Source organism: Ictidomys tridecemlineatus, chromosome 8, assembly GCF_052094955.1.
Source record: "Ictidomys tridecemlineatus isolate mIctTri1 chromosome 8, mIctTri1.hap1, whole genome shotgun sequence".
In the NCBI taxonomy this organism is placed as follows: Eukaryota; Metazoa; Chordata; class Mammalia; order Rodentia; family Sciuridae; genus Ictidomys; species Ictidomys tridecemlineatus.
The window spans coordinates 16,280,446-16,352,534 of record NC_135484.1 but is presented as its reverse complement, the minus strand read 5'-3'; the positions used below and the strand labels follow the sequence as shown (position 1 = coordinate 16,352,534).

General features: G+C 41.5%; 2 protein-coding genes and 1 pseudogene across 7 annotated transcripts in view; 1 reads left to right on the top strand and 2 right to left on the bottom strand.

The window, feature by feature from the left end:
• Positions 1 to 13,835, bottom strand: part of LOC120889160 (uncharacterized) — a 20,719-nt gene extending 6,884 nt beyond the window's left edge. The window contains exons 1-2 of the mRNA XM_040283447.2: positions 13,802 to 13,835; positions 9,320 to 10,072 (exon numbers count right to left, since the gene is read on the bottom strand). Of these exons, the coding sequence (XP_040139381.2) occupies positions 9,320 to 10,072; positions 13,802 to 13,835 (787 nt within the window). The remainder of the gene's footprint in view (positions 1 to 9,319; positions 10,073 to 13,801) is intronic.
• A 25,899-nt stretch (positions 13,836 to 39,734) lies between these two features.
• LOC144366002 (heterogeneous nuclear ribonucleoprotein A1-like) lies at positions 39,735 to 40,860 on the top strand (annotated as a pseudogene).
• Positions 40,861 to 43,777: 2,917 nt separating this feature from the next.
• LOC110597766 (UL16-binding protein 1) lies at positions 43,778 to 69,939 on the bottom strand. 6 transcript variants are annotated; one of them, XM_078018912.1, is made up of 6 exons: positions 69,552 to 69,918; positions 47,042 to 47,163; positions 46,531 to 46,794; positions 46,044 to 46,310; positions 45,391 to 45,518; positions 43,778 to 44,072 (listed from the first exon to the last, which is right to left on the bottom strand). In XM_078018912.1, the coding sequence occupies exons 2-5, from the start codon at positions 47,133 to 47,135 to the stop codon at positions 45,394 to 45,396; spliced, it is 750 nt and encodes a 249-aa protein (XP_077875038.1). In that variant the 5' UTR covers positions 47,136 to 47,163; positions 69,552 to 69,918; the 3' UTR covers positions 43,778 to 44,072; positions 45,391 to 45,393. The 6 variants fall into 6 exon arrangements, with proteins under 6 accessions (XP_077875038.1, XP_021579555.3, XP_077875040.1 ...); XM_021723880.3 differs by lacking the exon at positions 69,552 to 69,918 and adding an exon at positions 52,970 to 53,386; XM_078018914.1 differs by lacking the exon at positions 69,552 to 69,918 and adding an exon at positions 47,809 to 48,831.
• Positions 69,940 to 72,089: the final 2,150 nt, after the last annotated feature.

Genomic DNA, 72,089 nt, shown 5'->3' with positions numbered 1-72,089 from the left:
GCTTCTTGTCAGGCTGAGCTTGTGACTCAGTGGTAGAGTTCTTGCCTAGCATGTATGAGGCACTGGGTTTGAACTACATATAAATTAATAAATAAAATAAAGGCTTTCCAACAATATTTAAAAATATATTTTTAAAATTTTTTTTAAAAAAAGCTTCTTCTCAGCAAAGGAAACAATTAAGAACATGAAGAGAGAACTTATAGAATGGGAGAAAATCAATGCCACTTGCACCTCTGATAGAGCATTAATCTCCAGGATATTGAAAGAACTCAAAAAACTTAACACTTAAAAACTAACAAAATCAATAAATGGGCAAAGGAAATGAACAGGCACTTCACAGAAGAAGAAATACTAATGATTAAAAACTATATAAAAATATTCAATATCTCTAGCAATTAGAGAAGTATAAATTAAAACTACAGTGAGATTCCATCTCACTCTAGTCATAATGGCAATTATAGAGAATATAAGTAACAATAAATGTTGGCAAGGATGTGGGAAAAAAGTTTCACTCATACGTTGCTGGTCGATGTGCAAATTGGTGCAACCACTCTAGAAAGCACTATGGAGATTCCTCAGAAAACTGGAATGGACCCATTCCATTTGATTTAGTTATCCCATTCCTCAGTTTATATTCAAAGGACTTAAAATTAGCATACTACAGTGATGCAGCCACATCAATGTTTATGGCAGCTCAACTCACAATAGCTAAACCATAGAACCAACCTAGGAGCCCTTCAACGAATGGATGGATAAGGAAAATGTGGCATATAAACACAATGGAATATTATTTATCCACAAAGAAGAATCAAATTATGGCATTTGCTGGAGAATATCATGTTAAGTGAAATAATCCAGTCCCAAAAAACCAGCGGATGAATGTTCTCTGATATGCTGATGCTAATACATAACAAGGTGTAGTACAGGGGTACAGGGCAGTAGAAGAATAGAAGTTATTGGATTACACCTAGGGGAATGAAAGGAAGGTATGGGGAATAGGAATAGGAAAGACAGCAGAATGTATTGGACATAACTTTCCTATACTCATATATGCATACAGAACCAGTGAAACTCCAAATCATGTGCAACCACAAGAATGTGATCCTAATAGAATAAGTCATACTCCATGTATGTACAGTATATCAAAATACAGTCTACTGTCATGTATATTTGAAAAGAATGAATAAAAAATTTTGTCTCAATTTCTGTAACAGGTAGTACCTCTCTTCCTTTTTATAGACATAGTCTTGCTAAGTTGCTTAGGGCCTTGCTAAATTGCTGAGTCTGGCTTTTAACTCGTGATCCTCTTGCCTCAGACTTCAAAGCCACTGGGATTACAGGCGTGCACCACTACACCCAGTTTATTTACTTTCTGGATGGTAGTGTATGCAGAGCATAAAAACTTAATTTTGATGAAATCCAGTTTATTTTTTTCTTTTATTGTTTGTTCTTTTGGTGTGATCTGTAAGAATACTTTATCTAAATTAAATGTCAGAGATACTCCTATGGTTTCTTTTAAGTGTTCATAGTTTTATCTCCTTATTTAGGTTGATGACTCATTTTGTGTTAATTTTTGTGTATGGTATAATGAAAGGGTTTAACTTTGTTCTTTTCCACATAAATATCCAGTTGTTCCAAAATTGTTGAAAAGATTATTTTTTTTCTCATTGAATTGTCCTGGCTCCTATGTTGAAAATCAACTGATCATAAATGTGAAGCATTTATTTCTGGGCTTCCAGTCCTATTTATGCAATACAACACTGTCTTGATCACTGTAGAATTGTAACAAGTTTTTAAATTGATAAGTGTGAATCCTCCAACTTTGTTCTTTTTAACGATAAATTTGACTTTTCTGTTTCTTTTGCATTCTTACAGGAATCCTGGGATCAGCTTGTCATTTTTCTGCACAAAAACGACAGCTGAGACTTTCCTATGGATTGCACTGAGCCTTATGATTCAATAAACTTAAGGAATATTGTCATTGTAACAATATTACATTTCCTATCTATGAACATGGAATTGTCTGTACTTTTATATAGATCTTATTCTGTGGTATTCAATGTAAATGTCTTCTACCTCTTTTGTAAAATTTATTCACATGTTATATCTTTTTTGGTGCTATTATATAGGGAGCTGTTTTCTTGATGGAATATTCACTTATGGAATATTTATTGCAACCATATAAAAAGAGAATTGATTTTTATTTGTTTATATCTTATCCTATGTCATTGCTGAACTCACTTTTTAGTTCCAATAGGTTTAGGGTGATTAAATTTTTATAATTTTCTTTGGAGTATTTAGTATTTTAACATGTAATAAAATTACTTGTAAGATAGCTCTTATATCTACCACTTTGTTCTCAATTTTCCATAGAGTTTATGTCTTTTTTGTTCTTTTCCCCATCATTTTTGCCTCTTTTTGTGTTAAATAGATATTTTCTACTGCATCATTTTAGTTCCCTTTTTCTTACTTTTAAAAAAGTTATTTTCTTAGTGGGTTCCCTAGGGATTATAATTTATAACTTATAACACACAGATTGGATTCAATCAATTTAAATTTAATAGTATTTAAAATCTTTGCTCTAATATAGTTCTGTTCCCTTTCCCTTTTTTAATGATACAGTTGTCATACAAAGTATATCTTTATATATAATAAATGCATCAACATAGTTTATACTGATTACTAATGTAGTTGTCTTTTAAATCAGATAAGAAATAAGCAAAATTACAAAGTAGTGTCCCTGCAAGTCCACCCAGTCACTAGTCCCCAGGGCTCCTGGCCTTACTGGAAGCCTTGGGCAGGAAGTGCCACACAATGGCAGATGGGGTGGGCAGCCCTTGTCATCCAGGGTCAGTCCGGCTACAAGTTGGTCCTACCCTGGAATCTCTGTGTTACATGGGAGGGGAGTTACTATTGCAGATAAGTTAAGGTCACTCATCAGTGGACCTGGACACATGGAGTGATTTTCTGGATTATCCAGGTAAGTCCAAAGCCATCACAGGAGTTTTATAAATGAAGAAGCCAGCAGAAGAGGAAGAACTAGATAGCACCCTAAGGAGTCACCTTGACATTGCTACCTTTGAGAATGGAGAAGTAACATCTTGAACCAATGAATGTGGGCAGGAAGAAATACATTCCTCTAGACTCAGGAAAAGGCCAGAAAATACTATTCTCCCTGGAGTTTCCTGAAGGAATACAGCCTTACAAAGAAATGCTTATTGATTTTAGCTCTTGATGTTTTCATTTCCAGAACTAGGAAAGAATACATATGTTGTAATTTATTGTAGTAGCAATCAAAAGCTGGCACAGTGTGTTTAAATAGATTACTACATGAGGGGAAAAAATTCAGGTTGAGAAGGTTCAGGACTGTTCCAGCAGGTAGAGGTATTACAGTTTTAAACAGGTATCTCTACACTCAAAAATGGCTGGAAAGGAAAAAAAATGTATATCTGTTACGTGACAATTTTTAAATTAAAGAAAGAAAAAAAAATGAATAAAGGATTCAAAAGGGGAAGGGAGTACAGGCATGGAAGAGTGTGCCACCTGAGAATTACATGTGAAAATGACACAGGTAGATTCCTCAGGGAAGAACAGTCCGGTCTGAAGGGATGGCAGTTCAAAGGCCCTGAGGCTGGAGAATTCTGCAATATGCTGAAGACCAGTGAGTAAACACTGGGGTAGGGACTGAGTGAGCAGAGGACAGAGTAGAGAATGGCTGGCTAGACTACAGGGTTACCTAGGCTTTTGGGGAGGCGTTGGTTTTTACTCTGATGATATTTAAGTGACAGTTACAAGGACTGTGTGCCTTATTCAAGTTTCCTCATCTCTTTGGTGAGATGATTCAGCAGAAGGATTATTATAGCCTGAATATTTGAGTTGTCCTCAAATTTATATGTTGAAACCTAATCAACAATGTGTATTAGGGATTTAGGGTAAAGAGAGAGAAATATGGAATCTTAAGGGAAACACCCTCAAGCCACTGAAGTGCAGAATCATGGCACCAAGATGCAGAAGACACAGTTGCAAACCTTGGCCCATGCTCTTGTAAAATGAGGGAAATACACAAGTGCAGGAAAACTGGGGAGAAATTTTGCAGCTCCAGCCTGGATCCACCTCCACTCCAGCCTCTAGTACAGCTCTTCTCTAAATATTGGGCCCCCAGCCCAAGTCAGGGCTGCTCCTCACTCAAGTCAGCTGCGTTCTCCCTTGGATGTGTATCTACCTTCCTAAATAAAGCCCAGACTCTGTCTTTGTCTGGCTCATGCTGAAATTCTTCTCTGATGCATATGCCAAGGACCCAGCTAGTCCTGAGCTGAGTCAGCCTGCTTCCGGGAATCCTCAGACCCCTTCTCCAGAAACATCTTCTCCTGTGACAAAGTCATTGGTTGGTGGTTAGGATGTTGGGAGTGGTGACTGAAGTATGGGTCTTGAACTGTCCTGTGACAGAGGTGATGCCTCTCTTGGGAACCCTCAGGGAGAAGGTGCTATTGAGATAGCCCAGTTGCTGTGGTGACACCCTGCTCAATAGGAGGTTGTTAGCCACAGAGTTATCCAGTTCTTGACCTTGAAGTTCAGGTGCTAGCTGCTCAGGGGTAGAAAGTTATGGGTGCAAGCTAATTATCATAATTGGGCTGCTTATAGCTATGATCTTGATTCTGCTTGCTTTAAAGAAAAACCCTTTTAATGATAAAACATATAATAAATGTACTGAGCTGACTCATGGTCACTGCACTCCACCAGAGTGTTTTATCTACCAGGTCCCAGCTTTTTCTCCCCTTGTGTGTCCGTTTGTCTTTTCTAATTCCCCATTTCCCATTATCAGGTTTCCTGACTTAATTGCCAAGTGGGTCCCAGCATTAGGTTAAGAATAAGATTAGTGTCCTTTTAAAAGACAAGGTGGGTGTAGATATTCCCCTTTCCCCCTTCTTCCAAGAATGAGTTCTGTGTAGTCAAATACTGATGAGCCCTATGAATGGGCAACTCCAGAGTGCACCAAGGCCAGAGTGCACCTTCTGGGCTGGGATGCTAGTTTTCCTAGAAGATTGTGCACTTGCTCCTTTTCCAGGCCACTTCCAAGGTGTGTGGGGGGGATGGGAATGGGACATGTTAACATGCCATGAAATCTCACTTTTCTTGCTGAAATTTGGTCATTTTTCTTGAAGAAATGCTCCTCACATTGGTGTAAGTTCGGGTAAATTTTCGGAGGCCTGACAAAGCTGATTGGTGAAACCATTTGGACCTATTCTCAATGGTTTTATGAGGAACAGAATTGTAGGCATCCTCACTATACCATTCCAGAAGGCCTGGACTTAGACCAGGATAAAAAGCTTCTGCACAGCAAAGAAACAATTTTCAGTGTGAAGAGACACTATATGAATGGAAGAAGATGTCTATAAATGTCACATGTGATGAGAGGTTAATATCCAGACTACATAAGGAACTAAAAAAAAAAAATAACAACCCACAACCTGATTAAAAACTGGAGAGAAACTGAACAGACATTTCTCAGAAGAAACCTACAAATAGCCAACAGGCATATGCAAAAGTACTCAGTACCACTAATTGTCTTTGAAATGCAGATCATAACCACAATGAGTTATCATCTCACTCCACTAAGAATGGTTATTATCAGATACACAAAAGATAGTAAGTGTTGGCTTTGGAACCCTTATATACTGTTGGTGGGAATGTCAATTCATAGAGCCACTAGGAAAAACAGTATGGAGTGACCTCAAAAAATTAAAAAATAACACCAGGATACGATCCAGGAATTCCTCTACTGGGTATTAGCCAAAGGAAATAAATATAATCTATCAAAGACACTTGCACTTCCATGTTTACTGTAGCACTACTGACAAAGGCCAAGAAACAGAAACAATCTAGGTGTCCATCAACTGATGAACAGATAATGACCATGTGATACATAACACACACTGGAATACTATTCATCCATAAAATGGACAAAATCCTGTCATTTGCAACACAATGATGGAAATGGAGATCATCATGTTAAAGGAAGTAAGTCAAACACAGAAATACCAATACCATATGATCTCACTTGCAGATAGAATCCAAAAAAGTTGATCCCAAAAGTTGAGAATTGAATAGTGGTTACCAGAGGCTGTATACAGTAACTGAAAAAGGAGGGCTGGGGAAAGGTTGACTGATGGGTCCTAAGTTCTAGTTATGTAGGATTAAGAAGTTCTGGTGTGCTATGGCACAGTGGGGCGACTACAGACAACAATAAATCTTATGTATCTCAAGTAGTTAAAAGAAAGGATTTTGAAAGCCTTTGCCATAAAGAAATGATAAATGCTAGCAGTGGCAGATATGTTTAACATAATTTAAACCTTACACAGTATAACCTTCACATGGCACCCCCTCAATATATAACATTTTTATGTTAATATGTAGTGATTTAAAATAAAGTAACACAATAAAAAGCCTGCCTGGCAAGAAGGGCACCAACATTGTCTAGAAGCTCAGTGATGTGACTGCTAAAGACCGGGGTACATGATGGGGGACAGAATTCCACATCTGGCCTCTGAGCAAGTAATGGAGAAGAAAAATTCTGATACCATGGAACTTGAATGAAGGTGATGAATAGGCAGAAGGAAAGAGTGTGCACATGCTTAGAAAGTAGAAAGACAGCCAGGGGCCTGATCCTCAGCGAGCTAAGCCTGGGGCTGAGAGATCACAAGGAACCTCATGGCAAAGCACCTGGGCAGGCAACTCAGATTCTGCCTGATTTCAAGAAGGAAAGCAAAACCCAAGGATGGATGATTAGGAGGCTGAATGCTGACACCCACCAAAAGTCTGGTTGTTGGCTCAGTTTCCAGACCTCAGCCATGTCTCAGTGCCTGAACGCATTCCTGGGAGGAGAGGCCAGGAGTCTATCAGGACTGACCCTTGAACTCGAGAGCCATTACAATGTCTCCTTCCAGTCTGCCCCAAAGTGCCATCCACCCATTCATTCAGTTCTCTGTGCATCAAAAAGCAGAAAAAAAAACTCAGACATTCATCCTGGAAACACTGTGAGCTGACCCCATGTCCAGGCATCCGAAGTATCATGATGGCCCCCTGGTAAGTGACAAGGTTCACATGGGGCCAGGAATAGAAGGAATAAATAAATAGACCTGTCCCAGGTTTTTCTCCTAGAGGTCTGGGGTCACAGATCCATTCAATGGTTATTTCAAATTCTCTGAATTTGTAACTGAAATGAATCATCCATGGACTTAGTGAGTCACCTGTGGGGTCAGGGCTACCCTAGTAGGGAAGGTCAAGTACAATCTTCTGACACTACTTTCCCCAGACCAATATGTTTAAAATAGTATCTCATCCTGGAGAACACACATTTGTCCTCTACTATCACCTCACCTTGAGCTCACACCTGTGGCTTTAGGAAGTGTACCCTATAATCCACATGAACCGAAGAATCCACTGGGCAGCAAAGGGTGTGTGTGGGGGTGGGGGTACAGTAGGCCTCAAATCTACAGGAATCCCTCCTAAAAAACAGACCATCTGAAGCCACAGGAGCATAGGACCTGCTGCTCACTCTAAAATATTCATCTGCAGAATCACTTTGGAAAGATAGCATAAGGATGGGCACCAACACTGGAGACACAGGAGATACCCTAATGTAGGGTCAGAAAACTAGGGCATAGAAAACTATGCCAGTGCCCCATTCATTGGCATGCAGTCTTCAGTTGCTCTCAAGAGTACTTGATATAGAGACAGTTATAGTGTGGCCTGCAGAGGCCTGCCACCCCTTACTATCTGCCTTTACGGAGAAAGTCAACAACTTGTGCCTACTTTATACCCTTATATGATGCTGGATCCTCAAGAGTTAGATGAACCTAGGATCCAAGGTCAGAAGTCTATAGATGCTACTACAGAAATGTATAGATGTACCATTGCTGTTAGGGGACAGACAGATGAGGAGGGTGGGAACACACGTTACGAGAATAATTCTATGAAATGTCCCACTGTGCTGACTCCCATGCTTTCTTCACCCCCACATGCTTTCTTTGCCAAAAAAACAATTTACCTGCAGTCCTGCCTAACCAAAGTGGAAAGGATATGTCATATTCTTCAGCAAACTATTATCTACAAGGAAATTCAGGCAGGAAGTAACATTGACAAGAAGAACCCAAGTTATGTGTCCCTTCACAGACCAGATTCTGGAAAATAAAGATAATTCCTCCTAACCATAAAACCTGTAAAAATGATTAAGAATCCAATTAGAACCAGTCAGCCTGGGCCAAGGTGACAGAGTTGTCATGGCAAAGCAGACTTGAAATTCTGATGTCACCCTGCTGTCAGTCAAAAGCCAAGAGGTGGGCCTGGGTGGGACTCTCTGAAAACTTTCCTGCCCCCCCCCCTCAAAAAAGAACTGGAGCACAGGAGAGTGCTCTTTGTCTCTCCCCTCTGAGAGGACCCACTCTCTCCCTTGAGAATGTCCCTTTTCCTACTCTGATCAATATGTCTGAAACCTTTCTGAGTTGATCAAAAGAATCAGGGTTTGAAGATGGGGGTCTTCCAGCTGCCTCAGTTTTTAGGAAGACCCCAGCTCTGTAACATCACCAGGGTCATTAGAGAAATGGGCCCCCTGCTCTTGTTTTAGGATCTTGGGTGAGGTGGAGGATGTTGCTGGTTGTGTCCTCAGGCAGAGGCATATGGTGCCAGGTGGTCCTGGTGGAGGTTAGGGTCCCTAGGAGGAAGGGAAGGTAGGGAGGCCCTGGATGGGGCGTGGCTAGATGAGAAAAGGAGTGAAGGGAGGTGAGCTGGGTGGTGGCTCACTGAATCACAGAAAAGTGATTGTGGCTGGTGGCTGGTGAGGCTCTCTGGGCGCATGTGCTGAGACCCCCAGGCAAAGTGTGGTGGGAAGTTCAAGAGTCAACAGCCTTGGGATGCTGAGGGTTTGCAGTAGGTGAAAGTCTGCAGAGCAGAGCTGGGTCTGGGAGTGTCTGTTGTCCTGACCCTGGGGGGATCACGCCTCTGTGCACGACCACACCTTGTACTGGGGGTTGTGACTCTGGCTCCTCTTCCTGGCAGTGAGATGTCACCAGAGACTGCCAGCTTGTGGTCTCCTTCCCTATTGTCTCTCCCACCTGGCCCTTACTATTTTTATTCTTTCTCGCTCCTCTGGAGGGCCTCAGGAGGAGAGCCAGACACTTGCACCAGGTGGGACTGGACCCGCGGTGGCGGTGGAGGGGCCTGGGGAGAGACCCAGGCTCAGTCCCACGATCTGGTGTCTGGACTCGAACCCTGTCCCAGTGATCCTCTGCCACACCCCTTAAATTGTAATCTGGGAACTCACCGGTCGGCGCCGCCCAGAAACAGTCTGGCCACACAAGCAGAGCCAGGCTGACAGAAAAGAGCCAGGTGAAGGTACCCACATCCATATCTGGACTAGACAGAGCGCGAGAGGGTGCCGACGTGTGCGGGCCGCGCGCAGAATGGGGCGCGTAATCCTTCTGTGCGAGGGACAGGGGCGGGGCCAGGTGAGGCGCGAGGACCCCCGCGGAATGGGGCGCGGGACAGGGGCGGGGCGAGGTGAGGCGCGGGGACCGCGCGCGGGACGGGTAGCGGACAGGGGCGGGGCGAGGTGAGGCTCGAGGACTGCGCTCGGGACCGGCGCGTAGTCCTTCTGTTGGCGGGACAGGGGCGGGGCGAGGTGAGTTGTGGGGACCGCGCGCGGGACTGGGCGCTAGACAAGGGCGGGGCGAGGTGAGGCTCGAGGATGGGGCGAGGTGAGGCGCGGGGACCGCGCGCGGGATGGGGCGCGGACAGGGGCGGGGCGAGGTGAGGCTCGAGGATGGGGCGAGGTGAGGCGCGGGGACCGCGCGCGGGATGGGGCGCGGACAGGGGCGGGGCGAGGTGAGGCGCGGGGACCGCGCGCGGGACGGGGCGCGCACAGGGGCGGGGCGAGGTGAGGCGGGCCTGGCACGTAGATCTTTGGTGCGCGGGACAGGGGAAGGAGCAGGGTGCGGGGCGGGTCGCAGGTCTGGGAGGCCTGCTGAGGGCGGGGCAGGTCGCGGAGCGGAGCTTCCCGAGGCTTCTCCTGCCTTCGCTGCGGAGGTTTGGTGATAAATTTCAGACTTTTTACTTAACGGACAGAGGCCGCTTTCCCTAGGTTTCTACACCCGAGTTTCAAGCCTCCGCCCTTTTCTTTCCATAGAAAATGGTTTTATCAAAAACATGCTTTGCAAGTTTTTTCCAATCGAGTTGTGCGGCTTTTTTCCCTTCTTTTTAAACGTGTGTTTAAAAAAGCACAAGAGTTTTGTGTCTAGGGGTGACGTCTTGTCGGGCAACCTCTGCTGTACTCGGTGGGAGGTGGATGAGGAGCAAGTGCTCATTTCGAGCCTGGAAGCTGGACCAGGCGAGCTGGGGCGGAGACGTCAGCCCTGCTTAGTCGTATCCAGCGCACTCCCAGCTGTTTGCCACCAAAGCAGCGACTCCTTCAAGCTTCAGGGCTGGGACGGTGTTCTTGTTCTGATCTGACAATAAGATTGATTGACTGTTGGACACTGCAGAATCAGAGCAGTAGACGACTAATACATTTATTTTTCTGCAAACGGACAGGCAAACTCGGAATAGGTTATAGGAACACTGTTCTCACTATGAAAAGGAGAGCTGGGCCTGTGTGTTAATGCTTATTTTCAAAGCAAATATGAGCCCGTATACATTCAGCTATTCTCAGTTTATATCTTAAAATAATACATATTCAAGATAGTCCCAGACCAGCCGTTGTACAGGTACTTTTCTTTTTAACTCTGTAAGGCAATGTATGGAATGATTGACGATTTATATGTAACTAGCTGTCTGTTGATGAAGATAAAGAAAGTCTCCTGTTAGTTATTTTAACCAAAAAAAAAAAAAAACAACAACTTTGGAATAACCATACATGTACAAACCTCTATACAATTTCTTAGAATAAATTGCTGTGCAAATTGATTCACTTTAAAACTGCATCATTTCATCGAGGGCAATTTTTTGTAAAAACTTGTAATTGTTAAGGCCCAGCTTTGGAAAGGGAAGTGGAACTGTTACTATGCTAGGAGTGCTAACTGGTACAATTATTTTTAACAGAAAAGTGACATTATTCATCAACTTCCCAGGGGAGGGGTGATACATTCTCCTGTGTGATACATTATCCTGGGAGGATAACAAAAATCTAATCAAACTTTATCTTGAGTGTGTGGCTAATACCAGAGGATACAGGCTTGCATGGGGGAGACACTTTATGCAGACTATAAGCTATATTTTAATTGTTTGCTCGTGAAATGTGAGGATGGTTATTTTATATATATATATATATATAAAATGATACACACACACACACATTGGGGGCGTGCAGAGACTGAACCCAGGGGTCACTTAACCACTGAGTCACATCCCAAGCCCTTTTAATATTTTATTTAGAGACAGAGTCTCACTAAGTTGTTTACTTAGGACCTTGTTAAATTGCTGAGGCTGGCTTTGAACTTGCAATCCTTCTGCCTCAACTCCAGAGTTGCTGGGATTACAGGCATGCACCATCACACCCAGCTTTCTTTTTTATTTTTAATTGGCTGAGCCTTTAATTTTTATCATTTAAAAAAAATGGATGATAACACTGTATGTATTTTTTTATGTACAATATGATGCTTGAGGTATGTATATTTATTTCAGTTTTCCTAGTTAACTTTGTCCTGTGAGGTTTTCCAAGAGGCATCCTGTTCAGAAAGTCCCATCAGACTATCTGGATTGGTCTCTCTGCTGCAGCTGTTGGACCACTAGTGCAGCTGTATGTCCAGGATTGCTACAGCTGCCCGGTAAACATTAGAATTTTATAGTGTTCCCTGGGCCAAAGGATAGGGCAACCACCAAGATATGCACATCTTTTGCTGTGGGCTCTCCTTTTTTGCTTACAGTTGCTACAGTTAATCCAGTTCTGCAAGTTCTCCCAATGTTTTTTTTTTTGGGGGGGGGTGGCAAGACAGGGGACTGCCTCTTGTGAAGAGCCCCAAAATATCAGTGAAGCTGAATGTCCACCTCCACCTCACATTTTCCACTGTAAAAGCTCTTGTGTGTAGGGGGATGTGTGTGGTTTCATTCCAGCTGGGGGAGGGACAGCATGAGAAAAGCAGTTTCATTTACCCTTTGAATCCTGCATTTCTTGAGAAACGTTGCCTGGGCTCACTCCCGGGATAATGTTCTTGTCTTTGGAAAGTTGCTGGGTGAATTTGTATGAGTGGGGCAGGATGAAGCTTAAGCACTCCTATTTGGCGATCTTCCTGATGCTACCCATACTAATTATCTTTGAGTAGTTAATATACATGTAAGTTTGTTTGTTTGTTTGTTTGTTTATTTGGGGTACTGGGGATTGAACCCAGGAGCACTTAACTACTGAGCCACATCCCTAGCCCTTTAAACACAGGGTTTCACTGAGTTGCTTAGGGCCTAACTAAATTGCTGAGGCTGGCTTTGAATTTGCAATCCTCCTGCCTCAACTCTTGAGCTGCTGGGATTACAGGTGCCACTGCACCTGACTATATATTATTAATTTTCAAATGGTCTGTGTTATGGTCTAGATGTGGTATCCCCCCAAAGCTCATGTGTAAGACAATGCAAGAGTGTTTGGAGGAAAAATGATTGGGTTATAGTCTTAACACAGCCATCGAATTAATACCTGATGGGATTACTGAGTGGTTACTGGAGGCCGGGAGGCTAACTCACAAATATATATGCTATGGGGTATATATTTGTTTCTGGCAAGTGGAGACCTCGCTCTGCCTTCTGATAACATGAGAGCTGCTTCCCTGTGCCACACTCTTGTGCCATGAGCCTCGAGGAATGGAGCTGGCCTTCTGTGAAATAAGACCTTGGAAATTGTGAGCCCTTAAATAAACTTTCCTCCTCTACAGTTGTGCTGGTTGGGTCTTTGAGTCATAGCAGTGAAAAAGCTGACTAAAACAATCTGTGATCAGTATGAATCAATTTTGCAGTCAGAAATTACAATAATTAGTTATAAACATCCCTTTAGTGTCTGGTTCTTTCCATTTTTTTCTGATCATGATCCCTTGCTTCAGACTGGGTGCTCCTTTTGTATTGCTATTCACGTTTGGCACCTTCAAGCACTGAATGATTTTCTGCCTTGCTTCACTTTGGACAAGAATTCTAGAGTTCAGCCAAGAGGAGTGAATGAATCTTGGACTTAGAGAAAGAGAATAGACCTGGTAACAGGAGTACCCCTGGGGAGAGCCAGGATAATGACAGTCCTCAGTATTCTAGTGAATTCTAATTTCTGTGCAAATAAGTTCCATTCCTGGGCTTTGATGAATGTTCACACAATAAGATTGGACACTGTTGGAACTGTGTTATGTGTTAGGAGCCATGTGTGAACTGTATGCAAACTGGACAATGTTGGAGCCATTAAGGCAGGGAAGTCAGTCTTCCAGGAACTCCTGGGTGAAATTCCCTAGTTGGAGCTATCCCAGATCATGCTGGCATCCTGACCTAGCTCACAGCTTCTGTTCAAACACAGCCACTGGAGATGAGCATAACCTGCCAAGGATAAACAACCTGTTTGTCTCCACTCTCATCCTGTCCGCCCTCCTGCCCCAAGGAAATCTCTATCTATCCCCTTTGTTCTGTACCACTATAATTAAAGCAAGTGTGGGCTTTTTCTTTGTTAGAAGTCAGACCCCTCTGATCAGCTAAACAGGTCATGCTCATGCTTTGAAAATATGTAATTCTTGCCTTTTGTCTTTATTTCAAAGCTTTTATTTCACAGCCAGTCCATTCCTCTGATGGGTACCCACTTCATTGCCCAAGCAGGATGTGAGCGACATGTGGTAATGTGTTATGGGCAATGGGCACTGGCCAGTCCAAACTCATTTCTTAGCCTGATAACTACTGCCATTTGGGCCAGATAGTTCGCACTCTCTACCCAGTTGTAATAGCCTAATTTGCCTCCAGAAAGTGCCAAATGTTCCACTGATGGACAAAATCATCTGTAGTTGAGAAGTGCTGGTTTAGAGGAGAGTTCTAGAAGGACTACCTGAGTCTTCTGGTTATGAGACTTGGAAAATAACATTTTTTGTAAAAGATTCTTGAACCAGTTTTTCAAGACCAATTGAGAGAACTCTAAGAGGAAACAAGTGTGCTCCTCCAGCTCTTAAATAGGCTTCCTGTGTTGGGTGTACAGGGGCAACAACATTTACCTGTTCAGATGATCTCATGTGTTTCATACTGACATGAATGGTAGACTAATATTTTGAAAAATATTAGGTAATATCTACTTACATGATTTTACTTTTTATTAAGAAATAGAAAATTTTGATATTGGAAACTGAATCCAAAGGCACAGTACCACTGAGCTATACTGCCAGTCTTTAAAACTTATTTATTTATTTTTGAGACAGTCTTCCTAACTTGCTTAGCTTCACAAAGTTGCTGAGGCTGGGAAGCTGACCCACAATAAGGGGAGGTTCTCTGGATTAGACACAGGTAAATGGGGAGACAGAGGGGGGTGGGAGAAGGAAAGACAGTATGAATCAGACATAACTTTCCTATGTTCATATATAAGTACATGAACAGTGTAACTCCACATCATGTAAAACCACAACAATGGGAAGTTGTACTCCATGTATGTATGATATGTCAAAATACATTCTACTATCCTGTATAATTAAAAAGAGCAAATAAAAATACTGAAAATAAATAACTAAAACAAAAAAAAATATTATTAGAAAAAAAAGATGACATTAAAAAAAAAAAGTTGCTGAGGTTGGTCTAGAACTTGTGATCCTTCTGTTTCAGCGTACCCAATCACTGGGACTACAGGTGTGAGCTTTACTGGTAGTTTTAGAGAAGACTGAGAAGTATGCATTGGGAAGGGGCATTTGCGTGGTGAGTTACTCACTGGCCATGCCAAAATAATACAGAAATAATGATTTGGAGAGCAGTGGTGTCAGTCTAGGTCCAGTTGTGAAACTAAAACTAAAGTAATTTATAGAGGCATGTTTAATATGAGGAATTATTGACTCTAACAGTGATTATCTACTGAGAGGGAAAGAGCTCTGAAGAGTCATAGGTGGCGTGTCTGGGGGGCAGCCCTTATCCCCAAGGCTGAGGCAGAGCCCTTCAGGAAAGAATATCTGGAAGAGCCTCCTGCCCACCTCCAGGGCTTCAGATCTATTCCTCCTCTGACAGAACATGCCTTGTTCCTCTGGGTTGCAATGAAGGTTGCTAAGGTCACATCTGCTGAACTCACTGGGGGCAACTCTCTTCAGCACACAGGAAACCCCACCCCAGGAGATGCATCAGGGAAAATCCCTAATAAAGGCTAACCGCAGAAGGAGGCAATGTCTTTCGGGGGCTTTCTGAGAATGGCACATGTACTGCTGGTTTTCCTCAGCCCGTGGGACAATGTCAGATGGCAGAGAGCCCAGTTTTGTTGTGGGGTGGATTATTCATGCTGAGAATATGACAAGGGTCAAAGGTCAGTAATAAAGTGCACTGATCTGTGCTTATATTTTTCTAGCTGTCCTGGTATTACTTAACTCAACCTGCAGAACAACAGATGGCAAGGAACCATTAGTATTCCCATTTTAAAGATGAGGAAACTAGAAACTAAGAAGCTTAAATGACTTGGCCGTAGTGGACTCTGGGATATGAACCTATGTGACCAAATTCCATAGCCTGAGCTCTGAAATGCATGGTGTATTGAAAATACTCCCCCCTGCCCCTATGGTTTGTTCAAGTCACTGCTGTCTACACTTACACTTTTCTGTGCTAAATACTAAATCTGTCCATTGTGTTTCCGAGTTATCACTCCCTCTTTGCTAAACCAGTTACCGCTACTGCTGCTGCCACAATCAATTTGGCTCCAATATACTCTTTCTTCTTTGTTTTATATATGCAAGGTTCTGAGTCTCCCAGACACAGTGAGTGTCCAATATTGAGTTTTAATGAAATCCATCTTTTACCCACCGCTCAGAGAAGCAGTATTCCTGCTGCTTGAATCCCAAGTCATGGAGACACTAGGAAACACTAGTTTCCTCTAAACTGCCATCTTGAATCCTCCCCACCCCCATATTTTGACTTCTATTACAAAAGGTAAGTTTTGTCTGTTTTAAAAATGTAGATAAATTGAATCATAAAGTATTGATTCTTTTGGGTCTGGTGTGTTCCTCTGATCTACGAAAATTGGTTCTAAGATAGTCATAGATCCTATCTATGGGAGTCATCCATGTGTTTTACAAGATAACTTTCCAGCTACAAACATGTCACACTTTATCCTTCCTAATATGCCAGGTTTCATAGGACATGTTAAGATATTCACATGTCACTTCACTTTGTGGCCTTAATCGTTTGTGTCATAATATCTAGTGAGTTAGCACAGTGTGGTTTCTGTTCCATCAGTAACTTAATTATATACAAAAATAAGTGTGAATACATAAATAAATCTCATTAAACCAAGATAAATATCCTTTTAATTCATCTTCCTCTACAAATAAGGAAAATGTCCACAGCCTTTCCAGTTTCACTCAAATGGAGGAAAGTTTGTTGGAAAGAGTGGCAGAGTAGAGACTGTCATCTAAGGACCCTTCTTGCCACCAAGGGTGGTCTGATGATGTTGCCTTCCCATGGTCCACAGAAGACATGGTAGATGATGGAACAGCTTCTACAACATTAAGGACAATTATTAACCTATGTTATATTATCCTAGAGAGCAAATAACTCCTTAACCAAAGATCTGGAGCCAACACTCACCCAGATTCTCCAGATCTCAGGCACTGCCCCAGCTCAGGAGGAGACTCCTGTGTGTCCCCCCTCTCACTGCACTGCTGTGCTACCTACAGTGGCCTCCTCTACTCAGCAGCAGTCATTCCAGCACTACTGTGGAGTGGGCAGTGCTCAAGGCTAAGGAAGGGCATCATTTCTGTGGAGAGAGATCAGTGGCCAGGGGCTTGGGTGAAACTGGTGGGACACCTGTCCCAAGGCCCTACCAGACTGAGACAGCGCCACCCAAAGGCCAGAGGACAGCCTGTTCCTCACCTTTCATGGTGTCTGTTGATTTCCTATAGAACTTGATGGCCATGAAGACGATGATGACGACTACAATTAAGACAGTGATGATCCCTAAGCTGGTCACTGTAACAGATGAGGCACGTGGAGACCCGCTGGTAACTGGGACTGTTGATGTTGGTGCTAAAACAAACAAAAGAGCAAGATCCCTGTCAAATTAAAAATATCCATTGTTCAGCACCCGTTTTCCCCATCAATGCTTGCCACTCATATTTACTGACTCATTATGGGACAACTATTTTACCAGGTCCTGGGGGTACAGAGATGCACAGAGGTTGTGCTATGTCCTTATAGAGCTCACATTACTACTGAAGGGGACAGCAAAAGTCCATCAAGTTGTTGTAACAAGAGAAGGCCTGGAAGTTTACAGAAATATATATAGACCTGGTAACTAGTTGGCCGGCCATTAATGACTGCATCATTGATTAATGGAGAATGGGGGCTCCTGTAAAGAAGAGACCTTGGGAGGTGAGATGAGAAAGGAGGCTGGTGACAAATCCACATGGCTATCACTGATTGTCCAGTCAAGAAGCCGATGAAGAAATCAGTCATTCAGCCCATCAAATTTTCCATTATATGCACATGCTCACACCCCACAGGGAAGCCATCAGACCTTTAAAGAGAACTCCCACATCTTCCCATCCTGCTGAGTTTCATAGTAACTCAGCTCTCTACCTGGCATTTCCTCCAAGTGCTCTGAGAATTCCCCGAGCCAGTGACTGCAATCTCCCATGGAGACCTTCCTTAAACGTTCTGTCAGTTCTTTCTCATTCTCCCATTTCTCCTTGATCTCTCTGGCTCTAGGATTAATCACTGTCCACTCCATGTGCATCACATTTAAGTAGAGAGATGGCTGTCCATCAATGCTGAAATTCCAGAATGAACCAATGTGGTTTTTTCTTTCAAGCTGACAAGACATCTTGGCCTGCAGGGTGAGATGACCTGCAATACACAACAAAACCATCATCTTCCACTCTTGATAGATCTGTCACCTCCCAATAAGTTGAGCTTTTCTCTGCACATTTAGAGGCCTGTATTCGTTTCTCCCAGGCCTGCCCTTTCTTGCCCATTAAGCCCTACATCCTCTAAGGCTGAGCCAATGATAATCTCTTTTACACAAATACATCCAGAGCCTCCTCCATATGTGCACTCCACCCCTTCCTCTCTCCTGCTCTCTCTGTCTCTTCACCCCATTCCATACTTACCCAAGGTCTTATTTTTTTCCAAGTCCATGTCAAGCAGGATCATCCTGAGATCTTGCCCCAGTTCTTTCAGCGTTTCGGTCAATTGTGTCCATGTTTTGGTGGCATTCACCTCCCTTTCCAGGTGACCCAAAGGTTTGATCTTGTTGCTCTCACTGTCATACTGAAGGAAAGGGGTCTTATCCACTGAGCCCTGCACTTCACACCAGGACTCTCCAGGTCTGGACTGAGATTTGACAGTGAAGTCGAGGCAAAGAGAGTGAGTACCTGCGAGAGAAACATGGAAGTGAGGTTCAGGACAGGGAGAAGAGGACCCTTAGTTCCCATCCTTCTGTGACTCCCAGACTCCCTCTGAAGGGCCAGGCTGGCAGAGGGAGGAGTCTTCATCCTAGACCTCCTCTATCTTCTAGATCCTTATTTTGGTGTCACCTTTAACTGAGGTTGTAGGATGCTCACATGCCATCAGGGACCCCTCACAGGCAGAGTGTAACCAGGAGAAAATCTGACAGCACTTTCAGTGACCTCTACCAAGTTCTGGGTACAAAAAATACAAGATGGTATCTGTCCTCCTGAAAATTAAAACCTAGCTGAACAGACAGTATTTCCAATAGAGTGGAAAAGGAGGCACCAGGGATTACAGGTCAGTTCATCATGGTCTTGGTGTTCAGGCAGGTCATCATGGAGTAGATGCAGGAACATGGCAGCAGAGGAGAGCTGCCACACAGGAGCACAGAACTAGTCTGGTGTCCTAGGCTGGGGCCCTATGAGCTGATCATCAGATTCTAGGGAACCTCTCCAGCCAAACCACACCCTTTCCCCATTCTTTAGAAGAGGTATCCACTTATGTGTGCCCAGCATGGAGCCCCAATCTCTTCTCCCTGTTTCCAACCAGTTCTTTTTTTAGTTTTTATTTGATTTTTAGTTTAGATGGACACAAAACCTTTATTTTATTTATTTATGTGGTGCTGAGGATCAAACCGAGTACCTCACACGTGCAAGGCAGGTGCTCTACCACTGAGCTACAAACCCAACCCCTAACCAGTTCTTGCTAACACTCATGACTCACAGTCTTCCAAGCTTCTACTAGCAGCAGAAGTAGCAAAAGAAGATAGCTAGTGGAATATACTGGAGACATTCTATTGAGAATAAATCTCAGAGGAACAGGCAAAATTAGCCAGGCATGTGCAGGTATGCCTCTTCCCCTGTGGTGTGGGCATGCCCCAAACCTACCATTGGAGGACTAAGGACCAGTCTATTGAAATTCAATGAAGAAAAAGGTTGTTTAAGGCATGTTTAGCAGGTAATGCAAAACAGAATTACTTATTAATAGAATTCTAAAAATTAGAAATGCAGATGTTAAAAAACAAAATTCACTGTGAATACCCAGTCTCTGTAGGGGAAACAGAGCGTACTGGAGGTTAAATGAGTTCCTTCCTTCTACATACTGCTTCTCCTCTTTCCCCTGCCTCTTTTGCTATCTGCTTTCTTCCCATGTCTGTATTTTCTCCCAACCTCACTCTCCTCTGTCCCATTACCTCTAACCTTTCAAACCCTTCCTCTTAATGACTGAGATCCATTTGCATTCAGTATCCCACAATGAGAGATTCAGTCAATAGAGACGTGAGCCCTAGAGCCCCAGAATTACCTTTTTTGGTTGAGAAATAGAGGCTGACAAAGATGATCACTTTCAGGTGGATAATGATGAAAATGAACACAAGTAATTTTTAAGAATGGTCTTTTGATGGGTGGTGCAAAGGATGAACTGCGCCTTGCTGAAACAGAGGCAATGGATTATGAAGGCATTCCCAGTAAGGCAATGGTGGCAGTTTTGAAAAATGTCTGTGCAGTAAATAATTTCCCTTGGGGACTTGAAAATTATACCATGTATGGTCTTGATATGAAGGGTGGTTCCTGGTCTGTGCACACTGTGGAGGAAGATCCCAGGTCAGAAGCACAGAAGGATGTCAAGCTCTTCAGGAATCTGGAAAGCAGTTGGACCCTACAAGCAGTAGCAAGGTTCAACAGAAAGCAGTAAAACTTGTTGCTGCTAAAGATGATGATTTTGTTGATGACGAGACTAAATAAAAGCTCTAGTGAGGAAACCTCTTTGTGACTCTCCAGCTAAAAATGCACAACAATGACATAAGAACAGGGAAGATGAAAACCACTGACACCAAGATCAAGAGGTCTCCAATCCTCCTAAACACAGGGAAAAACTCCTGAAAAACCAAAGACCCACTTCTGCCGAAGCATAAAAACAAAAATGAAAGAAAGTACAAAAGGGTCCTTCTCTTTCCAAAATGGAAGCCAAGTTCTTCAATTATGTGGAGAGGTGTTTCTGGATGATTGATCTGGAGGCTATTCAAGATCTCTGGTACTGGAGGAAGTTTCTTTAAGAAAACAGTTTACCAGTTTGTCAAAAGTTTCTGTCTTAAATCTCTAGATACACATGATCTACTAAATTGAATCAGGAGGGCATAGAAAATTTGAATGTACCAATTTCAAACAATGATATTGAGGACACTGTCAAAATGCTATCAACAAAGAAAAGCCTAGGACCAGATGGCCTCTCAGCCAAGATCTACCAGAACTTCAAAGAAGAACTTACACCAAATTATTTCATGAAGTAAGAAAGAAGAGGGACCTTCCAAACTCATCCTATGAATCTAATATCATCTTGATACCAAAACCAGACAAAGACACTTCAAGGGAAGAAAACTTCAGATCAATGTACCTGATGAACATAGATGCAAAAATTCTTAATAAAATAATTGCAAGTAGCATATCAAAACATATTAAAAAGATATTGCATCATGATCTAATGGGGTTCATTTTAGTGATGCAAGATTGTTTCAACATATGGAAATCAATAAATGTAATTCAATAGACCTAAAGACTAGAATCATATGATTCTGTGAGTACATGCAGAAAAAGCATTTGACAAAAATCAGCATCCATTTGTGCTCAAAACAGTAGAAAAATAGGGATAATAGGAACATACCTTACCATTGTAAAAACTATCTATGCTAAACCCAAGGCCAACATCATTCTAAATGGGGAAAAAATGAAAACATTCACTCTAAAAACTGAAATAAGACAGGGATGCCCTCTTTTTCCTACTCCTATTCAACATAGTTCTTGAAACCCTAGCCAAAGCAAGGGTTTAGACAAAAGAAAGAAATTAAAGGAACATGAATAGGAAAAAAAGAGCTCAAACTATTCTTATTTGCCAAGACATGATTCTACATTTAGAAGACCCAAAACCCCACCAAAAGCATCTAGAATTCATAAATGAATTCAGCAAAGTAAGAGAGTTTAACATTAACACACCTTAAATCAATTGCATTCCTACACACCAATGATGAATCAGCTGAAAGAGAAATTAGGAAAACTATCCCATTCACAATAACCTAAAAAAAAAAAAAAAGAACAAACAAAAACTTGGGAATCAATCTAACAAAGAGGTAAAAGTCCTCCACAATGAAAACCATAGAATACTAAAGAAAGAAACTGAAGATGACCTTAGAAAATGGAAAAAAAATCTTCCATGTTCTTGGATAGGCAGAATTAATATTGTCAAAACAGCCATGCTACCAAAAGTCCTATACGGATTTAATGCAAATCCTATTAAAATTCCAATGACATTCTTCATAGATATAGAAGAAGCAGTCATAAAGTTCAGTTGGAAAAATAAGAGGCCCAGAATAGCCAAAGAAATCCTTAGTGAGAAAAGTGAAGCAGGAGGCATCACAATACCAGACCTTGAATTGTACTACAAAGCTGTAGTAATGAAAACAGCATGGTATTGGCATAAAAACATTTATGAAGAACAGTCCAGTTTGAAGGGAATATATAGAACAGAATAGAAGAGACAAACGAATAGAAGAGACAAAACCACATATATACAGTTATACTAGATAGAGGCAACATGAACATAAATTAGAGAAAAGACAGCCTCTTCAACAAATGGTGCTGGGAAAACTAGAAATCCATACATAGCAGAATGAAATTGACCCCCTATCTCTCACTTTGCACAAAACGCAACTCAAAGTGGATCAAGGACCTTGATAGTAGAGCAGAGACTCTGTGCCTAGTAGAAAAAAATGTAGGCCCAACTCTCATCATGTCAGCTTAGGAACCAAATTCCTCAAGAAGACTCCTAAAGCACAAGAAATAAAATCAAGAATCAATAAATGGGATGGCATTAAACTAAAAAGCCTTTTCTCGGCAAAGGCAACAATTAAGAACATGAAGAGAGAGCTTATAGAATGGGAGAAAATATTTGCCATTTGTACCTCAGATAGAGCATCATATTCCAGGATACACAAAGAACTCAAAAAACTTAAAAAAAAAAAAAAAAAACAAGATCTATAAATGGGCAAAGGAAATGAACAGGCACTTCACAGAAGAAGAAATCCAAATGGTCAAAAACTATATGAAAAAATGTCCAACATCTCTAGCAATTAGAGAAGTGTAAATTAAAACTAAACTTAAAACAAAAAAAGATGTCCAGTGTTCCATTTAGGTTTTTGGAATTCATCACATCAATAGACTTAAAGAATAGAATCAGGAAAAGGCCAGGAAATATATTCTTTCTGGAGTTTTCTGAAGGAATACAGCCTTACAAAGAAATGATTATTGATTATAACCCTGTGAGAGTTTGGTGTTTACATCTCCAGAACAATGAAAGAATATATATGTAATTTATTACAGTAGCAATCAAAATCTGGCACAGTGTGTTTAAATAGGTCACAGAATGGGGGGGGGAAAAAACCTCAGGTTGAGAAGGTTCAGGACTGTTCCAGCAGGTCGAGGTATTACAATTTTAAATAGGTACCTTTACAATCAAAATGGTTAAAGGGGGAAATATATATCTCTATTATATGACAATTTTAAAAATTAAATAAAGAATAAATGAATAAAGGATTCAAAAGGGGGAGGCATGGAAGGGTGTGTCACCTGAGAACTAGATGTGAGAATGACACAGTAGATTCCTCAGGGAAGAACAGTCCAGTCTGAAGGGATGGCAGTGCAAAGGCTCTGAGGCTGGAGAATTCTGCAATATGCTGAAGACCAGCGAGTAAACACTGGGGTAGGGACTGAGTGAGCAGGGCACAGAGTAGGGCATGGCTGACCAGACTATAGAGATATCTAGGCCTTTGGTTTTTCCTCTGATCATATTCAAGTGATAATTATAAGGACTATGTGCCTTATTCAAGTTTCCTCATCTCTTTGGTGAGACGATTCGGCAGAAGGATTATTATAGCCTGAATATTTGAGTTGCCCTCAAATTTATATGTTGAAACCTAATCAACAATGTGTATTAGGGATTTAGGATAAAGAGAGAGAAATATGGAATTTTAAGGGAAACACCCTCAAGCCACTGAAGTGCAGAATCATGGCACCAAGATGCAGAAGACACAGTTGCAAATCTTGGCCCATGCTCTTGTAAAATGAGGGAAATACACAAGTGCAGGAAAACTGGGGAGAAATTTTGCAGCCCCACCCTGGATCCACCTCCACTCCAGCCTCTAGTACACTCATCTCTAAATATTGGGCCCCCAGCCCAAGTCAGGACTGCTCCTCACTCAAGTCAGCTGCGTTCTCCCTTGGATGTGTATCTACCTTCCTAAATAAAGCCCAGACTCTGTCTTTGTCTGGCTCATGCTGAAATTCTTCTCTGATGCATATGCCAAGGACCCAGCTAGTCCCGAGCTGAGTCAGCCTGCTTCCGGGAATCCTCAGACCCCTTCTCCAGAAACATCTTCTCCTGTGCCAAAGCCATTGGTTTGTGGTTAGGTTGTTGGGAGTGGTGACTGAAGTATGGGTCTTGAACTGTCCTGTGACAGAGGTGATGCCTCTCTTGGGAACTCTCAGGGAGAAGGTGCTATTGAGATAGCCCAGTTGCTGTGGTGACACCCTGCTCAATAGGAGGTTGTTAGCCACAGAGTTATCCATTGACCTTGAGGTTCAGATGCCAGCTGCTCAGGGGTAGAAAGTTATGGGTGCTAGCTAATTATCATAATTGGGCTGCTTATAGCTATGATCTTGATTCTGCTTGCTTTAAAGAAACATTCTCACAAAACCCTTTTAATGATAAAACATATAATAAATGTACTGAGCTGACTCATGGTCACTGCACTCCACCAGAGTGTAATATCTACCAGGTCCCAGCTTTTTCTCTCCCTCTGTGTCTGTCTTTTTTTTTTTTATGGTGCTAAGTATGAAATCCAGGACCTGTGCATGCAATGCAAGCACTCTACCATCTATTTGTCTTTTCTAATCCCCTATTGCCCCTCGCCCGGTTTCCTGAATTAACTGCAGTGCAGGTCGCAGCACTAGGCCATGAAGATGGAGCCCCTTAAGAATAAAATTAGTTTGCTTTTAAATGAGAAGGTAGGGGTTGGGGTTGTGGCTCAGTGGTAGAATGCTTGCCTTGCACATGTGAGGCACTGGATTTGATCCTCAGCACCACATAAAAATAAATAATTAAATTAAATTTATTATATCCATCTACAAGTAAAAAAAAAAAAAAAATATATATATATATATATATATATATATATATATATATATATATAGAGAGAGAGAGAGAGAGAGAGAGAGAAAGTTGTTGTAGGGATTCCCCTTGCCCACTTTTGCCAATAATGAGTTCTGTGTAGTCAAATAATGATGAGCCCTATGAATGGGGCAACTCCAGAGTGCACCAAGGCCAGAGTGCACCTTTTGGGCTGGGATGCTAGTTTTCCTAGAAGATTGTGCACTTGCTCCTTTTCCAGGCCACTTCCAAGGTGTGTGTGGGGGATGGGAATGGGATATGTTAACATGCCATAAATCTCACTGTTCTTACTGAAATTTGGCCATTTTTCTTGAAGAAATGCTCCTCACATTGGTGTAAGTTTTGGTTAATTTTCAGAGGCCTGACAAAGCTGATTGGTGAAACCATTTTTACCTCTTCTCAATGGTTTTATGAGGAACAGATCTTTAGGCATCCTCACTATACCATTCCAGAAGGCCTGGACTTAGACCAGGATAAAAAGCTTCTGCGCAGCAAAGGAAACAATTTTCAGTGTGAAGAGACACTATACTGAATGGAAGAAGATGTGTGTAAATGGCACATCTGATGAGAGGTTAATATCCAGACTACATAAGGATCTAAAAAAAAAATAACAACCCAACAACCTGATAAAAAATGGAGAAAAATCTGAACAGACATTTCTCAGAAGAAACCTACAAATAGCCAACAGGCATATGCAAAAGTACTCAGTACCACAAATTGTCTTTGAAATGCAGATCATAACTACAATGAGATATCATTTCCCTCCACTAAGAATGGTCATTATTAAATACACAAAAGATAATAAGTGTTGGCTTGGAACCCTTATATACTGTTGGTGGGAATGTCAATTCATAGAGCCACTAGGAAAAGCAGTATGGAGTGTCCTCAAAAAATAAAGAAATAACACCAGGATATGATCCAGGAATTCCTCTACTGGATATTAGGCAAAGGAAATAAATATAGTCTATCAAAGACACCTGCACTCCCATGTTTATTGTAGCACTATTCACAAAGGCCAAAGACACCTGCACTCCCATGTTTATTGTAGCACTATTCACAAAGGCCAAAGAACAGAAACAATCTGCTGATGAACAGATAATGACCAGGTGATACATAACACACACTGGAATACTATTCATCCATAAAATGGACAAAATCCTGTCATCTTCAACAGAATTGATGGAAATGGGGATCATTATGTTAAGGAAGTAAGTCAGGCACAGGAAGACTAGTACCATATGATCTCACTTGGAGATAGAATCCAAAAAGTTGATCCCAAAAGTTGAGAATTGAGAATGGTTCCAGAGGCTGTATATGGTAATTGAAAAAGGAGGGCTGGGGAAAGGTTGACTGATGGGTCCTAAGTTACAGTTACAGTTATGTAGGAGTAAGAAGTTCTGGTGTGCTATGGCACAGTGGGGTGAGTATAGCAACAACAAAGTCCTGTGTATCTCAAGTAGCTAAAAGAAAGGATTTTGAAAGTTTTCACCATAAAGAAATTATAAATGCTTGTAGCAACAGACACATTTAACATGATTTAAATCTCACACAGTATTAAAACTTCACATGGCACCTCCTTTAATATATATAATTTTAAGTTTATATGTAGCAATTAAAAATAAAACAAAATAAAAAACCTGGCAAGAAGGGCACCAACATTGTCTAGGAGGTCACTGATGATGACTGGTAAGGGCCAAAGTGCTTGCTGGGTGACAGAATTCCAGAACTGGGCTCTGAGCAAGTAATGGAGAAGAAAAATTCTGGTAACACAGAACCCAAATGGACGTGATGAACAGGTGGAAGGAAAGAGTCTGCACATTCTTAGAAGCAGAAAGGCAGCCTGGGCTGAGAGATCACAGGGTACCTCATGGCAAAGCACCTGGGCAGGCAACCTAGATTCTGTCTGAGTTCAAAAAGTGAAGCAAAACCCAAGGATGGCTGACACCCGCCAAAGTCTGGCTGTTGGCTCAGTTTCCAGACCTCAGCCATGTCTCAGAGCCTGAACTCATTCCTAGAAGAAGAGGCCCAGTGTCCTATCAGGAGGTATCCTTCAACCACAGAGCCAGCCAGTGTCCCCTTTCAGCTTGTCCCACAGGGCCATCCACTCATTCACTTGGGTCTGTGTGCATAGAGACAGAGAAAACATGCAGACATTCATCCTGGAGGCAGTGTGAGCTGCCCTCATGCCCAGGCCTCTGAAGTATCACATGGCCTCCTGGTACTGTCAAGGTAGGTGCATGTGGGGCCAGGAAAGAATGGACCTGTCTCAGGTCCTGCTCACAGAGGTCTGGGACCACAGACCCACTCAATGGTCATTTCAAATTCCTTCAATTTGTAACTGAAATGGATCATCTATGGGTTTAATGATTCACTTGTGAGGTCAGGGCTTCCCCCAGTAGGGAAGGCCAAGTACAATCTTCTGACAATGCCTTGCCCAGGCAGTTTGTTTAAAATAGCATCTCATCCTGGAGGACACACATTTGTCCTCTACTTAGTGCAACACCTCACCCTCAGCTCACACCTGTGACTTCAGGAAGGTACCCTACTGCCGAATGATCCAAGGAATCCACTGGGTAGCAAATGGTGTGTTTTGGGGGACAGTCAGCCCCAATCTACAGGAACCCCTCCTAAAAACCAGTCCAACCTGAAGCCACAGGAACATAGGACCTGCGTCTCCCTATGAAATATGCATCTGCAGAACTCTTTGGGGAAGATAGCCTGGGGATGGGCACCAACACTGGAGACACTCTAGTCTAGGGTCAGATGACTAGGACAGTGGGCAAATCCAGTGCCCCAATTCATTTTCATGTTGTCTTCAGTTGCTCTCACAGTAAAGCAGAATTGAGTACTTGATACAGAGACAGGTATAGTGTGTCCTGCAGAGTTGAAAGTGCTTTCTGTCTGCCTTTACTGTCTGCAACTCATGCCTACTTTATACTATTATATGATGCTGGATTCCCAAGAGATAGACTACATGAGCCTAGGATCCAAGGTCAGAAGTCTATAGATGTCCCCACAACAGAAATGTATAGATGCACCTTTGCTGTTAGACAGATAGTTGAGAATGGTGGGAACATGATGTCAAGAGAATAACTGAATAATAATTATAAAATGTCCCACTGTGCTGACCCCCATATGCTTTCTTTGCTAAAAAACAATTTATCTAACTCTACTGGACATTCCTCAGCAAACTACCTGTTATCTGGAAGAAATGTAGGCAGGAAATAATGTTGATAAGAGGAACCCAAGTTACTTTGAAGGGAGAGTTATGTGATGGGTGTTTCACAGAACAGATTTTGGAATATAAAGATAATTCCTCCTAACCATAAAACCTATAAAAATGATTAAAATTCTATTTAGAACCAGTCAGCATGGGCCAAGGAGAGAGAGTTGTCATGGCAATGCTAACTTGAAATCTGATGTCACCCTGATGTCAGTCAAAAGCCAAGAGGTGGGCTGGGGTTGTGGCTCAGAGGCAGAGAGCTCGCCTACCATGTGCAGGGCCCTGGGTTCGATTCTCAGCACCACATAAAAATAAATAAAATAAAGGTATTGTGTTCCACTATACCTATTTTATATATATATATAAAAGCCAAGAGATGGGCCTGGGCAGGATTCTCTGGAAACTTTCCTGGGATCCCCAATACAACTGGAGCACAGGAGAGGCAGGTTGTCTCTTTCTTCTCTGAGAGAACCCACTCTCTCCCTTGAGAGTGCTGCCTTTCCCTTTTCCTATCTCTTCAATCAACTCATTTTTGTTATTCTGGCAAAATGTCTGAAATCTTTAGGACTTGATCAAAAGAATTGGGGTTTGAAGAGGAGGTCTTTGCACTATCTGTTTCTTAGATGACCCCAGCTCTATACCATTACCAAGGTCATACTTGGAAAAATGGGGCCCCCTCCTCTTGCCTTAGGATCTGTGGGTGAGGTGGGGATGTTTGCAGGGTATGTCCTCAGGCATGGGTATATGGTGCCAGGTGGTGGTGGAGGAGGTTAGGGTCCCCTAGGTGGATGGGAAGTAGGGAGGCCCTGGATGGGGGCGTGGCCTGATAAGAAAAGCAGTGAAGGGAGGTGAGCTGGGTGGTGGCTCACTGAATCACAGAAAAGTGATTGTGGCTGGTGGCAAGTGAGGCTCTGTGGGCGCATGTGCTGAGATCCCCAGGCAAAGTGTGGTGGGAAATTCAAGGGTGAACAGCCTTGGGATGAGAGTGTGTAGAGCAGAGACGGGCCTAGGGATATCTGTTGTCCTAACCTTGTGGGGTCACGCCTCTGGGCACCTGGCCCTGGTGGCTGTGGCTCTGGCACTGCTTTGGGGAGACAGCGGTGGGGCTGGGAGACATCACCAGGGATTGCCAGCTAGCATTCTCTTTTCCTCTTGCCCCTCCCACCTCCTGCCCTGACTTTTTTCTTTCCAGCTCCTCTCAGTGGCCTGAGGATGAGAACCAGACAAGATACAACTTAAGGGGTGGCGGGAAGTCATGTGACAGGCGTCACATATGTACACCTGATGGCAGGACTGAGCCTGGGTCCCCTCCTCAGGCCCCTCCATCGCCTCCGCAGACTTAGTCCCACCAGGTCCAAGTCCTCTTCAGTTGAACTCACCGGTCGGCGCCGGCCAGAAACAGTCGGGCATTATGTTTTGAACAATCAATAAAAAAAAAAAAAAACTAAAAAAAAAAAAAAAAAAAAAAAAAAAAAAAAAAGAAGCAGAGCTAGGGTGACCGAAAAGCGCAGCCAGGTGAGGGTATCCAGAGCCATGTGTGGGTTACACTGGAGCGCGAGGGGGTGCCGGTGTGTGCCGGCCGCTTTTTAAAAGATCCGCGGGCGCCGGGCAGAGGGCGGAGCTGGGCGTGGAGACTTCTATACACAGGGCCAAGACCCGTTTCGAGGCACGAGGCAGGAGGCAGGACGAGGCAGGAAGCTGGGTGCTAGGCGGGTGGCCGGTAGCACAGACCTTCTGTGGGCGCAGCGGGAAGAGGGGTGCGGGATGGTCCCGAGGAGCTGGGGCCAGGGGGCCGAGCGGGGAGCAGCAGGGAGCGGGGAGCGGGGGGAGCGGGGTTCCAGGCGGAGTGGGGAGCAGGGCAGAGTCGGGAGCGGGGAGCAAGGAATTTGTGCATGCTGGTAAAAGCCGGCCGGAGGTGCGGGCGAGGCGCGGGGGTGTGGGCCGGGCTGGGCACGGTGGTGGGGGTACATCTTGGAGACTTTCTAGGCCTCCGCTTCAGTACTTTAATGGCAAATTTTAAACTTTTCACTGAAGGGACTGAGGGCGCTTTCCCTTGATTTCTCCATCATCGTTTCTAGTCTCCGCTTTTTTCTTTTCCATAAAAATGGTTTTTATCAAAGTAGAATCACACCATTCGTGCCTTCATACATCTTCATGTACTTCATCATCACCCTAAGTACATGTAGGAAGACACGAATGGTGTGACTCCACTTTGCATACAACCAGAGATATGAAAAAAGTGCTCTATATGTGTAGTATGAATTGTAGTGCATTCTGCTGTCACATATAACAAAATAAAAATAAACTAAAAAAAATTTTAAAATTGTTTTATCAAAAACATGTTTTGCAAGTCTTTTCTTCCCAATCGAATTGTGCTGTTTTTTCTTTTTTCCCCCTTTTTCTTACACGTGTGTTTAAAAAAGCACAGCAGTTTTTTGTCTAGTGGTAACGTCCTGTCAGGCAGCTGTTGCTGTACTTGGTGGGGAGGTGGGTGAGGAGCAGGCGCCCACTCAGATCCTGGAACCTGGCCCAGGGAAGCTAGGGCAGAGAAGTGGGCCCAGCATAGTCATGTCCATCACACTCTGCTTTTATTTGCTACCAAAGCCAGCGACACCTTTAAGCTTCTGAGCTGGGACCATGTTCTTGTTCTAATTTGACAATAAACTAGGTTGATTGTCGGACACTGCAGAATCAGGGGAGTTGATAACTAATACTAGTGGCTTTTCAAATACATTTATTTTTCGACATCAGACAGGAAAACTTGGAATGAGTTTGGGAATAGTTCTCATTAGGGAAAGGAGAGCTGTGTCTAGTATTAATGCTTATTTTCAAAGCAAATATGGAGCCCATATACGTTCAGCTGATCTCAGTATATATCTTAAAATATTACATCTTAAAGATCCTCCCAGACTAGCTTATTTTATAAGTACTTTTCTTTTTCCCTCTGCATGGCAATCTATGGATTATCCATCAGATTTATATGCAGCCAGCTCTTTGATGAAGATGAAGATGGTCTCCCATTAGTTACTTTAGCAAAAAGAGAACATTGCAATAACCATACATGTATAAACCTGTATACAATTTCCTAGAATAAAATGCTGTGCAACTTGATCCAATTTAAAAGTGCATCATTTCATCGAGGGCAACTTTTTTGTAAAAACTTGTAATTGTTAAGACCCAGCGTTGACAAGGGAAGTGAAATTGTTATTATGGTAGGAATGCAAAGTGGTCCAATTTTTTTCAATAAGAATGTGACAGTATTCATAGTGAGCCTAAAAGTAACAAAATTTCCAGTGGAGAATAGATTCCCATGTGTTGAAATTGAGTTAAGACTCCCTGGGAGGATAACAGATAATCCCATAAAATTTTTTATCTTGAGTGTGTGGCTAATGCCAGAGGGTGCAGGCTTGCATGGGAGAGAACTTTATGTAGGCTATAGGCTATATTTTACTCTATTTAAAAAATGTGGGGGGGCTGGGGATGTGGCTCAAGTGGTAGGCTCTCATCTGGCATGCGTAAGGCACTGGGTTTGAGCCTCAGCATCACATAAAAATAAAATAAAGTTATTGTGTCCACCTAGAGCTAAAAAATAAGTATTTAACAAAATTTTTAGTTGTATATGTGCCGCAGTCTGGCTGGGCACAATTCAGGAGCCACTTGTCAAAAGAAACTAACTTTATTTTTAGAACTACAAACGCCAAACAAAACAGTTCCTCAGGGAAAAAACCCTCAGAGCCCAACTGCCACCACAGGCTTCCACAAGCCTCTCACCCCCACACCAGCCTCTCAACCTCCCACAATCCTCCTGCTCTTGAGGCCGATTGGCTGGGTTGCGTGGGCAGAGCCAAAGAAGTCCCCCAATGAGCAGCTCCGTGGAGGAGCCAATCAGCTAGATGTTGCTGGGGCCACTGTGAGCCAATCATCAGCCGGCAGCTGGAAGTTTGCTAGCAGCTGGATCATCAGCCGGCAGCTGGAAGTTTGCTGGCAGCTAGAAGTTTGCTGGGGCCCCTTTGGCTGTGGCTCTCAACATATATGGATTCAATGCCTTTATTTGTTTTTATGTGGTCCTAGGATTGAACCCAGTGCCTCACATTTGCAAGGCAAGTGCTCTACCACTGAACCTATACCTATAGGCTATATTTTAATTGATTGCAAAATGTGAAAAAAATACACACACACACACACACACACACACACACACACACACACATATATATATATATATATATATATATATATATATTGGGGGCTAACAGGGATTGAACCCAGGGGCACTTAAACTAGTGAGCCACATCCCCAGCCCTTTTTATATTTTATTTAGAGACAGGGTCTCACTAAGTTGCTTACTTAGGGCCTCACTAAATTGGTGAGGCTGGCTTTGAACTTGCAATCTTCCTGCCTCAGCCTCCTGAGCTGCTACAGGCATGAGCCACCACACCCAGCTCTCTTTTATTTTTAATTGGCTGAAACATCAATTTTTATTATTTAAAAAAAATGGACAGATAATATTGTATATATTTGTCATGTACACTATAAAGCTTGAAGTATGTATACTTACTCCATTCTTCCTAGTTAACTTTGTCCTGTGAGGTTTTCCAAGAGGCATCCTATTCAGAAAGTCCCATCAGACTATCTGGATTGGTCTCTCTGCAGAACCTGTTGGATCACTAGTTACCACTATATGACCAGGATTGCCACAACTGCCCCGCCAGGTCAGAATTTTACAGTGTTCCCTGGGCCAGAGCATAGGGCAACCACCAAGATCTGCACATCTTTTGCTGTGAGCTCTCTTCTGTCTTTGTTTATAGTTGCTACCAGTTGACCCAATTTTGAAAGGTTTCTGAATGTTTTTAGTGGGGCGAGACAGAGGTCTGCCTCTTGTGAAGGGCTCCAGAATGGTGGTGAAGCTGAATGTCCACCTCCACCTCACATTTTCCACTGTAGAAACCCTTGTGTGTAGGGGGATGGGTTGTGTGTGGTTTCATTCCAGCTGGGGAAGGGAGAACATGGGAAAAGCAAACGGTCTCTCTTACCACTTGAACCCTGCTTTTCTGGATTTAAATGTTTGTCTCTGGTCACTCTTGTCTGTGGATATTTGTGGGGTGAATTTGTATGGGAGCGGCCGGATGAAGCTGAAGCACTCCTACCTGGCTATCTTCCTGATGTCACACTAATTATCTTTGGGTTGTTAATGTACATGTAAGTTAATTTTGTTATTTATATAGTCTTACTTTTCAAATGGCGTGTGATCAGTATGAATCAATTTTACAGTCAGAAATTACAATAATTGGTTATAAACCTCCCTTCAATGTCTGGTCCTTTCCATGTTTTTCTGATCACCATCCCTTGCTTCAGACTGGGTGCCACTCTGTATTGCCATTCATGTTTGGAAGCTTCAAGCACTGAATGATTTTCTGCCTAACTTTAATGGAGACAAGAATTCTAGTGTTCAGCCAAGTGGAGTGAATCTTGGACTTAGAGGAAGAGAATAGACTTGGTAACAGGAAAATGGGAGTGCCGGGTGGGGGCAGAGAGCCAGGATAAAGGTAGTCCTCAGTGTTCTCAGTGAGTTCTAATTTCCCGTTCAAGTAAGTTCCATTCCTGGGCTATGATGAATGTGCACACAGTAAGACTGAACAGTATTCATGTTTCAGACGATCTTGAATAGTGGACTAATCTTATGGAAAATATTAGGTAATACCATTTTCATAGTTTTACTTTTTAAAATTATTTTATTTTTATGTGATGCTAAGTATGAAAACCGGTGCCTTGCACATGCTAGGCAAGTGCTCTGCCACCAAATTTCAGCCCCAGTCCATGGTTTTACATTTTTTTAAATAAGTTTTTATAGTTGTAGATGGACACAATACCTTTATCTTATTTAGTATTATGTGGTGCTAAGTGTCAAACCCAGTGCCTTCCACATATAAGTGTGATAGTAGGAGCAAATGTGACTCCATTTTGTTTTATGACTTCATCCTGTAAAACAACCATGCCAAGTAGAAGAGTCATGACTGGAGCAAGATGTTCTTTTCCTTTTGCTTTAGAAACCTATAAGAACACAGAACTACCTAATGGGGTATTGTTTCTATAACTAGGGTAACAGGGCTCTGTTTCTGTAACTAGGGTGACTGGGTTAACTGTGATTGGTTAGGCTTCCCTCCACTTGACTGCACTGTCCCGCTTTTGTAAACTGGCTTGCTTGCATTGGCTAGACCCCCTGAACATCCCTTTTGCGGTTTTGAGGCATATAAGGAGTGCCCTTGCGATTGTTTGGGGCTGATCAGGGGAACAGCTTTATGTTCTGGTCAGCCGCCACCGGTGTGCTTCAATAGAGGCTTGATTCGATTATACGTGAGTGGTCTGGAAGACAGTTTATGAAACCCTGGGACAAAGTTTTAACTATAACATAAGGAAGTACTGTTAGTTGCGGAGCAGGCTGAACAAATTTTAGCTGAGGGGCAGGCTGAACTCTCAACCCTCACCTGTCTGGTTCCCACTCTTCATTAGCCCTTCCTTTTGGGATGATTATTTGGCACCTTTTCCCTTTATTTCCTCTTGTTGTTTTTTAATTTGAAACCCACACCTAGCCAATGCCCAATCTGCTTGAAGGCAGAAGATGACACCCTTAGCAACTACAGTGTGACCCAATCATTGTACACCAACAAGACAGCTAGCACAGAAAAGGGCTATAAAAACCTTCTCCTGCTGGGCCTTCTCTCTCTCTCTCCTCTTTTTCTCCGAGTCAATCAGACACCGCTGCAATAAAGATCCCTTGATTGCTCCGAGTGTCATGATTCCTTTCACCATGAATAGGTATAAACCTGTCTAAGAGAAAGACAATTTACTGTAACACAATCTTACCTTTGAATGGTTTTGCTGGATTATTATACAATTCGGAAGTTGAAGTAGGCCTGTCAGGGCTAAAGTATATGAAGGATCCTGTATGGACGGGCACTTAGAAAGATCAGGGTTCTCAACCATCAGGAACTAAGCAGAAGGTGCCAAAGGCGTTGCTGCTGGTGTGCAAGGATAGCAAGACACCAGAGGAAAGGGTCAAAAGATTTCAGTCTTTAAACCCAGAGCTGGCACACCTAGCACTGTTCCTTATCCTGGATCAGCTGCAGGTCATCTCACAGTGGGTCACGGACACCAGCACTAAACCTGGGGGAAAATCACAGAAAACTGCCTGGGCTCTAGAACAATAGCCAAAGAGAGCCTGGCCTCTGTCCTGCCTTTCTGCCCCTTTTGTTCTGGTATGTGTGTGTGGGTGGAGGTGGCTGGCTACAAAGGATGTGGCAGTACGTCCCAGCTCTGTCAGTTTATGTCTTGGGGACAGGAATAGCTCCACTGTTAAGAGCTGACAGGGCAACCATTTGGCCAGGGGATATTCATCACTGGGACAAGTGGTTCTTGCTACAACACTATCCCATAAACTAAAAGCCTGGGGAGTCTGGCAGGACAAATAACTGCACCCAGAAAAGAAAAAGACAGAAACTAAGGACAGCCTGTATTTCATAGGCAGCCTCTGCAAAGGGCTCTTCAAGAACCCCTAAAGAGAAAAATGGAAAGGGCTTCTTGCATTGCATATTAGTCTACCTAGTATAAGAAAAGGCCCAAAAGGAGCCTCTGGGTACAAGTGACAGTGGGGAACTCACTTAAAGTTGATGGCATTGTGATAGTGTTCATGGAGACAGGTGAGGCTCAAAAATGTCATTGAAAGCAACACAGGAGAAAAAAGGTTAAATCATAATTTTCGTATATGTTGGATTGTCCAACCCTCTCCTGGGATGAAATTTGTTGTGTAAATTAAATGCACAGATAATATTCATAAGGATTGTTTCAGAATATGAATTTTAAAAAGGTTCCAAAACTAGTAAAGATAAAAGAAAATTACAAGTATAGAAATATATTTTAGTATGAAAAATTAGAAGGTAAGAGAAATGTTTCTGAATGAGAAAATATTTTGTCTGGTAAAGTAATATTTTTATGCTAACGTCCAAGATTAAAGATGACAAAACTAAGGATTTAATGTTGTGAATGTCTAAGTGAGTTGCAGAAAGTTTGGGGAAGGTAAATCTCAAAAATTTTGTATATGTGTTTAAATTGGCTATAATTTAACTATCAAGATAATTTTGTTCTATTTGTTGGGCTTGTGGAAACTAAATCTTAAAGTAATTAGGGTTTGTATCTGTTTGAAAGTCTGAAATAATTACTTTGTAACTGGTTAAACAAATAACTGTTACTTAAACCTACCAATATAGATGACACCCTAAGTATATGTCACTAGGTATATGTATGCATTATACCTAGTCACATATACTGAGAACTATGGCTATCTAAGCCTTGTCTAAGTGTTATGTAAAAATTTATAAAATGAGGGGTTGGGGTTGTAGCTTAGCAGTAGAGCAGAGACCCTGGGTTCTTTCCTGAGCACCACATAAAAACAAACAAACAAATAAACAAACAAACAAACAAAATAAAGGTATTGTGTCTAACTACAACTGAAAATAAGTATTTTTTTAAAAGTTTATAAAATGAAAGTATATGCAAGTTTACTGGCAAGAAAACCACTAAGTGCTCTCTTTTATACATTGTATCTGACATTGAAGGACCATGCTCTCAATTGAAGACCTGTCTTATATATGTTTGCTTTGAGTAAGTCAATTTCTTATCATTAACCCTGTTTCCAAAATGTATAAGAAATTTAAGGCTATTGATTTTGTTAATACATGCAGACCTGTGATTACTGTTACCATACACTCTGGATTCTAAATTGCACTTTAAAGTTAAACTTAGTTGAATGCAAAGCTTTGCCAAGTTGGTGTTCTCCAAACTAAAATTATGTGTAGCAAAATCTCTGATTTGTATAAAAATAACAAATTTGGTTGGTATTTATTCATGTCATTTGAGGTTTTATAGCTGGATCAAGTAACATGTTGAATAAGTTATATACACAATTTGGTGTTAATCTTCACACTGGAATTGGAATTTAAATACATTTTTGGAAGCTAATAATGAGAGCCTGATCTGTTTAAAGGTGAAATTGTAAAACAAGGAAGCATTTTGCTGTTTTTTTTTTCCCAAAAAGAAAGTTAAAATTTCTCTTAGTCTTTTGGTTAATTTATGTTTCAGATGTAATGTTGTATTGTGTTATTTGTCAGGATCCTCACCTTACCTGAAATAAGAGTCTGCATCCCACCTTACTACATGTTAGAATGGCTGCAAAATAGGCTAGACTTGAGATCATTTAGAGTTGTGATAGGTGGGATTATCTAGAGTTTGATGACAGTTCCAGTCCGGTGGGTGCCAGACTGGTTGGCTGGGCAAGTTGATAGAAAGATGCCCTCACACCCTCTTGCAACCTTCTGACCAGCTCCATCTGTTCCCGGACACTTCAGAACTAGTGGTGCTGGAAAACTTGGCTCTCTCCAGCATCTCCAACCAATGCTTCCCCCAGGCAAAATGCCCCTAGTCTGTGAAGTTTCACAGGATTGCCTGGACATGAATGACCCATGCAGACCCAGTCACTATCTGACAGATAAGGATGTAAGATACCCCAGGCTCAGCCATGTTGCAGTCCCAGGATCTCAACACCATTTCACCTTGCAGAGAGACCATGAGGGATGTGCTCAAAGGAGGGACCCTGCAAAGAATTGGCAAGATAGTGGCCACCAGCACTCCCAGCAGGAGGACCTTAGGGCAGCCAAACCCTAGGCACCCTGGCACGGGACCTCCAGGTCTTGGCTGGCGTCCCCAGACAGAGTTGGCTGCACCATGAGGTGGTGGTGGCAGCAAACCTGCAAGCATCCTGCCCCCCATCCCCCAGGCACTGGCCAGTGTCTCAAGATGGAGATGGCTGTGTGCAATCAAACCTACAGGCAACTTGGCAATGGACCTCTGGGTGTGGGTGGAAGCAGCAGGACTACTAATTGAAAGTGAGGTCAGGTTGAGGTTATTGCGGTTAAAACAACAACAACAACAAAAAATCACTATCAAGGGTGAAGTTCACTGGGGTAAAATCTCATACCTTAAGCACAAGAACATTTGTTTTGAGCCAGGAAAATGTTTGAGATTGCAATCTAGACTACCTGTTAAGAGTGATCTTTACATTCTACTTATATGAACCAATTTAGCAGAATCACTGGTTTTTGTTTTGTTTTGTTTTGTTTTTTACTCTATAATATGAAGGAAGTATAAAATATCATTCATTCTCTACCAAGATTTTTTGGTCAGAGTTCTGCAGGGAATCAGAACCAAGAGACTTATTGTAGAAATTGGCTTATGGGTTATGGAGCCAAGAAATTTTAGTGTTTGTCTGCAGGCAGGAGAATCAGGAAAGCAAGGGGTATAATTCGGTTTGAACCAAAGACCTGGGACTGAGGGCTGATAGTCCTGATCTGAGTCATGGAGACTAAGAAATAGTGAAGGTTTGTCATATCCCAGAACCAGGAAAGATGGACATCTCAGATCATGCAGAGGAATTTGCCCTTCCTTTGACTTTTGGTTTTGTTGAGCCCCTGAAAGGACTGGATGATGCCTGCTTTTACTAAGAGGGGAGACTTTGCTCAGTCTACTGCTTTGAGAGCAAATCTTTGCCAGAATCACTCTCAGAACATCACCTAGAAATAATGTTTTACCAGCTATCAGGGTATTCCTTAGGCAGTTGTGTTGACACATAAAATTAACCACCACATTCATTGCATTAAAAAACTGTCAACTTGGGCTGGGGATGTGGCTCAAGCGGTAGCGCGCTCGCCTGGCATGTGTGCGGCCCAGGTTCGATCCTCAGCACCACCCGCAAACAAAGATGTTGTGTCTGCCGAAAACTAAAATAAATAAATAAATATTAAAAAATTTTCTCTCTCTCTCTTTAAAAAAAAATGTCAACTCATTAAAAATTGTTTAAAAAACAGAGATGTTTATTTAAGTACAACAAAACATATAAAGAGTCCCTGAAGTTAAAAATGAAGTCTGCCATGGTATTTTACAAACAATATTGCTTGCACCATCAAGGTTGTTAGCTTTCCATCACTGTGAGGAAACTACTGAAGACGGTAAACTAAAGGAGGAAAGATTAACTTCTGGCTCACTGTTTCAGAATTTTTAGTCCAAGTTTGGTTGACTGAATTGCTTTAGGATCTGAGATAAGGCAGAATATCCTGGCAGTAGGATCTGTGGCAAAAGAGACTGCTCCCTTTATGGTAGCAATGGTAAATAATTTATTCTTTTTGAAAGTAGAGACAAGGGGGGAGAGAGAGACAGAGAAGAGAGGAAAGAGAGGGAGGAAGGGGCCTGGGACACAAAGAGCCCTTCAGAGAGTGACCCAATTCCTGTCCTCATAAAGTTTTCCTCACTTCTCAATAGCACCAGAGTCAATGAATACATGGATCTTTGGGGGACACCCCAGTTCTAAATGATAACAAAGGTCAACTCAAGGTGCAGAGAAATATTTGATTACACAAACCAAGATGGAAACTGTTGAGATTTCTTGTTCCAATAGCCAGAAGCCAAGTGTACATTTCCACAGGTTAGCGAAGGACATGGCTTATCACGTTAACAAAAAGTGCAGAATTGAACTATCACAAAACACAATAAAAAGCTCAAAGTTGGCTTTTCTGCCCGTGGATGCAGCAGAAAAAGCATCGTTAAAGTCTCTCTTCCTGCTGCCATCATGTCTGAATCAGTGTCCTCTAAAGAGCCCGAACAGCTGTGGAAGCTATTCATTGGAGGGCTGAGCTTTGAAACAACTGATGAAAGTCTGAGAAGCCATTTTGAGCAATGGGGAGCACTCACGGACTGTGTGATTGCGAGACACCCAAACACCAAGCGCTCCAGAGGCTTTGGATTTGTCACTTGTGCCACTGTGGAGGAAGTGGATGCAGCCATGAATGCAAGACCACACAAGGTAGATAAAAGAGTTGTGGAACCAAAGAGAGCTGTCTCAAGAGAAGATTCTCAAAGACCGGGGACCCACTTAACTGTGAAAAAGATCTTTGTTGGTGGCATTAAAGAAGTCACCAAAGAACATCAATTACGAGATTATTTTGAACAGTATGGGAAAACTTAAGTTATTGAAATCATGACTGACCAAGGCATTGGGAAAAAAAGGGGGCTTTGCTTTTGTAACTTTTGATGACCATGACTCTGTGGATAAGATTGTCATTCAGAAATACCAATACTGTGAATGGCTACAACCATGAAGTGAGGAAAGCCCTGTCAAAGCAAGAAATGGCTGGTGCCTCATCTAGTGGTTCTGGAAACTGGTGGTGATCGTGGAGGTGGTTTTGATGGAAATGACAATTTTGGTCATGGAGGGAACTTCAGGGGTAATGGTGGCTTTGGTGGCAGCCATGATGGTGGTGGATATGGTGGCAGTGGGGATGGCTACAATGGATTTGGTAATGATGGAAGCAATTTTGGAGGTGGTGGAAGCTACAATGATTCTGGGAGTTATAACAATCAGTCATCAAATTTTGGACCCACGAAGGGTGGAAACTTTGGAGGCAGAAGCTCTGGAACTTATGGTGGTGGAGGCCAATATTTGCCAAACCATGAAACCATGATGGTAATGGCGGTTCCAGCAGCAGCAGTAGCCATGGCAGTGGCAGAAGGTTTTAATACTGCCAGGAAACAAAGCTTAGCAGGAGAGGAGAGCCAGAGAAGTGACAGGGAAGCTAAAGGTTATAACAGATTTGTGAACTCAGCCAAGCAGTGTTGGCAGGGCCTAGCTGCTACAAAGAAGACATGGTTTAGACAATACTCATATGTATGGGCAAAAAACTCAAGGGCTATACTTGCGACTAATTGTATAACAGGTTATTTTTAGTTTCTGTTCTGTGAAAAGTTCAAAGCATTCCACAAAGGGTATTAATCTACTTTGTTTTGGGCACCCATGCTGTTGATTGCTAAATGTAATAGTCTGTCATGACGCTGAATAAATGTCTTAAAAAAAAAAAAAAGCTCAAAGTTGAAGTTGCAGGATCTTCATGAGGGTCATCATATCCTGGGGTAGCAGGAATCAATGGGTGGCAAAGAAAAGGTGGGTGTGGCTGCTGCAATGGACAGGAGAGTGAAAGCAGCTATCAGAATAGTCCACCTCTTGCAAAAGAGGGTATAGGCCCATTGTGTCCCTAAAAGTGAAATACCTGAGTGTCTTCTAAATCCTGACTGGATGTGAATAAGCAAAAGAACCATATATAAATTAGGGGTTTGTTTGAGCCATTAAAGCACAGAAGCCACTTTTCTGGGAACTCCTGGGTGAAATTTCCCAGTTCATGCTGGCCCTTGTCTTGGCTCATAGCTTTAGGACCAAACAACCTATTTACTTCAAGATCCCTGCAACACCAAGAAACAAGCACCGAAACAAGCCTCCTACCACATTGAAAACTATCTACTGACCCCCTTGATTTGTACCACGATAAATAAGACAAGCATGGGCCTATTCTTTGTTAAAAGTCAGACCCCTCTGATCAGCTCAATGGGTCACACTTACCTTTGAAAATATATAACCCTTGTCTTTTTGACTTTACTTCTTGATATATTATTTTCATAGCTTTTGGTGACCTTCACCCTTGTGAGACGGGCATGGTAACCATTACACTATGGTGATCTTCTACTCAAAGCCTGAATCCCTTTAAAGCTAACAAGCTACAATTCATTGCTTCATCAATAGCCTTCACGATAGGAACTCTCTCATTCTCTCAACAACTAAACTGTTGATAACTAAAGTTAAATGAGAAAAATTCCAAAGTTAATAAAGAACATTCTAATTATGCTTTTTAATGGATTATTTTTTGTTTGTTAGGGATGATGCTAAGAGTAGGTCTGACAATTATTAGGACAAGAAGCTGGCAATCTGAAATAATTTATTTAAGTGTTCTCATAATTGTCAGATTTCAATGTGGCTTATCCATCAAAGCAGGCCTGCCTTGTCATTAAATCATATAAATGTTTTATTGGTTCTAACGTAATTCCTAAACAGGTTAAATCAAATAAAAGCTTTGATAAGTATTTGTACCACTCCATACAACCTTTGGAGCTCCACTTACAGAAAGTTATAAAAATTCTTTTATTTGTCTGATTTGTAAATGTGTGCACATAATGCTTATATTATATCTATATTACATGATATTAAAATTGACTTATAAATAAATAAGCATGATCATAATTTAAAATTAACATAAAAAATGGACCCCAAATAGCTTTAATTTACTTGATTTAAAAAGTTTCAATTGAAATAGGATTGAGAGTTAAAAATAAAGATATCTTTAAAATTATTAATTCAAAAATTTCCAGCTGGTTAAATAATTAACTTGCGGGGCTGGGGCTGGGGTTCAGTGATAGAATGCTCCCCTAGCACATTCAAGGCGCTGGGTTCAATCCTTAGCACCACATAAAAATAAATAAATAAAATACAGATATTAAAATAATAATAATAATAAAGTTATTAATCCCTATGATATTTAAAATTTATATCTATTTGCTTCTAACAATTTTCTTTAACAGGAAAAAGATAATTAATACTGTTATCTACATTTGTTTGATGTCTTGGATCTTACAGTTAAGAATAAATACATTTAAGGTAAAGGGGAGTAATTATATGTCTTTATTAAAAGAGGTACTTATTGATTTGCAAGGTTAGAGTGCTAGAATGTCATCCATTGGGTGCTAAAATATCATCTACTAAATATAAAAACATCAGACCCTATTAACTAAAATATACTTAAACATTAGATGTGTTTGTAATTTGGTTAACATAAAAAAAGATCTAAAATTCCTTTATTCTCTATGTCCTCATGAGAACCAAGGAGCTGGGAGTTAAACTTCTATCAGGTATGATTTACATAGAAAGGTTTAAGAAAAATTTCACCCAGTAAAGTGAAAGGCTATAAATGTCTCAGTAAATTAAAACAAAGTATGTACAAAATAATTTTCAAAATGTTTACATATAGCTAAATTAGTTACATGAAATTAACACAATCAGCTGAAGTTATTGAAAGATTTTTACTCTTTAAATCCTACTAAGTTTCTGACATGAGGCCTATTTACTAATATAGATAAGATCTCTTCACAGACCTTTATTACTTGGGCATTCTAACTAAAAGATAAAAGAAATAAGAAATACTGAAAACATTAATCTACTCTCATTCCAATAAAATAATTTTTTATATCTGTTGAGTTTTATTATTTAAAAAAACACTAATTTTAAAGGATTTAAGGTATATAAAATTTTGTTTAAACAATAACTGCTATTTAAAAAGTACCATATTACATTCCATATTTCAAATTTTTCTTTAAAAGCTAAACTTGTTTAATATAAAAAAATCAGTATAATTATGATATTTATAAATAACATATTAATTGTATCTTTATTTCCCAAATATACACGTCATTAAAGTACAAGATTTAAAAGAATATTTTACTAAGCTGATGTTCTTCAAACAAAAGTTTCTACAACAATAGCTCTTAAACTATATAATAATAACAAATTAATTGGAAATTAATGGTGTCATTTAATATTTTATATTTAAATAAATATGTTATAAAATTTTACGTTACTCTCTACACTGAGAAGTAAACTATATTTTTAAAAGACAATTAAGACACACTGGCTTATTTAAAAGTTAACAATATGAAGTATATAATTTTTTTTGTGTGTGGTGCTAGGGATTGAACCCAGGGCCTTGTGCAAAGCAAGCACTTTACCAACAGGTCATGCCCTGCTTTGAAAATATGATTCTTGCCATTTTGTCTTTATTTCTTGATAGATTACTTTCACAGTTTTTATTTCACAGTCAGCTCATCTCTCCCATGGGTACCTCGCCCATGCTAGATATGAACAGGAGAGCTGTAGGCTAAGTTAGAATACGTGATGACGTGCTGGAGGCCTCTGGATTTGTACTTCAATCTTCATCTGCTCTATGGAGGAACAGCAGGGAGTAGACTGGCAGAAGACCAGTAAGGCCAGTTATTTAACTGAATCACATTTTCAGAAGCTTCTTGGGAGCACCTTTAGAAAAGAAACAGGTGTTACTTCAACTCTCTGAAGAAATTCTATCTCAATTCTTCTGGGTGCTCACCTTGGGTCATGTATTTTCCTCCATCCATTACCCAAGGATCCAACAGCCTCTATCACCCTCCTCCCTTCTTTCCCACAGGCCAGAATCAGTTCCTGCCCAGTCATTAGGGCTTTGGTCTCAGGACTGAAGCCCTAATGTCTGGATCTGCTCCCTGACTGGAAGTCTGCTCCTCCCCCGATAGGAGGGTCCATAGGACCTGGGGATGTGGAGAGTCCTGTCCAAAGAGAGGGGGTGTGGAACCTAGTTCCCAGACTTTGGGTGGGGTTGCAGACGACATCTTTCTTCTCCCTTCCCCCCTCAGCCTCTCCTTACCTGGGAGCAGCACAGCTCTAAAAGTGACTGGCCCTGCCTACTCCCTCCACTCTGGCTAAGTCAGCTGGAGCATCAGACTCCAGCAGCTGCTCAGCCCCACCAGTCTCTGCAGAGGCTCTGCTCAAGGCAGAGGCTGCTGAGCTGGCTCAGGATCTGGAGTCTGCAGGAGGCTGGGTTCCAGGGCCAAAGCCCAAGGGCCAAGCCTGGGGTTCTAGGAGTCCCCAGAGAGCTGGCATCCTCTGCCTTCATCCTGAACAGACTCCACTCTGTTTTCAATTCAGCTTCTGGAAATGAGCCTCCTGTGGGAATGTAGCCCTGAACTCCAGCCTTCCAGGTTGGGCTGGGAAAGGCCTTCCCTGCGCCTTACCCTGGCATTAGCCATAGGACCCTCTCTCTCCCTCTCTTTTACATATGAACATAATACCTTTATTTTAAGTTTAAACTCAGTGCCTAACACATGATAAGCAAGCACTCTACCACTGAACCAGGACCGAGGCCCCAGGACCCTCTTCTTTGACTGTGGGTATGAAGTCCCTTTCTCTGTACACACTGAATGGAGCTACCCTGCTGCCATCTTCCAGGATTGGGTATTTCCTTCCTGTGTTCCTGTTATCTGCACACCATGCCCCACTGTGTCCCTCTCTTATAGAAATCTGGTCTGAATCAGACCTGCATCAGCTAAAACCCTTTAGATCGACAGGCTGCCTTGGTATGGCCCCTCCTCTTTCCCATGGGCCCTGACAGGGAGGATTTCTCAGAACTCAGGGCTGAGCATGGTCAAGCTATTGCTTCCAGTGACTGGAGGCCTAATTCTTCTGTCTCACCTCAGAATGGGAAGGATCAGTCAAGGTACAGACTAGGATCTTGGGAATTCACTTTCCTGTCCTCATTGCTCCCCCATCTCCCCCATCCCTCTCTTCAATCTGCCTACAATACCTGTCAGAAAAAAATTATGATGCATCCTATGATGAGGATTCTAGTGATTAAAGGTACTGAATTCCAGTGATTAAAGGTGCTGGCTGAGGACTTCTCAAGGACTGTGTCTGGGGTGGTGGTTGAAGGTCCTGAAATGGAAACACAAGAGTGTTAGCCCTTCTTCACACCAAAATATGAGGACATAGCTGCTTAGATCCTGCTGCCCCAAGTCATTCAGGAAGGCAGACAGTTCCTAGATCTCTGCTATGTGGCAGCTACTGTGACAGGTCCTGGGAAGTGAGGGAGACAGGAAAGGGGCCATGTCTTTAAGGGGCTCATATAGCTAATGGGAGAATCCTGGGTGACCATGCAACTCATCCTTCCTGGTGGCAGAATATGAGGTGACCCATGAGGATGGTGGTGGAGAAGGGTCTCAGGAGCTGACATGTGAAGTAATTTAGAGGAATTTCCAAAAAGAGATGAGCAAATGTCAGACCAAAAGAATATGCACTGAAAAAGAGGCATTAGGAGGTGAGAAGGGAAAAATATGGAAAGACTATACCTGTGAATGATAACCCAGGTCTGACTCATGCTTGATGGATTGTACACACACACACACACACACACACCAGCATCTCATGTGAATCCCACTTCTTCCCCCTCCTGCCAGTTACCTGTTGGCTCCAACTCTGCCTCACATTCCTTCAACTTCTGAAGCCAGGTTCTACAGTCACCTATCGAGGACCTGTGTAACAACTCGGTCACCTCCTTGTCATTTTCCCACATTTCTTTCATCCAGTTGGACTCAGGATGTATCTCTCTCCACTTTCTGTTGTCTGAGTCAAAAAGGAGCCACATCTGTCCATTGAAGCCAAACTGCCAAGAGCTGTTGGATTTATGCTGACAACACATCCTGCCCTGCAGGGTGTTCAGACCTGCCCCTATCAGAAAGAAATCAGCCTCTTAACAAATCCTTTGTCCAACCCAGTACCACCTTCCCTGTTTTCCTTCTAATCTGGCTGTGTTCTGTCCTCCAAAACAGTTATGTCTGGGCTTTTAGAGGGACCAACATCTAACTCTTTTTTTTTTTTTACATGCACACAATCAATTACCTTCAACCCAATATCAGCTCTCTTGTGCCCTTGGACCATCCTTACGTACCTCTGGCCATGTCATTTTCTGCTTTAATGTCAGCCAGTTTCTGTTTTAGCGTATTCCCAATATCTCTCAGTAAGGTTTTCTGTTCTTCCCAGTTGATTGTGGCATTCACTTTCCCTCCCAGGGCACTCAAGGATTTGACCTTGTCCAGGCCACAGTCAGAGGAGAAAAAATTCTTCTGGTCCACCTGGGCGTGGACTGTACACCATTGCTGTCCAGGTGCTGCCTTAGAATTGATGGTGAAGTAATAGCAAAGAAAGTGAGTGCCTGTGAGGGAAAAGGGCGAGTAAGGGTTGGGCTGGTGAGAAAGGACCCTTTAGGCACCCCCTCCCCATCCCTCTGAAGGGCTGAGCTGGCAGAGCAAGAATGACCCTTCCCAAGCTGTCTGCTCTACCTGTTTAAGGTGGGCATGCTCCCCTCCTTTGAAGAGGAGGGGACAGCAACCTCATGTCCCAGGACATGGCCCACTTCCCCTCTGCCCTTTGAACAATGCCTACACCCAGCAGCATATCACCTTGCAATGGCGGTGCCAGGCCTGCTGTGAGGGAAGGGCCTGCCTGGCAGACGATGATCAGACGCAGGAGAAGGGACTGTGCATGCTGAGTCATGGTGGGTGCAGTGAGGATGGGATCACAGCTGCATGAGAAAGAGTTCATAATTATGGTTCATAGCTTTTAGCTTGAGTGTTAGGAGATGGCACTACTGTCCTAGGAGATTGCCTTTTTTTTAGGTTGGAAAGTGATATTGTAATCTGAATGAAATGAAAAATCCATAGTTTGAAGAAAGGTAGTAAAGGAAGGAATCAGAAGTATGTGCTTTGTGGCTCAGAAAATTGTATATGCCAGGTTAGATATACTAGAAAAGCCAGAAAAATGACCAGTCCACTGTGATTTTTAAGAAAGCCTGGGAGACTCTTGTTTATCAAGTGTATTAAAAATATCTGGTATCCAAACCTGAACCAAAATTAGTGGAAAGGAAGAAATAATAAGTTCAGAGCAGAGAACAAATAAATGAATCAGAGACTAAAAAGGAGCACAAGAGAGTAATGAAATAAGGAGCTGGTTCTTCAAAGAACTAAACACAGGTGAAAAGTCAGTAGCTAGACAACTAGGCAAAGTAGAGAGAAGACTCAAATTCAGACAAGAAAAGGGAGAGATTGCAACTGACACCACAAAAGTACAAAGGATCATTTGAGATTATTAGGAAAAAGATACCCATGTTTGTTATTATTTGCAAAAATTTGGTAACCTAGAATAAATGGAAAAATTCCTTAATACTTACACATATATATCTTACCCAGGTTAAATCATGAATAAGTAAAAAAGCTGAGCGGACCTATAATAAGTAACAAGATTGAATCAGTAGTAATAGCCTTCCAGGAAAGAAAATTCCAATACAAGAGAGCTTTACTGCTAAGTTCTACCAAATATTTGAAGAACAGTTTCTAGTTCTCCTTAAGTAATTCCCAAAAATAGAAGAGAAAGAAATTCTTCCAAATACATTTGATAAAGCCAGCAATTTCATGATACCAAAACCTGACAACACACATAAAAACTAATCCACAGCTATTTTTTTGAAAATATTATTTTAATTGTTGATAAAACTTTATTTTATTTATTTATTTATATGTGGTGCTGAGAATCGAACCCAGTGCCTCACACATGCCAGGCAAGTGTGCTACTGCTGAGCCCCAGCCCCAGCCCCCACAGCTAATATTTTTGATGAATAAAGATACAAAAATCCTGAACAAAATACTAGCAAACTAAATTCAATTGCCCACTAGAAAAATTATTCAACATGACCAAGTGGAATGCATCTCAGGGATGCAATAATGGTTCAACACTATCTAATCAATAAATGTAATATCCCACATTAACAGAATGAAGGGCAAAACCGATATAATAGATGTAGAAAAGGCATTTGATAAAATCAACATCTCTTCATGATGAAAATGCTGAACAACCAGGTATAGAAGGAATATATCTCAACATGATACAAGGTGTGTGAAATAAGCCATCAGCAAGCATCATATCAAATGGATAAACACTGAAAGTTTTTTCTCTCAGATCTGAAACAGAAGAATGATGCCCATTTTACCACTTTTAATCAATGGAATTCTGGGAGTGCTTGCTAGAGCAATCAGGCAAGAGAAAAAATGAAGGGCATCCAAACTGGGAAAAAAGGAATAAAATTCTCACTGTTTGCAGATGAGCTGATGTTACATATAGAAAACTCCAAGGACTTCACTCAAAACTAGTAGTGGTAATAGATGAATTTAGCAAAATTGCAAGATACAAAAAAGTAAAATTATTAGAGTTGTATATACAAATAGCAAATCATCTGAAATAGAAATCAAGCAAACAATACTACTTACGATAACTGCAAAAATTATAAAACCTTGGAACAAATTAAAATAAAGAGGTAAAAGATCTCTAAAATGAAAACTATAAAGCAATGAGGAAAGAAATTGAAAATCACACACACACACACACACACACACAAATAAAAAGATAACCAATATTGTTCAAATTCTACCCAACAAGATCGGCAGATTCAATGTAATCCCTACCAAAACACCAAGAGCATTCTTCACAGAACTAGAAAAGACAATCCTAAAATTTCTATGGAACCACAAAGCTCCTGAAGAGTCACAGTCATCCTGCATGAAAAGAACCAAGCAAGAGGAGTTCCTTGACCTGACTTCAAAATACAGGACAAAGCTGGAGTAATCAGAACAGCATGGTGCTGACTTACAAACAGAAGCATGGACCCATGGAACAGAACAGAGAGCATAGAATTCGACCCACACACCTACAGCAGCCTATTTTTGAAAAAGGTGTAAGAATGTACAGTAGAAAAAGAACAGTTTTGGGGCTGGGATTGTGGCTCAGCGGTAGAGTGCTCACCTAGCATTGGAGGGACCTGGGTTTGATTCTCAACACCACATAAAAATAAATAAATAAATAAATAAATAAATAAATAAATAAATAAAGGCATCATGTTGTGTCCATCTACAAAAAAAAAAAAAAAAATTCTCTCTCTCTCTCTTAAGAAAAAAAAAGGACTTTTTTTTTTTTTCTATACATGGTGTTGGGAAAACAGGGTAGGGAATCCACAGGAAAAAGAATGAAACTAGACCCCTGTGGCTCTTCACTCAGAAACAATGAACTCAAAGTGGATTAAATGGGCTGGGGGTGTAGTGCAGTGATAAAATGCTTGCTTACCATGAAGGAGAACCAGGGATTAATTGAAAAACATAAAATTTTATTTTTAAACATTTTAAGGATATTGTAATGGGAAAAGATTTTTTAGACAAGACCCTAAAAGTAGAGAAAACAAAAGCAAAAACAGATAAACAAGATGAATCAAACTAAAAAATCTTCTGCACATCAAAGGCAACAATTTTGGGAGTGGAGAGACAACCTACAGAATGTCAGAAAATATTTGCATGCTGTATATCAGGTAAGAGGTTATATATGGAACTCAAAGAACTTAATAATTAGAAACAAATAGCCTGATTGCAAAATGGAGAAAAAAAATCTGAAGACATTTCTCAAAAGTGATAAGTAAATGGCCAATAGGCACACAAAACTGTGCTCAGTATCACCAGTCATCTTTGAGATGCAAATCACAACCACAAGGTAACATCATCTCACTCCAGTAAGAATGACTGTTAACAATAAAACAAACAAACAAACAAAAAGTGCTGGCAAGAGAATCCTGTATATTGTTAGTGGGTTGTAGATTCATAGTGGGGGACAGGTAGGAGGGCTTAGGCAACCAGGGCAAGATGGCAAGTGAGGAAGTTGGGCAGGGCCCAAACAAAGGAGCATGGGGAGGGTCTTCTGATGAGGTCAACTTCCTGCTTGACCTAAGTGGGGGACCCAATCAGACAGACACTTCCATACTAGTGCTCCCAAGCAAGAGATCCAAAGGGAAAACTAAAACAGATGCATGGACAGAGGGGGCACCAATAAATAATATTTAGGAGTGTGTAGACAGGGGAGGAGATAAGAAAAGGAGGAATTCCAGAGATCATCCAAAGAACAGGCCAAAACTCCCACTGGATTCCCAGCTCTGAGGCCCCTCTTCTCAGAGAAGTCCTCTCTATATCTCTCTCACTTTTGCAATAAACCCACTTCTTACTTTCTATCTCAGTTTTCTGTTCTTAGATTCTTCGCTGAGTGAACACAATGATAGGTGTTTTCTAATTATTAATTATAGGTGGTAATAATAGGGCCACTAGGAAAAACAGTATGAGGTCCTTAAAAATTTAAAAATTGAACTAGCATACCATCCAGGAATTCCTCTACTGAGTAATAGCCAAAGTAAATAAATACAGTCTGTCAAAGACATCTACACTCCCATTTTCAATGTAGCACTATTCAAAAAAGGCCAAGAAACATAAATAACCCTAGGTGTCAATCAAGTGATTAACAGATTTAAAGACAATATGATACATAACACAAACTGGAATAGTATTCATCCATATAAAGGACAAAATCCTGTCATCTGCAACACAATTGATGGAAATGGATATCATCATGTTAAGAGAAGTAAGCCAGAAAGACAAGTATCATATGATCTCACTTGCATGTGGAATCCAAAAAAGTTCGTCTCAGTATTTGAAATCAGATGGTGTGTACAGAAAAAGGGATGGGAGATGTTGATAGATGGGAATTAATTTGCAATTAGATAACAGTGATAATTTCTGGTGTGCTCCAGCACAGTAGAGTGACTGTAGAAAACTGTATTTTGTTTAACTCAAGAAGCTAGAAGAGGGCTGGGGTTGTGGCTCAGTGGTAGAGCATTTGCCCGTCAAGTATGAGGCACTGGGTTCGATCCTTAGCACCACATAAAAATAAAATAAAGGTATTGTGTTCATCTACTATATTAAAACAAAAACCTTAAACTAACAACCAAGCCCTAAGGAGGGGCTCAGGTTCCACTCCTGGACATCTACTCATCTATCAAAAACAGAGAAAGATACCAACAAAAAGCATAACTACAGACAAAGGGACATATGTAAAAAAAAGAGGAAAGAAAATCCATCTCATTTGAAGTGAAAGTCCGAGATCTCAGAAAACATGACGAAACAGGCACCACCACCCCCCTCCACAATGCTCCAACAAAGGATCCCACAGTTATGGAAGTAGATAAAATCACAGATAAAGATAATGAAAAACTAATTATTAAAATGTCAATGATCTAAAAGAAGGTCTAACAACTGAATAAGAGAATAAATGCAGACGGAAGACCATGTCGATAAAGAAACGATATTGAAAAGAAACCAATCAGAATAGCTGTAAAGGAATGAGACAAGGAATCGAATTAAAAGTTCCCAGGTGACAGCACCAACACGTTAGACTGCCTAGAAAGCAGCGCTTCCAGCTTTGAGGATAGAACAATGTCAGGCCGTGAGGACAGAGTGAATCAGCTGAGGACCCGGTGCGCAAGGAAGAATCCAAAGGAAGGGGCCGCGGCAAGGTCCGGGACGCGGGGCTGTGAGGCTCTCCCCTCCGATTTCCTTTCTCTCTCCCTGCCTTAGGCCCGGCGCCAGCAGAAAGCCACTTTGGCAGCGCTCCTAGCTCCCGGACGGTGACAGACTTCTTCCTGCTGGGTTAGTCCTCTGCCACTCGCGCCCATCCCCGCAGTAATTGTCTCGGGCATCAGCAAGGAAGCCACCAGTCACGCGCCCCTGCCCTTCACCCCCTAGCAGCCAGCTCTCCTGACCCCTTCCCTGCACCCTCTCTCCCGCCGCCCCCAACCCCGGCCCCGGCCGCCCTCTCCCCTCACCTCTCGCCCGCTCTCCCCGCCGCCACCTCACTGCCCCCCAACTCTTCCATACGTCGACGGCTGTGGCTCCCCAGGCCCGCGCCCTCCGCTCTCGCCCGCTCTCCCCGCCGCCAGCTCCACGCCCCCCGCCGGCTCTCCCCACTCGCCCTCTCCCTCACTGCCCCAACTCTCCCACACGTCGACGGCTGTCGCTCCCCAGGCCCGCGCCCTCCGCTCTCCCCGCCGCCAGCTCCACGCCCCCCGCCGGCTCTCCCCACTCGCACTCTCCCACACGTCGACGGCTGTGGCTCCCCAGGCCCGCGCCCTCCGCTCTCCCCGCCGCCAGCTCCACTGTCCCCCGCCGGCTCTCCCCACTCGCACTCTCCCACACGTCGACGGCTGTGGCTCCCCAGGCCCCCGCCCTCCGCTCTCCCCGCCGCCAGCTCCACGCCCCCCGCCGGCTCTCCCCACTCGCCCTCTCCCTCACTGCCCCCCAACTCTCCCACGCGTCCCGACGGCTGTCGCTCCCCAGGCCGGCGCCCTCCGCTCTCGCCGGCTCTCCCTGCCGGTCCCCGCTTCTCTCCGGGTGCGCCAGGGAGGGAGAGCGGCGCGGCCAGCGTCCCGCAGCCTCTCTCCATCTTCCCCGCCCTCCAGCCTCGCTTCTTGCCTGGGACTCGCTCGCGGGGCTCTGGGTCCCAGGGTTCCGGGCACCCCGCCTCTCCTCCTCCCCAGGTCGGCGGGACGTCTGGACTCCGTCGTGCTCCGGCCACCACTTGGAAGCATTGCCGCGTCCCGCCTGGTCCCTTTCGAGGGCTCTGTGCTCTGCTCCTCGTCCGGCCTGGTGTGGGACTCCTCTTTAAGGCCGGAGGAGAAGGTGCCGCCGGGTGGCGAGCGGCGAATAGCCAATCAGCTGGGTGTTCTGGGGGCGGGCCGCTGGGCGGCTCCTGTCCTGAGGCTGGGGATAGGCCAAGCGGGCTCTGGCTAAACTTTGATAGATAGGTGGCACAATACCTTTATCTTATTTGTTCATTTTTATGTGGTGCTGGGGATCAAACCCAGTGTCTCACGAGTGTTAGGCAAAAGCTCTACCACTAAGTCCCACTTGCAAGTTTTTTTTCCCTCTGGGTGTGGGATAGTTTTCAAAAATTTTTTCCCTTAATGTGTAAAGCTGTAACTGTAACAGTTACAGTTCATCTTCCGAAAGTAGCCGTCATTGCCCTAAGGCTTATTTTTTAAAAAAATATTTTTCCCCTTCTCTCCTCTCCCCCTCCCTAAGAAGTTTAGGGAGATGGTGTAATCTTTTCTTCCCCTAGTTGATTGCCCTGGAACTCACCCACTACTGGGAGGAGATGACTGCTGAAGATCTGGAAAGTGAATAGCTACCAAATTTACAAGTGAATACTAAAGCTCTCACGGTGCACTGCGCCTGGTAGTTTATCATCAGTAACTGGAGGTATCAATATCACCAATTATATCATTTGGTAATAAAAATAAAATAAAAATGGAAGATCATGGTCAGAATGTATAAGAACTCTGAGACAGCATCAAGAGAGTAAGCCTGAGAATAATTGGTATAGAAAACAACATAGAGATACACAGTATCTTATTTTCAATGAGATAGTAACAGAAAAAATTTCCCCATATCAGAAATTAGACAACTACATACAGAAGCCTATAGTACCCCATTTGGTCAAGATAAGCACAGAACTTCTCAAATACCATCATAGTCAAACTACCTAATATAGACAATAAGGAAAGAATATTAAAAGCTGAAAGAAAAAAATATTATAGGTAAGCCAATAAGGTTCACGTCAAATCAGACTGTAAAATTAAGATATTTCAAGTTCTAAAAGAAAACAATGGCCAGACAAGATTTTTATATACAGCAAAGCTTTCTTTCAAAATCAATGAGGAAATAAAATCTTAAAGTAAAAAAAGTCGTGACCACCAAGCCAGCACTACAAAAAATACTCCCAAGTTAAACTGCACACAGAGGAACCACCGCTCCCCCTCTACCAAAAAACAAAACAAAAACAAAAAACTCCCCAATAGATGAAGATCACTAGAAGAAAAACAACCAGATGAGGATCAAGACAGAATTAAATATAGCAAACAAAGCAAAAGTCAGAAAACTACAAACATGTCCATAATAACACTGAATGCAAATGGTCTCAATTCCCTAATTCAAAGACATAGATTGGTTGAGTGGATCTAAAAATAAGATCTAATTATTTTCTATTTGCACTAGACTCACAGGAAAAGACATCTGCAAGCTGATTGTAAAAGGATGAAAAAATTGTTTCATGCAAATGAAGTTCAAAAACAAGCAGGAACAGCTATTCTCATCTGGCAAAGCAGATTTCAAGCACAATTAATTAGAAGGGACAAAGAATGCCACCACATAGATAAATGGAGCAATTCAATAAGAAGATATAACAATAGCAGTGTATAAATCCCAAATGACAATATAGTTAAATACATAAAAAGAATAACTTATTGACATTCAATTTCCCATAGACCCCAATACAATAATACTGAGTGATTTTAACATGCCCTTACCATCAATTTCCACCATGCGACCAGCGCACTGGTCTCATTAAAGAGGTTCTTGGCATAAAAGTTAGCTAGTGAGATCAAAATAAACACACAGACTCAATTACCTTTTTCTATGACCAGGTCCGAGATGGCTCTCACCTCTCTGGCTTACACCTCGAACCAGCAAGGATTACTCAGGGCTAGCAGGAGAGAGAGAGGCAGAGCACATCAGGGAGTGGCCTTTTATTGGGGAACAAGAAATTCAGGGGAAAATTCCATCCAATGAAGGTTGAGGGGGGCAGCACTCCAAGGTCAGGGTCAGTGATTGGCCTCAGGGTCAGTGGTCAGTCACACCCCCACACGGACAGGCTCTCGAACCAGGAGAGGGTGGGGAAAGCTTCGACACAGTTTAGCCAAAGCGCCTTACACCCAATCGGGGAGTAGCCCAATCATGTGTGAGAATGGCCTCCCACAATCAATAGAGATGTCATACAAATGTGAAATCAATAAAGATATCTTCAACCTAAATAATGGTATAAATCAAATGGATCAAAAAGACATCTACAGAATATATCACCCCCAAGCAGCTGAATTTACCTTCTTCTCAGAAGCTCATGGAACCTTATCCAAAATAGACCATAATCTAAGTCACAATGTACATCTTAAAATACCAAAAAATTGTCATAATGGCATGAATCCTTTAGGATTATAATGGAATGAAACTAGAATTCAACAGTAAGAAAAAAGAATAGATACCACATAAATACATGGAGATTGAATACTCTGAAATGAATAATGGATTATAGAAGAAATTAGAGAAAAAATCATGAAGTTCTTAGAGACAAGTGTGCAGTGAGATACAATATATCAAAATCTCTGGGATAGTATGAAAGCATTTCTAAGGGAAAAATTCATAGTGCAAAATGGCAATCTTTAAAAAATGGAGAGATCCTAAATAAATAATCTTATGCTCCATTTCTAAGCCTTAGAAAAGGAAGAACAAACTAATCCCCAAAATAATGAAATTGAGAATTAAAAAAAATATACAGGAGCAATACAGGAAATGGTTGGTTCTTTGAAAAGGTACATAAAGATTGATAAACCCTTAGCCAAACTCACCAAAAGAAAAGGAGAGAGAAGCCTTTTTAAAAAAGAATGAAAAAAGAGATGTTATCATAGACATTTCTGAAATTCAGAGGATCATCAGAAACTATTTTGAAAATGTATACTCCAATAAATTGGAAAACCTAGAACACACTGAATAAGTTCTAGACATATACAACCACCCAAAGTGAACCAGGAAGACATAGAAAACCTATATAAACTAATAACAAGTAATAAAATTGAGATGACAATTAAAAGTCTTCCAACAAAGAAAAGCCCAGGACAAGATGGATTCTCAGCTGAGTTCTCCCATACCTTTAAAGAAGAAATAACACCAGATTTTCTCAAATTATTCCACAAAATTGAAAGGGAGGGAATACTCACGAATACACTCTCCAAAGTTAGTATAACCCTGATACCAAAACCAGATAAAGATAAATCAAGGAAAGAAAATTACAGAGCAATCTCCCTGAAGAACGAATCTACTCTCCAAAGTTAGTATAACCCTGATACCAAAACCAGATAAAGATAAATCAAGGAAAGAAAATTACAGAGCAATCTCCCTGAAGAACATAGATATAAAAATCCTTAATAAAATGTTAGCAAACCACATAAGAAAACATTTTAAGAGGATAATACACCATGATCAAGTGGAATTCATCCCAGGAAGGTAAGGTCTGTTCAACATGTGCAAATCAATAAATGCAATTCTTAGCCAGGTGTGGTGATGCATGCTTGTAATCTCAGTGATACCGGAGGTGAGACAGGAGGATCCCAAGTTCAATGCCAACCTCAGCCTTGGGGAGGCACTAAGCAACTCAGTGAGAAACTGTCTCTAAATATAATACAAAATAAGGGCTGGGGGTGTGGATCAGTGGTTGAGTGCTTCTATGTTCAATCCCTGGCGTGCCCAAAATAAAATAAAATAAATGTAATACTCCACACAGATAGATTTAAGGACAAGAATCATGTGATCATCTCAATAGATGCCAAAAAGGCCTTTGATAAGAAACAGAACCCATTCATGTTAACTTGGAGAAACTAGGTATAGAAGGAACATACCTCAATATTAAAAAGACTTGATAACAAACCCAAAGCCAATATCACACTGAATGGAGAAAAACTGAAAGCTTTTTCTCTAAAATTAGGAATATTACAAGTATGTCCACTTTCACCACTTCTATTCAATTTAGGTTTTGAAACACTACCCAGAGAAAGTAGACAAAGGCAGGAAATTAAAGGGATACAAATAATAAAAGAAGAAGTCAGACTATTTCTGTTTGCTGATGATATGAACTTTATCTAGAAGACCCAAAAAATGTTCACCAGAAGATTATATACAGTAGCGGGATATAAAAACACATTTATAATATACTCCAACAGTGATTCAGATGAGAAGATGATAAGGAAAATCACTTTATTTAACATAACCTCAACAAACAAACAAAAACAAAACCCCAAACCAAGAACCAAAACCCAGACCAAACCAAAGCATCCAAACCCTTGGAAATTAATCTAATCAATGAGATGAAGATCTCTACAATGAAAACCTTAGAAACTCTTAAGAAAGAAATTGAAGAAGACCTCAGAAGACGGAAAGACCTCCCTTGTTCTTAGAGAGGCAGAATCAATATTGTCATAATGGCCATACCTCCAAAAGTAAAATATAGATTTAATATCATCCCCATTAAAATACCAATGACATTCTTTACAGAACTAGAGAGAAGTAGTTCCAAAATTCATTCAGATGATTAAGAGACCCAGAATAGCCAAAGAAACCCTGAGCAAGAAGAGCAATAGAGGAGGCATCACAATACTTCATTTCAAATTATACTGTGGAGCTAGAGTAACAAAAATTACATGGTATTGGCATCAAAATAGACACAAACACCAATGGAAGTGATTAGAAAACACAGAGACAAATCCACTTAGATACAGTCGTCTGATCTTTGACACAGGTGACAAAAATATATGTTGGAGAAAAGATAACCTTTTTCAGAAAATGATGCAGGGAAAACTAGATATCCTCATGTAGAAGAATGAAATTAGATCCTTTTTCTCTCAGCCTGCATGAAAGTCAAATCAAAATGGATCAAAGACTGAGGAATTAGACCAGAACCTTGCAACTGCTAAAAGAATACATGGGTCAACACTCTATCATATAAGTGCAGGCACTTACTTCCTTAACAAAACCACTTAAGGCTTAAGAAAATGAAAAGTCAATAAATGTGCTGCTATCAAATTAAAAAGCCTGGCACAGAAATAAAATGATAGAAAGCATGATGAGAGAGCCTACACAATGAAAGAAAATCTTTATCAGTTGTTCCTCTGACAGGGGATTAATATGCAGAATATATAAATATCTAAAAGAAACCCCATAACACCACGCTGGGCAAGGTGGCACATACCTGTAATCCCAGTGGCTCAGGGACCTGAGGCAGGAGGATTGCATGTCCAAATCCAGCCTCAGCAACTTAGTGAGGCTGTGAGCAACTGAGTGAAACCTATCTCAAACTAAAAAATAAAAAGGGCTGGGGATAGGGCTCAATTGTTAAGCATCTCTGGGTTCAATCCCTAATACCAAAAACCAAAAAACTTAACACACACACACACACACACACACACACACACACCAAGTAACCAACCTAGTACCTGATTTGGGAAATTTTTTGTTATTAGTTTACTGAATCATTCCTTAACTTGTATTGAGCGCCTATTTGTGTGTATAGTTCTCCCAGAGACTCAAAGGCAAAGAAAATATTCCTCCCTTTTTTTACAGCCCATTATCCCAGTGTGAGAGTCAGAGAGACCACATTCTGCCCACATCTGGTGTCATTCTTCTGTAGCCAGAGCTCTTAGTACAGATAAGAGAGGTTCATATCATCTGGGAGAGGTTGAGGGAACATGATAGAAGATGACATTAAACTCATTGGTGAAGAAAAGTTACTTCTTGACGGGTGGAAAAAATAATGTAAATAGAGAGACCAGCAGGAGCTAGTGCTGTTATGCATACTGTGGTGGGGACCGCAATCAGGGCAGGACATGAACCATGGGCCCTGCAGGTCAGCTTAGCGAGAAAGAGGATCAAGAGGTTCCATGGGAAAGGGAAGATAAATGACAGCTTCATGGGGACATACAGACTCCCAGAGAAAGCTCACCAGGAAATCTTTGGCAATTCATTGTCTGGAAAAGGAAGGAAAAGATACAGCAGAAGAGACAGGGATAGAAGTTAAAATTCTTTGAACATACTTGGTTTTGTAAATTTTACTTTGGGCATATGACATTATTTTATATAAATAAAAAACAAAAATTAAATATTACAAAAAGTTATCCCTGAAATCAAAAGCAGAATGAATCTGTCTGTATATAAATTTCATCACAAAATCTCACTCTGGAAGTAGGTCCTAGGTAAATATTCCTAGACATAACTCAGTTACATTTTACACTTTTCCAGAAAGATTCCTTCGCAGAAAGATAATATTTCTATGTGTACCCTTTTTTCGACCCATGAATTTTCAATTGGTTCAAACAAGTTACCATAGTCCTTTTATTATTTATTTATTTATTTAATTTATTTATTTTCAGTATTGGAGGATGAACCCAGGGCCTTGTACATGCTAGACAGGAGTCACACCACTGAGCAACATCCCCAGCACTACAGTAAATTCTCATCACTGTCACTGGGTTCATGTTGACAATCTCAGTCTGATTATTTGGGAAGTTTTATGATTAATTCATACCACTGTGGCTTTTCATGTATATTTTTCCTATAAAGGAATAAGCAAACATGAAATAGGTTTGGAAAATATTGATTTCCTTAACAAAATAGGGATATGTATGTAGAAACAGTTACTTTAAAAACATATAAAAGACTACATATGCTCAGATGCACCCAGGTTATAGCCATAATTTTGTACCTTGAAGATATTCTTAGACTAACTCATAAATATTCATTTTTCTTTTTAACTCTGCATGACATTTAATGGTTGCAGTAGCTATACTTGTAACAACATCAATTTTTTTCTATATAATTTTGTAGCATAAATTCCCAGATACAGAATTGTTGTGAAAATGTATATAACTTAAGTTTATCATTTTGATCAATTAGAATATTGACTAAATACTTTTAGTAAAGACCAAACTTTGGAAAAAGGATGTCTAATCCATTGATAGTGGGACTGGAAATTGGTACAACTTTTCTGAAGGATAATGTGACAATATTTATCAGTGCTTAAAAAAAAAGAATAAAATTAAAAATATATATTCACATTTGTTTATATGTGTTTAAAAATTTCCTAGTAGAATAGCAAATATTCCAATAAAAGTTCAAATCTTGAATATGAGATCAAAGAGAGTAAATGTAGGAAGAGTTGGGAATTTATAGTGTGTTAGCTTTCCATCACAGTAACAAAAGTCTGAGATAATCAACTTACTAAAAGAAAAGGTTTATTTTGGCTGACAGTCTTGGAGGTTCTGATCCATGAACAAGTGGCCTTGGGGCTTTTGACATGTGGTTAGGCAGCATGGTGAGAGCTGTGGCTTTTCATGTATGTTTTTCCTATACCACTGTGGCTTTTCATGTATATTTTTCCTATAAGGGAATAAACAAACATGAAATAGGTTAGGAAAATATTGATTTCCTTAATAAAACAGGGATATGTATGTGTAACATTTAATGTGACATTGAATTCAATTTACAACTAAAGAGAGCATGTGTCAAGCCCAAACCACTAAGCTGATGTCCAGGAAGCAAAGAGAACAGGAGCTAGGGCTAGGATCCCACAGTCCTTTTCAAGGGCACACTCCCAATGACCTAAAGACCCAATGACCATCAGCCCAACCCCTTAAAGGTTCCTCCATGGTGGGGACTAAGCTTTAACACATGGACCTTTGGGGAACATTCAGAATCCAAACTATAGCACACAGAGAACATTTTAAAATGTTTTGATCATCAAATATATAAATATGTTAAGATGAAGAAGTATGAAAAACTGAAATCATTCAATCTGATAATTATGTTGCTATGACTTAATTTTAATTAAATAATCAGAGATGATAAATGTTTAACTATAGGGATTATTTATCATAGAATCATTGTAGAATAAATAATGTTCTACCTACAACATGGGAAATTATACTACTATTAAATGTAATCATTTTGAGATATGTTTGTTAGCATGAGTAAATATAATATTCAGTGGAAATGTGTGGCTCAAAATATATGTAGCATGGTAATATTTTTATGTTAAAGTATGATTCTTTTTTTTTAAATTTTTTAAATATTTATTGTTTAGTTTTTGGTGGACACAACATCTTTATTTGTATGTAGTGCTGAGGATCGAACCCAGCGCCATGCACATGCCAGGCGAGCGCACTACTACTTGAGCCACATCCCCAGCCCAAAGTATGATTCTTTTATATCTAATTTACATAGAGTTTTTATCATGAAGAGGTTTTGAATTTTATCAAAGGCTTTTCTTGTTCATATTCCTGTATATGTTGAGATGCTCATGTGATTTTTATCCTTGATTCTATTATGTGGTATATTACATTTACTGATTTGTTTATGTTGAGCCAATCTTATATCTCTGGAATAAAACTAACTTGATCATGGTGTGTTAACATTTAATGTGACATTGAATTCAATTTACAACTATTTCGTTGACAATTTTTGCATCTGTGTTCATCAAGAATATCAGTCTATACTGTTCTTTTTGTTATGTCCTTACCGTGTTGTAGTAGCAGGCTAATACTGGCCTGATAGAATGAGTTTGGAAGCATTCCTTCCTTTCTATTTTATGGAATACTTTAAGGAGCTCTGGTATTTGTCTTTAAAATGTGGAAGAACTCAGTTGCAAATTCCTCTGGTCCTGGGATTTTCTTTGTTGAAAGAATTTTTGTTACTGCTTTAATCTCATTGTCTTGTTATGGTCATTGATCAATTTGTTTTTAAAAACATCTCCTTGGATTAGTTTTGGTAGGTCATAGGTGTCTAGAAGTTTGTCCATTTCTTCTAGAATTTCCAATTTATTGTTACATAACTTTTCAAAATAATCGCTAATGAGCCCTTGGATTTCAATAGTACCTGTTGTAATATCCTATTTTTCATCTCTTATTTTTTTCATTTGCATTTTCTCTTTCTTTTGGTTAGTTTGGCTAAAGTTTGTCAATTTTGTTTATCTTTTCAAAAAACCAATTCATTATTTCACTGATCCTCTGTATTGTTCTTTTAGTCTATTTCATTTATTTCTGTTCTGATTATTTTTACTTCTATCCTTCTACTGATGGGGGCTAATTTGTTTTTCTAAGGCCTTGAGATGCATCATTAAGTTTCTTTTTTTTTTTTGAGATATTTCTGTTTTTAATGTAGGCACTAATGAGTATAAATTTCCTTCTTGGGCTGGGGCTGTGGCTCAGGGGTAGAGGACTTGTTTCCCATGTGTGAGACCCTGCGTTCGATCCTCAGCACTACATAAAAATAAATAAGTGAAATAAAGGTATTGTGTCCAACTACACCCAAAAAGAAATATTTTAAACAATTTCCTTTTTGTATCTGCTTTTACTATTGCAAAGATTCTGTGTTTCCCTTTTCATTTGATTCTAAAAATTTTTAAATTTCCTTCTTGCTTTCTTGAATTATCGATTGCTCCATCAAAATTGTCTTGCTCACCATCTGAGAGTTGATAAAGTTGTCAAAAAGATATGTTAGAGAAAAGACAGCCTTTTTTGGCGGGGGTAGGGGTGGGGGGAGTACCAGAAACTAAACTCAGGCGCACTTGACCACTGAGCCACATCCTTACCCCATTTTATATTTTATTAGAGACACAGAGTCTCATTGAGTTGCTCAGCACCTTGCTAAATTGCTGAGACTGGCTTTGAACTTGCAATCCTCCTGCCTCTGCCTCCTGAGCCACTAAGATTACAGGCATGTGCCACCATGCCTGGCTAAAAGACAGTCTTTTAACAAATGGTGGAGGGAAAAGTGGATTATGTATGGAATTAGAACTGTATTCTCATCCTGCACAAAAGTCAAACAAAAAAGCTCAAAGACTTAGGAATTAGATCAGAAAACTTGCAACTGCTAGAAGAAAACATAGGTTCAATATTCCAGTATAGAGGTGCAGGCCCCCACTTCCTTAACTGTGTGCTCACACACACACACAGTTAAGTTTTGCTGTGTTTAGCAAAACAAGGAGTTCTGTGAGAAGCTATGAACTCTTTGAACTGTGTCCTTGTTGCTGTCTTAAGAAGATAAAAGAATGATCTGCCAAGTGTAATATATGTGTGTGTGTGTGTGTGTGTGTGTGTGTGTGTGTGTGTGTGTGTTTGCCTGGGAATAACTAACCACAAGTTAATTGATAAGAAATACGGAGCACTGTAGCCATAAACAAAGTTTTCCTGAGAATGTTTATCCATGCTTGTAAGGATTAAGCTGCTGAAAGGATGTTTTTTCTTTCCCCTTGTTTTAATTAACAATGCTGTATAAAAGAAGGAGAGAAAAAAGTAAAGATGGTGCTCATTTTCTACTGAATGCGTGTGTGTGCGTGTGTCTTTTTTAAGCATCTCTGCTGTACCAGGAATTACAGATTGTCAGCGGGTCTGACACTTAACCAGACCCGCAAGGTTCAAAAAATAAAACCAAGAACAAGTAAGTAGGATGCCTTCAAATTAAAAAGCTTCTACACAGCAAGGGACACAGGAGCATAAAGCGAAAGTCTGCACAATAAAAGACATCCCTTTCCACTGTTCCTCTGACAGAAGATTAAGATCCAGAATATATAAACACCCCTCAAAAAGCTTATCACCCCCAAACCCAAATAACTCAATCAGTAAATGGGCAAAAAGAACTAGATAGATATTTCTCAAAGAAGAAACACAAATGGCCAACAAATATTTGAGTAAAATGTTCAACATCTCTAGCATCAGAGAAATACATCAGAGAAATGCAAAATTACACCAAGATTTCATCTCATTCCACTCAGAAGGACAATTATCAAGAATACAGATAATAATAACAAATGCTAGTGAGGATGTGGAGGGAAAGGTACACTCACACATTGTTGTTGGGACTGCTGAGTAGTACAACCACTCCAAAGAGCAGTACAGAGATTCCTCCAAAAACTAGAAATAGAACCTCCATACAACTCAGCTATCCCACTCCTTGATCTTTATTTAAAAGAACTAAAATCAGCATACTGTAGTGACACAACCACTTTAATGTTTATAGCAGCACAATTCACAATAGCAAAATTATGAAATCAGCCCAGATACCCATCAAGAGATGAATGAATCAAGAAAATGTGGTATATAGACACAATGAAGTTTTACCCAGTCATAAAGAATAACGAAATTATGGTATTTTCCAGTAAATGCATGAAAGTGGAGAACATCTTGCTAAGTGAAATAAGCCAGACTCAAGGGTCAAATATTTGTTTCCCCTTGTATTTGGAAGCTACAGAGAAATAAGGGAAAGAAGGTGTTTGGGACAATCAGATATCATAACGATACAGGGAAGATCAGTGGAGTAGAAGGACAAATAGGGAGGGGAAGGACAGACAAGGTAGGAAATGCAGAATGAATTTAACAAAATGATGTTATGTGCATATGTAAATATACCACAAGGAGCTTCATCTTAATGTGTGTGTGTGGAAAGCATCAATCAAGAATGGATAAATAGATGAGTTTGGGCAGGTTCACTGGAGGAGGACTTGGGTGAAGAGTGGGGGGAAGAAAGGGGACCAAAAAGGAGTGGGTCAGTTTCCATGCCTGTGTGATTGTGTTGGGATGATCCAGCTACCATGAATAACTATAATGCTCTAATAAAAATTTAAAAAAAGGATTTTGAAATTTACAGAGATATATGTTCAAACTACTTTGAACAGTATATAATGTACACATGTATTAAAACTTCACATGGAACCCCTTGATATGTATAATTCTTATGTTTTTGATGTGTTAGTTAATAACATAAAACAAAAAGTCTGCTCACAAGGGCACCAGCATTGTCTAGAAGGTCACTGATATGATTGCTAAAGGTTGGGGTCTGTGGTGGAATTTCTGGTTTCAGAACTGGGATCCTAAAAGTAAAGGGGGAAAAATACTGATAGACCCCAAATGGAGGCCATGAAAAGATAGAAGGGAAATGTGTGCCATGGTGCATACAGTCAGAAAGGAGGAAGCCAGGCAGGGGCCTGAACCTCAGGGAGCTAAGCCTTGGGTTGAGAGATCACAGGGAACCACATGGCAAAGCACCTGGCAGGCAACTCAGATTCTGCCTGATTTCAAGAAGTAAAGCAAAACTCAAGGATGGATGATCAGGAGACTGAAAGTTTACACCCACCAAAAGTCTGGTTTTTTGCTCAGTTTCCAGACCATGGCCATGTTTCAGAGCCTAAACTCATTCCTAGGAGGAGAGCCAGGCTCCTATCTGGGGAGAACCTCTAATACCAAAGCCAGTTCAGTGTCCCCTTTCAGCCTGCCCCCCAGGGCCATCCACACATTCACTTTGGTCTCTGTGCATAGAGAAACAAAATATGCAGACATGCCTCCTGTAGACAATGTGAGCTGAGCTCATATTGAATCTATCACCATGGCCCCCTGGTACTGAGAAGTTTCACATGGAGTCAGGAATAAATGGACCTGTCCCTAGTCCAGCTAATAGGGGTCATTTCAAATTCCCTGACTTTGTAATAGAAATGCACAATCATGGGCTTAGTGAATCAGCACTACCCTAGGGAAAGCCAAGTACAATCTTTTCATTCTGCCTTTTGTTAGACCAGGACGCAAAGAAAAGACCACTGACTTCAATTAAAATAAAATTAAAGCAGCTTTTTCTCTCACTGTTCTGGGCAAGTTAACTCTTCAAGGACAACACCTGAGAAGGGGAGGGCTTCTTCTCCCCTTTCTTTCAGCTGTTACCATGGAGCCCAGTTGGTAACTTACCTTAAAAATGTAGACATCTCTGTGAAGCCCCAGCTTAAGGCCAGAGGCCTTGTTTGTACATTTCTACAAATTACTACTGGATTTGTTTGTGAAAAACTAGTAAGGGAGTGTCCAGCACCTGGAGTGTTGATATCTTTCTGGCCAGTGGTCAAGTAAAACAGGGCAACACGAAAATAAGAAGTTAATCTACATTGAACTCTTTTGCAGAGACTCTTTTGCTGACCTAAAATCAGCCACAGTGAAGAGGGCTTTTCTGTGGAGAAAGTGGGTGCCACTTCAGTACAACTACTTTTAAAAATAAGCTACTTGGGAAATTAGGAATGAAACCACCATATGATCCAGCTATCCCACTTTTTGGTATTTATCCAAAAGAATTGAAGTCAACATACTATAGAGATAAAGGTATAACCATGTTTATAGCTGCACAATTGACATAGCCAAATTATAGATCCAGACTAGCTGTCTGTCGAAAAATAGGTAAAGTAAATGTATATACACACAATGGAGTTTTATTCAGCCCTAAAGAAGAGCAAAATTATATCGTTTGCAGAAAAATGGATGAAGCTGGAGGGGATCATATTAAGTGAAATAAACCAGACTCCAGAAAGTTAGGGTCATATATTTTTTCTTATATGGAGGTCAAGGGAATAAAACAAGACAAAAATATGAAAATAGAAGGGAGACCAGTAGGGTAGAGAAATAGGATCAAGGGGTGGGAGGATGGGAGGAAAGGGGAGGTACTAGGAAATGAAATCTTTCATATTGTGTTATTCATATGCATGTAGGAGAAGAATATGTCATAATGAATCCTACTATTATTTTTAAATTTTATTTAATTTTTTTAGCCATTCCTTGGGCTCAAACACAGGGCCTTGTAAATTCTGGGCAAGCACTCTATCACCCAGCTATGCTCCTGTGACTTGAAGCTTGCTCAGGAAATGTTGCAGTGAATTGGGTTGACATTTTACATACCCCAGGATCAGAAGTGTCTTTGGGAAATGAGAGTATGGTTATGTGTAATTATAAGGCAGCAATTTAAAAAGGAGAAAAAAATTTGTGTAAAATATTTGCAATGGTTTATTATAATAATAGTGAGATTTATGTCATATTCAAACCTGCACATAGCACAATCCGGTAGATTTTGTAATCTAGTAGTTCCCTACCCCCTCCCTTCATTCCTCCCTCTCCAGCCCCTTCCTTTACTCTATTGTTTTCCCTTTGATAAACCCAGCCTAATTCCCTCTTAAGGTCAGGAGCCATCTTGTCAAACATTATAAAAGATTCATTTCTGTTTTCTGTAAAATATTAGGATTTCTATTTGGCCTGGCCATATTCTGATGTTTTAAACTTGCTTGGAATGCCTGTCTGTGCCTTGAACTCACCCATGCCTGGCTTTCCCTGACCAGGTAACAACCCTCTCTGAAACCTCAGTGGCGCCATCACCAAGAATCGCCTGGGAACTTTCTGTGAGACAGAATGGCCCACCTTTGGAGTCAGCTGAACCCCCCCCCCCCAGGGCACCTTTGATCCCCAGGTGGCATGGGCTATAACCAATGCCACTCTTGGCAATCCTGGTCACCTAGATCAGATAGGATATATTCTACCCTGGGCAGAAGTGACAACTAATCCACCCCCATGGATGAAGGTTTGTAGGGTCCAGAATGGATAGGGAGGACAAGCCCTGATGGTGACCAGAAAAACTCCCCTGGGCCTCTTAACCAAGAGCAATGTTCTACAGGATGCTCAGGAGGACTCCCTTCCTCCCACCCCCATACACTTCAGTTCTTCTTCATCTTTCTGCTGCCAGTTGAACCTGCTCCACCAACTGCCTCCCTTCCCCACCCCTTAGCCACTTTCACAAACACCTCATTCCACCACTTCTTCCGCTCCACCTTCTCCAAAGAACCAGCCTCTGTTCTTTCCCCTCCCCATACCCTTATGTAAGATCTGACTCAATTCCTTCCCCTGGCCTAAATGTGGGCTCCATTTCTATTTCTATCCCAGAAGTAGAGGCACTCCTGCCTTTGTCCTTCCTCTTCGCCAGGTTCCAGAAGGTTGCTGTATGTATGTTCCATTTTCCATGATGCATCTTTACAACTGGAAAAACCAGAATCCCTCATTTAGTGTGGGATCCTAGTTCCCTGATTTCGCTGGTGGATTCTTTCTTCTTTAATCACCTCCCTACCTGGGAGGACTGCCACAGACTCTCCACCCTCTTCACTACAGAGGAAAGGGAGCGAATCCTGGCAGAAGCAGCTAAATCGCTGCATGGAACAGGCTCTCTTACAAGTGATCCACCTTGCTTTACCTAAAAGGAGACCAGACTGGGACTATGGAACAGCTGAAGGTAGGAGAACACTCAGCGAATACACCAGGCTCTGTTAGAGGGTCTTAAGAGGACAGCTTGCAAGACCACTAATCTTTCTAAAGTAGCAGAGGTGAAATAAAGCCCAGACGAATCGCCTTCAGCATTTCTTGAATGGCTCCTAGAGGCCTACCTTCTATCTACCCCTCTAGACCCTGAGGACCCGACAAACCTGAAGGCGAGTAACCTGGCTTTTGTAACTCAGTCAGCCCCAGACATCCATAAAAAGATTCAAAATATAAATGGCTTTGCAAGGAAGAACAGGTCAGAACTACTAGAGATAGCCCAAAAGGTGTTTGAAAAATAGAGGCAGTCAGGATGATCTAGTCAGGATGATAAAGTAAATTGAGCCTCATAAACTCAGCCTAATACCCTCTTAAGATTACATAAGATTTATAGTAAAGATTTGGCTTTACTATAAATTACTTCGATTTCTAAACTTGCCTGTAATGCCTGCCGGTGCCCTGGACTCACCCATGCCTGGCTTTTCCTGACCAGATAACAACCCTCTCTGAAACTTTGGTGAGACCTCATAAATCTTGGTCTTCCCTGGCCAGATAATGACCCTCCTGAGACTCTAATGACCTTCATAAATATGACCTTCATAAATTCTGGTGTTGGGGCCAGCAAAAATATAAGCTAGCCTTGGTGTTATGCTCATCAGAGTTTTGTTATCTGTAAGTTCTCAAACCTCCCTTGGTGTAACTTTCTGGGCTATAAAGTTGCGCTCCTGGAGAGCTGCGGGGCTGTCTTTCGTTCCTGTGGTTTGGGGTTGGGAGAGGCGGCCTGGCTAGGTGAAGTTAGCTTGCTTTAAACTGATTTCAATTGGAGTAGGTGGTCTTTGCGTCTTTGGTCTAACAGAACCTGTCGTGGGAGATGTGGACCCTTGGGACGGAGCCCGCAGGGGAAGTTCGGGGACTGAGGAGGAGAAGGAGGTGTCCCCTTAAGTTCCACCCCGGAACTCACCGGCCCACTTCGCCCAAAGCAAGGCTGGAGCTGAGTGAGGACGCCAAGAAAGAGCGCCCCTGAGGCACCGCCCAGGGTCGGGAGCTCAGGAGCCCTGCCAGACCTGCCTCCTGGCACCCGGCCTTTAAAGCCCCAGGCCCTCCGCCCCTGTGCCCGGCGCCCTCTGCCGCCCTGGCCGAGACATCAGTGGCCAGATGCTGGACCCCGCCTGGATTCTCTCTTCCTGTGACAGCGCCGGGCAGGACGTGTCCCCAGCGACTCCCGCTGCCTCCTTATCGCGGGCTTTAGCCACCCCCCACCCCCTCGGTGGCACTCGCAGCGCCGCCCTGGCTGTTACCTTGTAAGGTGGACCCAAAGCAAAGGGTAAAGTTGGAGCCTCCAGCCTCATCCTCTTCCCTGCCTCCTCTCTGGACTTCTTGGGCCCCGGTGATCTGCATTTCCACCTTCAGCCTCGTCCCTTTCATGCTGAAAACACCAAAGAAGTCCGGACCCCTAATAAAGTCCCGCCTGAAATCAACGTGGTTGAAGGCAGTTGTTAGGTAGCCTGCCATCAAGGAGAGTTTCGAGTAGATTCTGTGCCCCTGGAGCCTGAAACCTTGGAGAAAAGCTTTCTGAAAGCAAAACTGAAAGCACTTTTTAAGGAACTGTTCCCACAAGCAGGAAATGCCTTCTGAGCAAGCTTGGGCTTGCAGAAAGAATTTTTAAAAGGGGCGCTCTACACTGGTTTCTTGGTGAGTGGCTCCTGGTCTGCCACCTCTTACATCACCGTTCAGAGGTTCAGACACAGGAACTACATACAGAGTTCCATGTCATGGCCTGAGCCTCAGGCCTGTGGCATCAGAGAGGGGTGAATTAATTACAAAATTAGGAAAGCCCCTGTGAGTCAACAGCTTGTCCAAAGTGCAGGGCATTTGTATAATCTCTTCATTCCACTCTTTCCTTCCACCAGAGAGCACTAACTGACAGAAGTGGAAATTGATGCAGGAAAATGTTTAAAAAAAAGGAGTGCGACACTCATCAGTCAAAATGTCATGATGTCTATTTCTTTTGAGGAAATTTATTTATTTCTTAGTTGTAGATGGACACAACACAATGCCTTTATTTTTATGTAGTGCTGAGGATTAAACTCAGGTCCTGCCCATGCTAGGCGAGTGCTCTATGCTGAGCCACAATCCCAGCCCCATGACTTCTATTTCTGAAAGTACTATCTACAACTCTTTCAGTCAACTCTGGAGCTGATTCCATCTCCTTTTGGGATCTGGTTTCAGCTTGGCAGTCAGAAACCTCCTCCTGATCCACTTGCTGTACTTGACTAATCTCCCTTCTTTTATTGTTATTAATCTAATTAGAAGAACACACACACACACACACACACACACAATTCGTATGAACATAGCATGATTTGGTAGACTTTGTTCCTTATGTCCTTCCCTCCTCCCTCCCTCTTGATCTCCTACCTCTACTCTATTGCCAGCTTGGATCTTTAAGAGGCAAATATTCTTTAGGCTTTCTATATTTCAAAATATTCGTAGCACACTTTGCAGACAAATTCTAAAGCTCTCTTCTCAAGTTCCTGTCCCTCAGTTATTCAAACACTAATCTAGACACTGCTCTGAAAGGGTTTTGTAGTTCTAATTATTAATCAGTTGACCCTCCAATAGAAAGATCTTTCCAGGTAACCTGAGTGGGCCCAGGGCCATTAATGAACCCTTAAAATGAGGGAACTTTTCAGGCTGGAGGCAAGAAGGATGAAGCAGAAGGAAAATTTAGACTCCAAGCAAGAAAAGGATTAAATGCGCTGTTGGTGGATCTGAGATGTATGGACCAGAGAAAGGCCTCTTAAAGTGAAGGAGTGCCCTGCTCACAGCCAGCAAGGAAGTGGATTCTGCCAATAATCTGAACGCCCTTGGAAGCACATCTTTTCAAGAGCTTCCTCATAAGAATTTAGCTCTTCAAAATCTTGATTTTGACCTTGTGAAATCCAAAGTTGAGACATCAGTTGAGACTCAGATTTCTGATCTATAGAACTATAAGATAATAAGTATGTCGATTTAATAAGCAGCTAGGTTTGGGTAATTTGTCATGACTGCAATAGAAAATGAATACCAACTCCTTCCTATTTAAATGAGAATTTGAAGTTCTGTATTCCCACCATAATATGCTGCCTTGTCCCACAGTCCTAAAAGCGACAAAACTTTCAAAACTGGAAGCCCAATAAATTGATTCTCTTAATATTTTGTCTCAGTGATGGAAAGATGGAAAGCTGACTAACAGAGCCAGGGCACAGGTTTGATCCCCAGCACAAAACCCAAAAACAAATGAAAAAACCTGACCTGCATTGCAGAAGAGACAGTTTCAATTATGTAGACTGACTTGTCTTGCTCCTCTCACTGACCAAGTCTGACCAAAGGGTGAAAGGCAAGAAAGTAACTGGTACTAATTCTTCTTCTTTTTCAAGAGTCCTATTTATGAGCTGATAGTAAAATGCTTTTCCTAAAATCATTTCTAGGTGAGAATTTATAAATCTTCCACCACCGTTTTTCCTATTTTTCTGCCTATTAGCCAAGTTTATGGCTTAAAGATTATGAAATTTTGCTCTGGTACCTCACACATTTTAAACTTTCAAAATGACTAAGATGGGGCTGGGGGGCTAGGATTGTGGCTCAGCGGTACAGCGCTTGCCTAGCGCATTCGAGGCCCTGGGTTCAATCCTCAATACCACACACACACACACACACACACACACACACACACTATATATATATATATATATATATATATATATATAAATGGGGCTGGGGTTGTGGTTCAGTAGTAGAGCACTTGCCTAGCACATGTGAGGCACTGGGTTTGATCATCAGCACCACATATAAAT

Bases quoted from the DNA above. Each gene is read 5' to 3' on its own strand.
- LOC110597766 (XM_021723880.3), bottom strand. From the start codon at position 53,085: ATGCTTCCAAGTGGTGGCCGGAGCACGACGGAGTCCAGACGTCCCGCC. The intron at 47,164-52,969 runs GCAAGAAGCGAG...TTTCTCATGCAG, and splicing joins GCCCCGCGAGCGAGTCCCAG to CTGTGATCCCATCCTCACTG. The intron at 45,519-46,043 runs GTAACTGGCAGG...TTTCCATTTCAG, and splicing joins GGCAGAGTTGGAGCCAACAG to GACCTTCAACCACCACCCCA.